The 72,089-nt window shown below is 33.1% G+C and overlaps 3 protein-coding genes and 1 pseudogene across 3 annotated transcripts in view; 3 read left to right on the forward strand and 1 right to left on the reverse strand.

Annotated features, from left to right (window-relative positions):
- LOC139490930 (fibropellin-3-like) overlaps window positions 1–4,998 on the forward strand; it is an 8,028-nt gene extending 3,030 nt beyond the window's left edge. The window contains exons 4-5 of the mRNA XM_071278115.1: window positions 3,395–3,482; window positions 3,957–4,998. Of these exons, the coding sequence (XP_071134216.1) occupies window positions 3,395–3,482; window positions 3,957–4,032 (164 nt within the window). The 3' untranslated portion in view covers window positions 4,033–4,998. The remainder of the gene's footprint in view (window positions 1–3,394; window positions 3,483–3,956) is intronic.
- Window positions 4,999–24,615: 19,617 nt separating this feature from the next.
- On the reverse strand, window positions 24,616–38,197 carry LOC139490994 (platelet glycoprotein Ib alpha chain-like). Its single transcript, XM_071278251.1, has 4 exons — window positions 37,843–38,197; window positions 36,750–37,136; window positions 25,380–25,467; window positions 24,616–24,930 (listed from the first exon to the last, which is right to left on the reverse strand). Exons 1-4 carry the CDS (start codon window positions 38,195–38,197, stop codon window positions 24,873–24,875), a joined length of 888 nt encoding a protein of 295 aa, XP_071134352.1. The 3' UTR covers window positions 24,616–24,872.
- A 10,482-nt stretch (window positions 38,198–48,679) lies between these two features.
- On the forward strand, window positions 48,680–49,739 carry LOC139491057 (putative nuclease HARBI1; annotated as a pseudogene).
- Window positions 49,740–69,214: 19,475 nt separating this feature from the next.
- The window catches only part of LOC139495476 (uncharacterized protein DDB_G0290587-like), a 49,588-nt gene continuing 46,713 nt past the window's right edge, over window positions 69,215–72,089 (forward strand). The window contains exon 1 of the mRNA XM_071283765.1: window positions 69,215–69,506. Within this exon, the coding sequence (XP_071139866.1) occupies window positions 69,221–69,506 (286 nt within the window). The 5' untranslated portion in view covers window positions 69,215–69,220. The remainder of the gene's footprint in view (window positions 69,507–72,089) is intronic.

The raw sequence follows: 72,089 nt of genomic DNA on the forward strand, positions 1-72,089 counted from the left end.
TCCATCTTCTAACCATAGAAATCCACCGTCTTAAAGTTGGCTGTAACCATCCTAGTTCACTGTTTAGAGAAACTACTGGTGCAAATCTGTGTAATCCCAAAAAATATCTAATAGCACGGTTTTGTACAGCTTCAATGGAGTGGTATGTTTTATATCCCCAAACACCTGCACAATAATCAATGACTGGTACAACACACGACTCAAAAAGGGTTTCAAATGTTTTATTTGCAACGTTCTCAAAATTGTGAATCTTTGATATCATCCCTCCTAGTGCCCGTCCTCCAGCTTTACTTAATGTTTCGGTGGCAATACTAAAATTCATTTTATCATTGAAAATAATGCCAAGATATTTGTAGTGACTTACATATTGTAAACTGTTTGGTCCAATCTTGAAATTAATTTTGCTTCGTGGGATACGCTGTTTTCTAAAATGCATGACATTTGATTTTGAACAGTTAACACTAAGTCTCCATCGTTGGCACCAACTGTATAACACATCTAAGCAACGTTGCATATCATTTTCGTTCTCTGTTAGAATAACAATGTCGTCAGCATATAATAGAAGACTAATTTTCTCATTATCAAAAGGTATTCCAGTTTCTAGATCTTTAATTTTAGTACCTAAATCGTTGACAAATAAAGCGAACAATGTAGGCGATAAATTATCCCCTTGGCGGACCCCGTTTGAACACTGGAACCAATTTGTACGATGTTCATTTACGCAGACACATGATTCTGTGTCAATGTATAAGCTAGAAATAGCATTATACATGTTTCCGTCAATACCTTTTAATTGCAGTTTGTATTGTAATAAATCCGTATCTACATAATCAAATGCTTTTTGCAGGTCCACAAAGGTAGCAAATGTTGATTTCCTATTCTGAATAAGGCAATTCAAAGAAAACACATGATCCTCACATGACCTATCTCTTCTGAAACCGTTTTGTTCATCAACAATTAATCCGTTGTCTTCTAAAAATTTTTGCACTCGGTTATTTGAAGTAGAACTGTAACATTTCGCAATTACCGAGAGTAAACTAATCCCTCTGTAATTCAGTGGAATTCTCGTGTCAATAGCAGAACCTTTCGGAATTGGTCGAATTAGTGCTTTCCTCCATAACGACGGAACTTTTCCTGTGTCGAAACAGAACTGAAATAACACCTGCAATAGTTTAATAATTGGTTCATTTTTAAGCACTTCATTATAAATTCCATCTATTCCAGGAGTTTTTTTCTCTTTCAAATGTAGAACAACTTTTTGTATTTCGTCTATATGAATGTCCTGATTCAGTATATCATTTGGTATATACAACGGGTCAAGCATATTATCTTCTAAAAGTCTTTTATGTTGTAATGCGTTTTCATAAAATTCATCATCGTAATCGTCATTGATGTTCATGTACAAATTTCTAAAATCGGATTCCCATTTGTTTATCACTGATTTCTCATCGAATGACGTAGAACCATCGTCATTAACACATTTTATCGGAATAGCATTCTTCTTCTTAGGACCAAGTTTTTGTAATTCTGTCCAAAATTTTTTCGGATCTTCTGTATTCAGAGTTTCTATTTGTAAAGTTAAATCCTGCTTATATTTCCGTTCATGAAATCGTAAACACTTATCGAATTTCTTTTGCGCCATAACAAATTTGTCCCGTGTCTCACGTTTCCCTTTACTGGTTTTAGATTTCCTAAATTGTTTTTCACAACTGTGCATAGTAACCCATAAATCACTTAATTCTTGATTCCAGAATGGTTTTTCGTGTTTAAAATGTTTTCTTGTTTTTCTAGACGCCTCATGATATGGTATTGTTTCTTCCATTTCTTTTGCAACAAGTTTGCATAATTCTTCGTAGACCGTATCAATGTCTTCTTGCTGTTCTCTGCATAGTTCAATTTGACGAATAACCATATATATAGCCTCTTTCGTGATGTCGGAGCACATACAGTTTGACGGTATTTCTTTAAATCTGAATCTTTTCTTTGTCGACAAAACTTTATGTTTTACATTTTCAGATTTAATCATAAAGTTTTCGACATAATCAAATATTAAAAACGCATGGTCTGGAATTCTACTTCTTGTTCCAATAATATGCTGGATTCTTTCGGATTCAATTATTTCATTGCATGTGATATTTTGGTTTCCATATAACGTGGACTACAATTAAAAAGTTTGAAAAATGTATACTTATTGAGAATGGGAATGAATATTTAATTTGCCTGTACAGTTGATAATGTTAACTACAAATAAAATTATATGGTCCATACACGTAATAATAAAAAACGTATTTCGTTGATGGAAAAAAAACATAGACGTTATAATATTTTGTTATTTTGACTATGATACATTATAGAAGGGCGAAAGATACTAGAGAAGCGTTCAAACTCATAAATCTAAAATGAACTGACAACGCCATGGCTAAAAAAGACAAAGACAAATAGACAAACAATAGTACACAAAACACAACATAGAAAAATAATGACTTAACTCCACCAAAAGCTTATATCCTTAAGGTTTCATGTGTAGTAATTATACTGTTTTGAAATAAACAAGACGAACTAATTTCCTGCAACATTGGTGTTAATATAATTGAATTATATGCGCTTTTCTTAAAAGTAAAAGCTTCGACTTGTTGTATAACAAGGTTTATTCCACAATTTTCATGTGTATATCAATTCAGGAATATGACAGTTGTTTATCATTTGTTAGGCATTTGTTTATTTTACCTTTACAAAAATATTTACACTTTCAACTGCATAATGAAATCTAAGGGGTCAATAAACTCATCATAGATATTTACGCCTTACGCGCGTGTCGTCTAAAAAGACCCATCAGTGACGCTCGAATAAAAAAATGCTAAAATGGCCAAATAAAGTACGAAGTTAAAGAGCATTTAGGGCCAAAAATTTCTAAACGTTTTGCCAAATACAACTGTTTCCTTAGCGTCCAGTTGCAAATATGTGCTGCATGTTCAGGAAGAGATCTAATTTAAGAATTCATGATATGAGAATGTAATGTAAAGTGGGTCAATCTTGTGGAGAGGAGAAAAAAAGTTTGCTTTGCAACACGCTATCTAATGACACTTCCGAGAGCGTGGAATTGTATATCAATACGCGGTACAAATCTTGAACCTCACATCCCAGCTGTACATGACTGTAAAGTTGACATCTCGATGAAGAACTATGTCCAATATCCTCGAGATATATCAAAAAGGTACTAAACGGGCAATTGTATCAAGTGTCAAAAGACATGCTCAGGCTTTTTCATTTTGTGAATGAATAAATGAATGAAACAGTTGTAATTGCTTAAAATAAATCATACAAGTACAATATTATAAAAACAAAATACTCCTATAATGTTAACCGACTTAGATAAACTATAATTATATTGCAGTGAATTTGTGGGCAGTTATTTCTTTTTGTGCTGGTACATTTATTCTATTGAGTTTTGGGTGTTGCTGTCTTGTCTGCTGTCCATGTTGGTATGTATTTATAGACACAATCTGATTTAAATACAGATCACGTGTCCAAGCTTTGTTTACACACGATGATGTGATTACAATCCGCTTAATCTTAGTTTCAGGGATATAGGAATCATATAGTTTCGTCGTAATGATTCACATTATCAAAATTTGGGAGACGGCCAGATATAACGAGCACTGTTTTAACAAAATTTGAATTTTATTATCAATCATTTGTTTTACACATTTTATACTTTATACTTCAGACATCTAACTGTTAAATTTTTGTTGTTATGATCTCCATCTGTTATTTTTATTGGTTGAGATATCTACTTTTAAATTGTGATTAAGTTTGATAGAAGTGCACCATAAGTCTAAAATATCTGGCTAATATGTAAATACTGTACTTTGAAATATTATGTTAAATATGGTTGCACTATATAATAAAAAAAATTAAATATGATATAAAAATAACTAAGTGTAACTATGTTGTAGTCGCCGACATTTAGATGACGAAAAGAAAAATCAGGTTGGACAAGAAAGAAGACAGACAGAAGCATGGACGTGTTAAACTACTCATCTGTATCCTCGGGATATTTTACGAACAATGGTGGTGAACACCGCAATTCGACAATTAAACGAAACAATAAAAATGAGAATGAAAAACACTTAAGAAAAAGAGATGCATATATGAAACGTTTGAACAATTTATTTATCATTATTTTAGGAAAGTTTTCATATCGTTTTTGCATGAATTCCAGTGAGAGTTTGATTCGCCTTAAACATGATTTAGTTATTATTTATTTATCATTCTTTTTGAAATGACTATCTCATTTCAACACTTGCAAGTCATAAAACAATGTTGTATCCTAATTATCTGACTAAAAACACGATTTTGTTCTCGATAAATAGTCGAATCAGCAGGTTTTTTCTTCAGCAGATTTAAATTTCGTCACTCTGTCTTTCCTTTTATATCTGGAAAAATATAAGATCCATTTCTAGTAATTGTTAGTATAAGAACATTTGAAATTGTCTATTAAGTTCTTCTTTGAAAATAATAATACTTAGCAAAAGTTCATTTTAATATATACTGCTTTCAAAATAAACTAAGTAAAATTTTAACTTCTGAGTGGTAATGCATCGTATTTAAAATCGTGTTTAAATAAAAGATCTTTGCAGATATTGGGTGATACTGAACTTTGCATAATACAAACGAATACTTTCTTATTCCCGCTAGTTCTACATCAATTGATACTATACTTATATCTAAATTAGGTTTATACAAACAAAAAAATTTGAAATCCCATCAACTCCACACAGAGTGTGTCCTGGAACTTTTTATAATGTCTAACATAGCGTTGTGAACTATGAACAATTTGTTAAACATAAAGGAAAAACAAAAAGGATACATGTGTATCCAAATGGAAGCGTTGATGTTTAAAAAGTAAGTACGTACGATCCAACAAGACACCACAAACAACAACAACATACTAAAACTATTCCAAGACACGATACTGACATGACAGCTATCGCCCATGTTTGTACTGAAATAAAAAATAAAGAAATAATGATAATTCATGTGTTTTTTTTTATATCTAAATTGTAAAATAACAAAAGTACCGAACTCTAAAGACAATTTCCTCTTTTTGATCATTGATAGTGTTGACATAGTTACAAACCTGATCCTGAACAGTTCTATTTTTTTTAACCTGTGACGTCACTTTTGTGGAGTTGACGCAGTCGTGTCATTTTAGTGTTATATTTAACATTGCCATACAATTGCGATGTTCGGGCAGCTACTAAACCAGGTTCATCCTACTATTTGTTCTTAAAATGGCCTGTACCAAGTCAGAATAATGGGAGTTGTTATCTTATAGTTCGTTTCTGTGTGTGTAGCATTGTCGTTTGTTTTTTGTTAATTCTGTTGATTCGTTGTTTTCCACTTATAGTTGATGTGGTTCCCTCAGTTTTAGTTTTTAACCCGGCTTTGTTTTTGACTCTATCGAATTTAGACTTTCGAAAAGCGGTATACTACTGCTGTTTGTATTTGATGCCGTTATATTAGTCCTTTATGGTACTGTTTTCATCGTTGATGACTCATAAGTAGTAAGGCTTGTATTTATCTTTGGTATAGATACTTTTGTGTTGGCCTTTGATTTAGTTATTGTGGCAGATGTTGTTGTTGTAGATATCAAGGTTGTCATTGGACTTGCACTGAGCATTGGGAGTGTTGTTGTTATCTTAGTGGCAAATGATATAACATTTTTTTTGTAATTTATTGAGTTGCTGAAGAAATAGTCAATGTTGGTATAGTCTTGACTAGAAAATAGTTTAACATACAGATTTGGGGAAAAAACAGGTGGAATAAACATAAGTAATATTTTATCTCAAAAGTTGAAGAAAACGTGGCAACGCAATGACAAAACAACGGGAACACTATAGTCAACAAAAGACAATACAGAAAACCATAGACTTAAAATTACCCCTAAACATCGGGGGAGATCTCCCATTGCTTCGGAAGAATACTAGAATAACTTATATGCTCATTTGTTTTACAATGACGAACTCCAAATGTTAAATCGACAAAATTACTACTTGAACACTGACTTTTGAGCTGATGATACACTCAGGGGAATGCAATCCGAACGGTAAATAACAGACTGCATATAAAACAAATAAAGGATTATTAAGAAAGATAACAACAACAAAAAATAGATTCAAACAAAACAATAGTTGATAGTATTATTTCTAGGAATTCATTTATATCGTACCTAAATTGAATGTTACTTGTATGAAAATATTAACTGTCCAAAAATGTGATCATAGAACAATTAAGTACAACGAATCTCTGGTGTATTGGTTAGAGCTATAAGTTCATACACGATAGAAAAAAATCTCTTGTTAACAATTCTAATAACGAAATCATAAATGAAATTGAAAATGAGAATGGGGAATGTGTCAGAGACAACAACCTGATCGAAGAGCAGAAAACAGACAAAGGCCAAAATGGGTCTATAAACTTCCTATTCCATATTTGACAGCCGTTGTGTTCCTCTCAAACAATACACATGTTTCATTGACTATATATCACACAGTTGGTTTTTGGCCAATTCGTTTCAGCAGCTCAATGACATACAGTACATCATTTACGCAGCTTTAATTATAAGTTCAAAAATGACAGAAAGAATTTAAAAGAATTAGGTTTCGTATTGCTCAGTCTTTACTTTTCTTTATAGTGTTTTGTGTACTGTTGTTGTATTTTATCTGTTTTTACCATGGTATTATTAGTTTTGAATGAGTTTGAATGACCCATTAGCATCTTTCGTCTCTCTATTTCAAGGTTCGAGTCACAATTTGAAAATAAATTAAAACATACCAGTAAATAGGAAAAAAAAAAGATTCCATTACTGCAACACGTTACGGTATTTCTCCACTTGAGACCAGTAAATTTTAATATTTAAAGCGCGAGGCCTGTCGAGCTGTTTAAATAGTTAAAATTTAACTGTTGAGAGCGGAGAAATATGGAAATGCACGAGTTATCGTGCTGGAATCTGTTTCTCTAATGATTTGTATCCGTCTTTTTCAAAGATTTGCAGAGTTGTGTTCTTTAAATTTGACGTCATCAGACATGGTCGCCCTTTTAAAACAACGTCGCAATATGAAATTCAGAAAAAAAAACATGATATTTAACGTTGTATATAAATTTTGACTTATCATTTGCTGAGACAAGATTTTTCACTAGTGATGAAACATATATTTCTCACACCGCTGAAGAAATGTGAAAAAGGACACAAAAAAGAGAAACAATAAAATTGAGAATGGAAATGGGGAATGTGTCAAAGAGACAACAACCCGCCCAAATAAAAAACAACAGCAGAGGGTCACCAACAGGTCTTCAATGTAGCGAGAAATTCCCGCACCCGGAGGCGTCCTTCAGCTGGCCCCTAAACAAATATGTACTAGTCCAGTGATAATGAACGCCATACTAATTTCCAAATTGTACACAAGAAACTAAAATTAAAATAATACAAGACTAACAAAGGCCAGAGGCTCCTGACTTGGGACAGGCGCAAAAATGCGGCGGGGTTAAACATGTTTGTGAGATCTCAACCCTCCCCCTATACCTCTAACCAATGTAGTAAAGTAAACGCATAACAATACGCACATTAAAATTCAGTTCAAGAGAAATCCGAGTCTGATGTCAAAGCCTTGTTCTCAAAAACTAGTGACATAATTGTTATCAAAATTTCTCCTTAAAAAAGTTGGATCTTAGAGATGTCAACTAGGAATTGAGAAATGTCAACTTCGAACTGAGAAAATGTCAACTTGTAACTGAGAAATTCACAATGGAAATGAAAACTTTGAAAATATAAAATCATTACCAGCATTTCGTTAAATTGTATTGCAATGCGTGGAAATATTCCGGGTATGCATTCCGCTTATATTAACCACATATCTATACAACTTTGTGAACAACGTATAATAATATTATATTCTCTGCTTGACGTTTATATTCATTTTAAAACAGGTTGTAGCATTGCCAATACGTCGATTATTCTTTAAACTGATGAATCAATAACTAAACATTTTCTTTTTTGATGACAACATTTTAAAACTTACAATAAAAAAAGATCCTCTAAAGTAAAGAGAACATTTATAACTATTTTGTTTTGAATTCAAATGTTCCTGTTATCTTACATTTTCCACAGGTTTTATATTCTGTATTATTAGCCTGCCACCAACTTAAAGGAACGTAACAACCATGTAAGCACTTTCTTCAGTGAATAATATTTATAACAAGTGATCATCTTCTTTCTCTCCTATACTTCTTCACTATATGTGGCATTACACGAACCCCACGACGCCCTTTGTTTCACAACACAATAATAGCGACCTTATCTATATGTATCACTCAAATCAAACACAAAGTATCAGAAAATATAAATGCGTGAGCAAATATGTTGAAAGTTTATTGCTCATTTACTTTTAGATGATATTGTAACTGTTTTTGTTTTGGCAGCTGACTGGGTATGGGTTTCGTTCATTAATGAGAACCATGGGTGAACTTGTTACCTTGTGTGTAATTTAGTCTCATTGCAATTATACCACATGATCTGATTTTTATATGTGGTATACAATCAACCGTATTTAATTTATTTAAAACTTTTAATGTAATGATGTTTTGAATTTTTAAAATTGCCTTTTACCCTTGTCACAGTTATGTCTCTCATATCTAAGAGAGCACAGACAGAATAATTTATTATTCATTAGTATACATATTTCTTGTTGGCAAGGATATCTAAACAACTTTTTAGCATGTCTTCTGTTGCCATAAACACATTGTCTGATACACCGGACTTATTTTGAATAGACATTACTAATAATTTAAAAATGATTATTTATATACATGTGTAACATTGGCGCGTTATGGTAGTATTTCTCGTCAAAATCTAGTTTATCGAACTGTAAATAAAACTAGATTTGCCATTGAAAGCAATAGCGGATGTCACCCTTTCCCCCATTGACACTAAGCGGGAGCCATTTCAAAAAAAATTAACAGTGAATGCATATATATGTACGGCTATATATCTTTCTGTAAATTTCAGAGTATTTAAAAAAAAGTACAATTTCTGTTTCCATAGCAACGTCAGCCATTTTGAAAATTCCAAAGTCAAAAGTCTCATTTATACATGCCAGTTAACAATAATTTAAAGTTTCATTAAGTTTGGAGCATTTTGAAAATATTTGACATTTTGCAGTTTCCATGGCAACGGTGGCTATTTTGGAAATTTCTACTTCAAAAGTCTCATGCAGATTTGACAGTCAACATTCGTAAAAGTTTTATCAATTTTGGAGCATTTTGAATTTTTTGAAATTTCTAACATTTTGGCTGGTTTCTATGGTAACAGAGACCATTCTAAAATGTTAATGACAGATGCCACATTAGTACATGAGAGGGAACATACCATAAAAGTTTCAATGGATTTGACCTACCATTATAAGTGAGTAATTGCTACTTTTAAGAATTTCTCATAGGGTCTAATGGTAAATGTGTATTCAGATTCCATGGTAATGGCAGCCATTTTGGAATTTATAAATATGGTCAACACATCTTGTCATGCCAGGCAACATTTCCATAAAGTTTCGCCAAGTTGGGTCTTATAATGAAAGATTGAATGGATTTGCAATTTTGATTTTTCTTCTTCACATTTTTGCTGTTTCCATTGTAACGGCAGCCATTTTAAAGTTCCAAAGTTGCACTGCAACTTAAAGTCAGTGGTCCTTGTTATAGTGAACTATCATTTAGATTGGTTCCATTGGCTCTTAGAAAACTGCCGGACAAAAGTAGGTGGAAGAAAAAATAATAATAAGAATAGGGAAAAAGAAACAGAGGAAAAGCAATATGTCATCCGACATTGTCGATCGGGTGACATAAAAAACGAGAAATAAATGACAATTAATTTAAAGAACTAAGGAAATAATGATAATAAGTAAACTCTTATTAGTTCATAATATTGACTAAGATACTAATTTTGTTATATATCGAGTAAACATACTATCCTTAGTTGTTACTAATATTGTGTTAGTTTTATACTTGTTTTTGTTGCTGATGGCATTGTGGTTGTCTTTGTAATCGTTTGTTTTGTTGTTGTCTTTTTCGCTGTTGGTATTGTGGTTGCCGTTGTCGTCCTTGGTTTTGTTGTTGTCTTTGTCGTCGTTGGTTTTGTTGTTGTCTTTGTCGTCGTTGGTTTTGTGGTTGTCTTTGTCATCGTTGGTATTGTTGTTGTCTTTGTCGTCGTTGGTTTTGTTGTTGTCTTTGTCGTCGTTGGTTTTGTGGTTGTCTTTGTCATCGTTGGTATTGTGGTTGCCTTTGTCGTCGTTGGTATTGTGGTTGTCCTTGTCGTCGTTGGTATTGTGGTTGTCCTTGTCGTCGTTGGGTTTGTGGTTCTCGTTGTCGTCGTTGGTATGGTGGTTGTCTTTGTCGTCGTTGGTATCGTGGTTGTCTTTGTCGTCGTTGGTTTGGTCGTTGTCCTTGTCGTCGTTGGTTTTGTGGTTGTTATTGTCGTCGTTGGTATTGTGGTTGTTTTTGTCGTCGTTGGTTTTGTGGTTATTGTGGTTGTTTTGATGGTTGTAGGTAATGTGGTTCGAACTGCAAAATAATCAAAGTTGATTAAACTTTTATGTCATTGTTTATCAACATTCGAATAAATGGCAATTTTATAAGTTTGATTTGATGGGCGCAGAGGTCATACATATGCAAGATAATTTGTTATGGAAGTTATAGAAAGCATAGACTTTATTTCTTTATTTCTAGAAATTGACACGATGAACTATTGGGATAAATAAAAGTTATTTTTAGTTATTAACGTCTTATAATACTTAGTAAGAAATTATACTCTATCGAACATTTAGATATAACGGGATTTACAATAATTACCGTTAACGATATATCTGTACCATTTTAATGAGATTTCAGAAATAGAGGTGACGAATTTCTAATTAATACATAATTATAAAGATGAATGATGATTTATTGAGGTTTAGCAGAACGTGCCGTTATATATATATATATAGTGTTTATGTTCTACGTTTTTAACTCTACTTGATATTCGACTTTAGACAGAGAAAAGAGATGGAAAAAGTTTGTTAACCAAATTATCGGGACTATATAAAAAGACCAAAAAACTTCAAACCTATCATCATGACGGGCAATACAACTTCACAGTATAAAAAGTATATAAATATTGAAAAGAGGGACAAAAGATACCATGTAAATGTACTTTACATTGGCACTTGTATCCCATCGTCTTAAATCTATATATTTATAAAACCGAAATTTATAACGCATTGTTACATCTATATCTGATACTAAAAAATGTACTTACATATTTTGTTTAATAGAATGATTGTGTAAAAGGGCATCACAAGATAAAGAATTCCTTAACAGCACCTTGCACAGATACGATTTCAATTATGTTCCTAAATTACCATATACTTGGTGTGCCTTGAACTATTTTCATACAACTTTTCAATGTCTTTGCTAGTTGTGTATAATAAATTTTTATTATGTGTTCAAAAAAGAGAAGCATTGCAAATACCTAGATAATACTAAACAGACGAAATTATTGTTAAATTATGCCAAAAAAGGTTCTATGCATATGTTTAAGCTTACCTTCACAGCAGGATCCTCCATAGCCAGAAGGGCAGATACAATTATTACGTTTTATATCAAATGTTCCTCCTCTCTGACATTTTCCACAAGATTTGTATGCTGTTGCATTTTTCTGCCACCAACTGAATGGAATATTACAACCGTGTAAGCACCCTTTTAGTGAATTATATTTAGATTGATCACAACAGATATATTTCCATCTTTCCTGTACTCCTCCTCCTCCACATGTAGCATTACAAGAACCCCAATGAGCCCATTGTGTAACTTGACAATAACCATATGGGTCACATGCATCACATGAATCATTCAAGAAAGTGTATAACAATACTTTGAAAGTATACGCTAAAACGTTGATTTTCATTCTGAAGACTTTACTATTCTGAATAATGACACAAAATACAAAACAATATCATACACATGAACACAAAGAGATCTGATAACATAAAGTCGAAGGATTATTATACCAATAAATATTTAATAAAAAAATGCTTCTCATAAAGCAAACTGTGTGCAAAGTTATTGAAACACAAACATTTAATAAAAAACTATATCAGAAAAAACCCATTCGGATTGGATTTAAGTATTATTCAGAGAAATAAAAAAGATATATTGTTTAATGATAAATACAACATTAAATAGAAAATGTTTGTCCACTTTGTTAATTACACTTTGGGGGAAAATATGGAATGTGATTAGGAAGATACTATAAAATTAGGGAAATCAAATTGGTGAAGATGTACTAATCGGGTACTCATTGGATTTACCGAGCGATACTGAAGTACTCGCTCGGTAAAAAATTACAATATGGGAGCACAAAATTATCCCTATTTCATGTATTGGGGGTCGTTGTCTTATAAACGTAATACCCCCAATACTATTATCTAGGAATAGATAATAGTCCTAGCTATTTTATTCCATAATTAAATGCTCATTTACTACATGTACTTATTTTGTAAACTGGCTATTATCTTATCAAGTAATTATTCAATATGTATAGACAAATTATAACTCAAACAACAGTCTTTGGGAACCGTAAAAACATCATTAACTCATCATCAAAGGGGATTATGATTAGAACCTTTTAATGCATTGAATCATTTTCTGAGGGTTGACACGGGGTGCAACATTTTTGTATTCTTTTTTTAATTATTATCTTGTTGACTTTACTAAGACGAGGCGATTTTTGATCTGTGTTAGAAATCTTAACAGTCCTGATGATAAAAAATGAAAAAAATATGCTCTGAGTGGCGGTATAAAGGTAAAGGAATGACTAACATTTACTAAACAGTGCTCTTTTTTCATAGACTAGCTCTGGAGGAAAACGCAATCATTCGAATCGTAGTTTTTTTTTTTTTTTTTTAGTAAATTTGATAAATATTTAATTTCCTGGAAGGCGCTCTCAATAAAAATATGTTTTGTTTAAACTTAAAATTCAACAAAATTCTTACAGGTAATCAATTAGTCGAGTATCATTTTAGAATAATTCAATACTCAGTACTACCGAGCGATACTCGAGTACTCGAGTATTCGTTGCCATCCCTACATAAAATACATACATTTTGAAGAATAGTAGAAATGGCATTTTCTACTAAAACTTCATTTGACAACAAATCTATACAGGGTTTATACAGATGTATATGTCAGTTTCTGGTTCTAAAGAATCCATGTTTTATACTCATAATACATAGAGTTTTAACTTTAGATCAGGTTACATGTAACACCACCAGTACGATTAGTGTTAAGTGTTGCAGCAATCATCTTGCGTTAATGATGTCTTTTTATGATAAGGTAATTATGTTTCTTTTTGGATAAGTTTATAAAATATTTTCTCTAATTGTATGAAAATTTATCCCTTTCCGAACCCATTGTATTAAAAAAATTTAATCAACGTGTCGTTGGCGGTGATCTTAAAATATTATTGGATGATTGTAAGGGTCATAACCTTTTAAGCTAACTGAATGAATCAAAATAATGAAATGGACAACTTAGTGGAGTGTAAAAGGCACTCGAAGGGGATTTTCGTTTCACAAAAAAAGTAAATTTATTTTTTAAACATAAACAGATTCTTACATAGTTACTTGTGGATAATCGGATTTATCCAATCTCGATAGGCATATTATAAATCCTAAAATCCACGTCAAGGCTCGGACTTTAAAATTGATAATTTAACTATTTTGATTGTATGAATCTGATAATCCACTGGTATCAATGTAAGATTTTTAATTTCTCTATAAATAAAAGGAGCCTGTAATTCAGTGGTCGTCGTTTGTTTATGTGTTACATATTTGTTTTTCGTTCATTGTTTTTACATAAATCAGGCCGTTAGTTTTCTCGTTTGAATTGTTTTACATTGTCTTATCGGGGCCTATTATAGCTGAATATGTGGTATGGGCTTTGCTCATTGTTTAAGGCCGTACGGTGACCTGTAGTTGTTAATGTCTGTGTCATTTCGGTCTTTTGTGGATAGTTGTCTCATTGGCAATCTTCTATTTTATAAATATGTAAAACCTGTTTCAGTAATCGCAATATTATGATAATATGTATTATGCTTGTTTCATTATAATGAATACCATTACAGAAAAAGAGGTATTTGAAAGACGACGAGTTATACTTATTCTTTGTCTTTAGATATGATTTATTAACTGATGGCAGATAGATAAAATGACTTCGTTCAATCATAATTGTTTTTTTTCTCACTTTTTATGTTTTACAAGTCTGATAGAAATTTATTATCACTGTTCAGTTATTAAAGTTTCTTCATGTAACCGCCATGACGATACAATCATTTTAATGAATTGTTAACATCTCTACTTATATATATATATATATTTTAATTTATATGACAGCTTATAATTTGTCGCATTTTGTATTCAAATTCCCTTTTACCGTGAATTACCTTTGCATACCACAAAACAAAACCCCCATATATGTAGTGCTCCAAAATTATCGTGACATTAGTTTAAGTGTTCACATACGTTAAATATTTTTAACAACCATGTACATAACAGTATTCAAATTGTGAAGATCCCCCTAAAAAACATATGTTAAGAATTTTATTCTGCTTTTAAACCCCTTTTTTCTTTCTTATTAAATAAATACAATCATATTATTCACTTGCCATAGTTTTGATGAAAGACTGCACAAATATTTTTCAGGACTACTTTGGTTTTTAATCAAGGACATGTACTAGATGTAATGTTATACACCTTACTATTTCAGTTTTGCAAGTTTCTTCAAAAATAATTCAGTTAATGAAAGTTTTGTATGAGAAAAACTTCTTTAATTACATCCATATTTAACCACGCAATGTAGATTGATGAGATTCATTTCACTGCTGAGTTTGAATATTTTTAAACTTTACAACACAAGCTTATTTCAGTTAATGAATTATTTAAAAGATAATCGAGAGATACCAAATGGATATACAAAGTCATACGTCGAATATAAACTAACAAAAATCGTTTTGGAACTAAAAAGAAAATGACAAAAATGACAACTAATATTGTGCAAAACACAACATAGAAAACTAAAGTCTGAGCACCAAGTTACCAACCAAACACTATGTTGCATTGTATAGCACTTTCTTCAGCGCTAGTTCAGCAATGTCGTGCTAGAATTTAACCCTATCAATATCGTTGACCTTTTGTACGGATTTTCTTATCCCAACGTTAATTTTTGAAGTTTACATTTGGCATATTTGGTCAATGATAGGTTTTAACAATATATATCAATAACAATTTTGTGGTAAACAAAAACGTATGTTAAACATACATTTTTAGGAAAAGATGCAAGTCATCAAGTTCTGCTAAAATTATTTTAAAAAAGCACAATTTAGAGCGTTCATTATTTTGTATTTAAGATTTTGATTTCGACTAGAGTGTTTAATGGAGGTGACATTGATGTTCATTTCAAAATTTTAATGGATTATTTATGTCGAAAGATGGTAAAAGGTCACTTAAAATTAAGGCAGTATGGTTTTACGAATACAAATATTCAGACACTACGAGTCCAGTTACACACTCATTTTCTTAAAGTTAATTTGTTTTTTTGTTTCATATCAATCACCGCTGAAATTACTTGAAATGAATTTATGGTTTGAAGCTGAGCACTGTATCCAAAATTAAAGCCATTTTCCTTTTAGTTTAGCGTTCAAACAATTTGTTATAACTTAATATCAATTTCCACTTAGTGAGCATGCCTTTTCAGAAACTGAGTAAAATTAACCAGTGCTTATAATATGTTTGGTCGATTCTTGGCAATATTTCAGCCTCCTTTCACATTGCAGGTTTAATATTCCAATATTCCGTTTCTTTTTTTACATTTTAACAAAGACATTATTTGCATTTGTAAATTTTTCAATATACGCAACTTACTAAGATTGTAAAAGCTAGAGATCGTCTAAAATTCTAAAACTAATTCAATTAAAGTTTGGCTCTTAGCCTTTGTGGTGAAAATTTGTTCTCTAATTATTTATGTTTTTTACGGGAAAAATCGAATTTTTATAATGTTCGCTTTGTTTTTTTGGCCATAGAACTGTTTTTAGTCCAATGCTAGCTCTCTATTACGCCCTGCGATAATCCGAAATTCATACTCCATTGGAGGTGTTGCGGTACCTATAATCAAATATCACAAAGAACTGTTCATATTATTTTGATAATTCTTTGAGGTTATGAAAAGCCTTACACTTTTATCTCAGGTACACATAAATATAAACAAAATTCCACTGATGAATGAAGTTTCAATTTTATACAATGATGATGATTTTCACGCACCACTTCAATGCATTTGGTACGTAACATTTTGTTTTGTTTTAATCTGTGCTCAACTCTTTTATTTTTCTCACAATCATTCGTCATCTACATAGTCACTAAAAAGTCATGATATAAACAACTGAATTTGGTTTCTTGATGAATTACAGTTACATCATAGTATTCCTGTTGCGTGCAGTCTTATATTGGTTTTGAGTAATCTACTTATTCTTTTTCGAGGTATACAACCACATATCTAATGAAGGATATTCGCTATTCTGTTTAAAAAAAACCTAGCATTTAAAAGACTGTTATGAATTGATAGTTGCTGCATATATTTGTAACAGAACTATAAAAAATGAAAGATTCGTGTTCTTTCAAAACATTTGCATGGTAAAAACATTTGCCTAACTTCTTGTCCTTTTATAACGTCCTCCTTTTAGGTTGCATTTCTGTAAATATTGACAATGCAATTTCCCATAGGAACTCCTTTTACGGCTAAAACTGTACCACTTTTACTATGAAGTTTTGAAAAAAATCTTATCCTAGAATTGAAAGTTCATATGCACCACAATTTTTTTCAAAGGTCAAAATATAGGGCTGTGCGGCATATTTTCAACGTTTATATGCCTTGAACTTCTCAGAGTTTAAACTTACACTAATTTTCTTAACTACCCCTACCTCGAATGAAAGGTTACCACAGATTTCAATGTAAACAATATGCACGTGTTTATTTACTGGTAACATTTCCAAGTTCTGTCTCTGCGATATGGAACACAGAGAGCATAACTGGGAATCAGTATGTAAACAAAATTAATTTTCTATGAATATTCTATTACTCCCCAAAAGAGGCGTGTTTTGAGAAACAGCTGTATTTACAAAGTGCAACCTATAGTCAAATTTGGTGTTATCCTTATCTTACAGTTATTAAAGTATGGGAAGAAGAAGTTTGATTTTGAACACTTTACCTTGATAATTGTCTAAACATATCGCATACAGTCAAATAAAATTAATAATCACAACAACATCTGTCATGTGTATCAACGTTTGAATTATGATAGTTCCTGCAATATAAAGTGTAAATGCATGAATTTAAGATTCAGTATTTTATTTTTATGAAAATATAATAAATTAATGTCAAATGAACCGAAATCATAATATATTCTTACGTAGCGTCATATTTCGACTCTTCAAAATTGAAGAGTCTATCCTAAATTGTAGTATTGAAGAAAATTGTATGGCCTTCCAAATACAGTTTCGATTCCTAACATCATTGAAGAGACATTTATTGACGAAAACTGGACAAAAGTCATGGTGTACAAATTTTTGCACCTCGCGTTGCTGTATACCATCTATGCCGCAACTTTATTCTTTTCTGAATTGCAATAAATTATTATAAGATCCATTTTGTTACATCTGGTTTCATTTATTTGGCAATCGCCAATGGAAGTAAGCAAGGTTTAAAAACATCAGCTATTCGGTTGTTTGTCAAATGCGTTTTGTTAAAATATACTTTTTCACTTTTTCGGTCTTTTGGAAAATGTTGTTTGTGCTATATGTAGACCCTCAACCAAAAAAGGAGTAGGTCCGGTGAGGGCCGTTTTTGGCCTCAAAGTTCAGGTTCATAGGAAAAAAAAATTTTGGACACTTTTTTAACACTTAAGTGTCTACTTTAGTCAAATCAATTAGTAGATGTGAAAGATTTTAACTGATTTTGTCACTAAAAACGCTCCAAATCAAGCTTAATATGACAAATCTTTCAAATATGCCATAATATGTCACTTTTCAAATGTTTTTTGTCAGAAATGAAAGTGGTCGCATCCGTATGTATTATCATCAAATACAACTTACATTTAAATATAAAGAATGAACACAAATGCTGTCACTTCCATTTCAAACGGAAACCGTCAAAATTAACCAAAATGCATACATTTCGAGGATTTCAGTGACTTAATGATGCTAATACCCGATATAGGTGCATTTTATTATCAAAACAGCCCATATTTATGTAGCAGAAGTATTCTTCTTAACAATTAATAGCTAAAAGTTTACATTTTTACAAGTTTGTAAAATTACTACAATTTGGGGCCCAAAAGGGTCTTACTGGACCTACTCCTTTGTTTTAAATGGACACGTATAAAAATTTCGGTTTTATCTAACGCAATCACAGGTTTGAACGTTGTTTTCAATCCGGTTTTCGACAATAAATGTCTCTTCAGTGATGTAAGGAATCGAAAAGGTATTTGGAAGGCCATATAATGTACCTCAATTTCTGATAGACTCTTGAATTTGAAGAGTCGAAATAGGATCAACGGATCAAAGTTACCAAAAGGAAAAATTAATGCAAACACAAACGAAAAAATATAAACAAGTCTAAATTGAAAACAACGTTAAAACTATGATTGCTTAGAATAAAAACCGCAATCTTCATACGTGTTCATGCAAAACAAATGTCTTGATCGAGGGGTCTAAACCAAAAGATGGTATACAACAAAAATGAGGTGCATAAAATTTTACACCGTATCCGGATTACGACAATTAGTGTGTATTCAGTGATGTTAGGAATCGAAACGGTATTTGTACTTGTAATTGATTTACATGAATTATATTTATTTAATTCGAAACGAAATAGTACAGCTAAACTGCTCAATATGCATGTTCTCAGAACAAAAGTTATAAAATTCTGCCAGAAATAAATTATCGGAATATTCCAGCCCGTAAGAATTTTAAAGCAGTTTCAGACAAAACATTTACACATCATATCCCTTTATTCGATGAACAGTGTTAAGTAAGAGATTTAAAATATACACCAACCACGTTCAAGAAGGTTTACGTTATCAGCATTCAAGTACTTTTAAAGAAGTTTGTTTGGTTTTAATTGTCAGCGAAACAAATTGATCAAAGACATTCTGACCTTTTATAGATATAGTGTGACATTTAAATGATCATGGATTACGTCAAGTACTGTGTTTGAATATGGAATGCCTTTATGAGATTTTGTCTAGCATTTGTTATAACTGTCTCACTCGGCTAATGTCAAAAACTTTGTTTTTCCTCAGATGCAAGTGCCATCTTGTGTGTCATCTAATATCTAAAAGAATTAGCCACACGATTGTTGCAACGAATCTCCGAAAGGTGAATTTATATATTTATTAAAATATTTTTTTCAATCCTGTTTACTATAATTATTGCAAATAATATCTGATCTGCCAAAGGTGAATATATATATTTTATTAAATATCTATTTTCAATCCTATTAATAATGAGTTTATTTATAAACTGGAAAAAAAGAAGTACAGCGATTAAAAAAGACGACACAAAGGAATCCAAGTATAAGTGCGAGGTTTGGCATGCCATAAAACCAGGTTCAACCCACCACTTTTATTCCCCTTTAAAAGTGTCCTGTACCAAGTCAGGAAGATGGCCATTGTTATAATATTGTTCGTTTCTGTGTGTGTGTTGCATTTTAACGTTGAGTCGTTTGTGTTTTCTCTTATTTTTTAGATAAGACGTGGCACGGTACTTGTCTATCCCAAATTCATGTATTTGATGTTATATTTGTTATTCTCGTGGTGTTTTGTCTATTGCTTGGTCCGTTTCTGTGTGTGTTGCGTTTCGGTGTTGTGTCGTTGTTCTCCTCTTATATTTAATGCGTTTCCCTCGGTTTTAGTTTGTTACCCCGATTTTGTTTTTTGTCCATGGATTTATGAGTTTTGAACAGCGGTATACTACTGTTGCCTTTATTTAACATGTTTTAAGATGTTCAAAAATTATAAACCGAGGTATCACATTAAAACTGAGGCTTATAAGGCATTATTGATTATTCAAGATTAAATCATTATTCTGGTTAGAACAGTATCATGCAATCAAAACACCTAGATGTGCTTTAGGGTGAGCATATTCTGTTAAACATTCATTTCAATGCAAACGGTTCGAAAGTGATACCCAATTGTTGCTAAATGAAACCGAAGGTCATGACACACGTTGAGGAGTTATTCAAGAGCCATTATATAAGATGCATTGAAAAGATTTAGTCATGGAATGTCTCACCGATGACAATAGTAAAAAAAACGGAAATTCAATTATTAGTTTGGTAGATTTATTTTACGTTTCAATGATACCCAAAATAGTTGTTTCACAAACCAGCGTGTTAATTATTTCATATTCGTAATTATAAAGCAGCCAATGAATGTTCAAAGGAATGATTAGCATTCAAATCATTTATTTGAAACGTAATACCGCAATGAACTTTCAAGTTATGGGATTTTACGTCTCGTTACCTCAATTTTGTGCCGATAGATATAATAGCATACATTACACAAAAATTGTGATATCAGTATAATGTTGTGAAGCTTCAAAATTAACAACCAAAAGCGTAATATTTTCTCAAACGGCGGACATACTCGTAAGTTCCACAAGTGTCAAATTTGGCCTGGAAAGCTAAGTTCATTGTTTTCAAATACAAAATATTTATGGTTGATATCAAACATGTCAGGACATGAAGCAGAACTATTTGTTTCAAGCTTTTCTTGTAAAGCGTTGACATTTACACCCAAAAAAAGATATAAAAGGAGTCCAATAAGTAAGTTATTATACATGTATGTAAGAGATCTTGTTATTTTACCTCAGACTAAAATAACAATGTTAATTTACCTGTTTTCATTGAATTGTCGTGGAAAATAAAATACTGTGCTATTTATGTCGCCATGAGATGAACACTTTTGATGGTCCTTTTCGTTTTATTTTGAATTTTCAACATATTTTTTTTGTTTTTGATTTAAAAATGGTCGTAAATTTGATTGCAAATATATTTGTTGCAACTCACTTAAGCCTACATCTTTAATGAGAAAGGTAACTATGCTAGATATACTTATACTGAATGTGTGATTTAAGCTGTAAACTTTTGCATTGATAATATTAATGTATGTTTCTGCAATACAGTTTATCTACAGGTTGTAGGTATTCCTATGGGTATCAATTGTGCCCCTTTTTAGCAGACTTGTTCGTGTACTGTTACGATTTTTAAAAGGTTTTTTTAAAAACCAAACTCAGTAGAAACCTGTTTAAATTATACTGAACTTTACGATATGAGGAACGATCATACGGTGTTTATATATCACAATTCGTTCGCTACGCCCGTGTCTGGTGTGTCGTTTGGTATTTCAATGAACGTTATCTATGCCTTACGGGTACATTTTCAGATACTTCCATAAATGAATGACAAACTTTACTAAATTCATCCATAAATACAAAGATTTGGATTTTAATTTTGATTGTACTGGTAGAAAACATATTCAAAACCGGATAACTCACCCTCATTTTTATGGAGATGTTGTGTATCTAGCCCGGAAATTTAGAATCGATCCGGATAAACTTTTTAATCCTTTAAATACATTTAATCTTAAAGGTTACCAATTCAACACTGAAAAAACGATTTTTTGATAGTTTTTAATGATATAAATATTGATTTTGTTATAAGTGAATTAAAATCAAACAAGATATTATGTTTATTAAATATGGACCTGCATGCCTCTACAATCTGTTCATATCTGTATCTTGGCATTGCACGCAATGTTTTCTCTGAAGTTTAATGACGTCTTCACTGGTACTAAATCTATTGCATATCGGATGGGTACGGATGTATTTTTTATTTGCTGTGGGGGTGTAAACGTACTCGTCATCGCCCTATGTATTTTAAGATGTTTTCTATTTGTTTTTTTTATGAGATGAGCCGTTTTTAACTAATTTTTACAATTTGTTATTATGCTGTGCCGTTGGTGAGTTGGAAGCCCGCTAACATGTTTCACCACATTTATTGTTTGCAAGTCCATAGTCCTGAGCCTGTTATTCAGTTGTTGTCATTGGTTGCTGTGTTACATATTTGTCTTATCGTTAATGTTTTTGTACATTAATAAAGCTGTTATTTTTTCTTGTTTGAATTGTTTTACATTTGTCATTTCGGGGCCTTTAATAGCTGAATATACGAGATAAGCTGTGCTCATTGTTAAAGCCATATGGTGACCTATAGTTGTTAATTTCTTTGTAATATTGTCTATTGTAGAGAGTTGTCTTATTGTCAATCATACGACATCTTCTTTCTATAGCTGATACGTAAGTTGATAACAAAAATAAATATTTCCTTTAAGTCAATGGTTAGCTATGATGCATATTGTGATATAGGACATTAGTTTATAAATCCTCATTGAAATTCAAGCAAAGAAAAGGGGACACATAATTGCCTTTATGTATGGCATGCTTTATATACAGAATCGTATATATTAATTCTAAAGTATACCATAATACTTGATGCTTCCTTTAAATTTCACTGCTTCACCTTATATGCATTTCATAAACCTTTCGAAAATCATGTAATGGATGCAATACCCTCTACCGTTAATAGGTGACATGATCGCTTAAATTTATCATTTCTAAATAAATGAGACGAATATAATATGTGTAAATTGTAACTGCGGGTCAAACAGTAAAATTGATTGTCACCTAATTTTCATATTGTACCCTATAGGGTAATGTTCGTGTCCCCGTTAATAGTTCCTTCCATCTTGGTAATATTCTTTTCGTTTGATCTTTCCAAATTATTACATATGTGCCTGTTTACTATACATATACGGATTTTACCTATTGCTTTGACTTTGTATAAATTACAGTGTATTTTAATTGTACGATTTTCGTATCCGAACCTAGAAAATTGAAAAACAAATTGATTCAGGAAGCTAAAACCTAAAGTTTTAAAGACAATATATAATAGAACACATCCGCGAAATCGCGGGGAAGAGAGCGTATGAAAACTGTAAAAAAAATATAACTTGAGAATTTCAGGAGAGGTATTATAAGTCAAAGGTACTTGGAGGACTGGGCACATTTTATTGCCCTTCCCCTTTTTCCAATTACCTACTATTTTTATTCATTCTGTTTTCTGTATACTATGAACATACATATATATATATACTAAAATTACCGCCGTGAATAGTAAAGACCCCCCCCCCCCCCCCCCCCCCCAAAGAAAACCATTGGAATTTGCATAGTATATGTATGTAGTATACAGAATATCAGTGATCGCCGTGGATAGTAAACTATTGGAATTGATAGTAAATAGCAAATACACTTTGTTTATAGTATATACATGATTATAGTATACAGAAAACAGAAAATAATTGTCCTGTCCCAAGTACTTATGCAAATTATGTAAAACAAGAATGTGTCCACAGTACACTCGAACTATCATTTTCTATGTTTAGTGGACCGTGAAATTGGAATAAATTCTCTAATTTGGCATTAAAATTAGAATGATCTTATCAAAGGGAACATGTATACTAAGTTTCAAGTTGATTGGACTTCAACTTCATCAAAAAGTACCTTGACCAAAAACTTTAACCTGAAGCGGGACAGACGAACGAACGAACGGACGGACGGACAGACGAACAGACGGACGAACGGACGCACAGACCAGAAAACATAATGCCCCTCTACTATCGTAGATGGGGCATAAAAATTAAAGAATTGTTGTCTCAATGCTTGAATTAACACCAAATGCAGATGTTTTGCTAGAACTAATGCCCAATTTAAAACTAACTGTACATACAGGTTTTGCAAACTAAATAAATAGGAAGAACTGCAAAACAAACAGTGTGTAAATACATAATTTACATACTAAAGACAACTGTCTGACACTTTTCGGACCATTTAGGTTTACCTTGAAGTTCTAGAGAAATGAATGTATGTAAGCATGTCTTTCAAAATATAATGTCTTTTAGTCTAGGGGACGTTCAGAACTCGAAATAAAAACTCGGGAGAAAATGACAATGTCATGACTTAACCGAAAGACTCGAAAAGACAAAACAATTTCACAAACATTTCATAAAAATTAAATCTAATGATTCGTTAACATATTAATGATGTTGTCACAAACTGTATAGTTTATATGGCAATAAAACTTTGAATTGAAAAAAAAATTGAATTGAATTGAATTGTTATTTACTTCATAGAATTTTGTTTTATTTCGTTGTTCAAATGCTTTGTATGTCGTAGTGATTTACTTCTACCGTATTCCTTCAGTATGACAAGGCAATGTGTTTTGTATTTTATTTTTATTTATTTCGAATAACTCTTTAGGAAACCCGATATAATTTACATGTTTCGTCACTTTGTTACATGCAATATTTGCAACTTGAAATGTAGAAAATCGACCAAAGAGACAATTACTAATAATTTTTCAAAATATGGAAGCCATATCATCATATTAAAGTGCATGCATATATATAAAACACACACTAGGGAATAGATAACAAAGTTAGTACAGGTAATGATGTTCCGTCTGTCCAGAACATTGATGAACCAGATTTATGTCAAAAAAACGTCTCGACCTTTTTGTAAAATTATTCTTTTTTTAATGACAATATCATGTTAACACTTGAAAGTCATGAATCAACGATGTATCTAAACACACTATTTTGTTACAAATAATCAGTCGAATCAACAGGATTGTTCTTCAGCAGGTTTAATTTTCGTCACTCTGTTTTTCCTCATATATCTAAAAATAAATGCATTGTTAAAATAGATCAATAAATTATTAATGGTAAGAATAGGAGGGTTACCCCTCTTGAAATAATTAAACTTCACAAAAGAACGTTTTAATACATACTGACAGACAAAAAGTTAAATAGGCATCCTAAATAAACTGACTAAAACTCAAAATTTTTAACTTATATAAGAAATTATGCTTCGTGTTCTTATATTACATGTTTTGCACATATTGGATGCACATATTGGATGAAACTCAACTTCGCATAAAAAACCCGAAAAGTTATTTTTTGTGTTAGTATATAATAGTTATGTATCAATGATATATCAGGACACATGTGTTTCTAGATCGAAACGTAAACAAACTCATTATAAACCGAGGAAGAAAAAAACAAGACGGTTGATGTCAAGCGCTTATACTACCAGGCGTCAATTAATGTTTTCGGATGCAATACTTACGATCTAACATGCCACCACAGACAAAAACAACATGTAGAAACTATTCCAAGACACGATACTGATATAACAGCTATCGCCCATGGCTGTACTGAAATAATCAAATCAAAGTACTGAAGTACTGAACATCGGATGACCGCAGGTTCTTGTGGATGGTCAAAAGCACATGTCACAGAAACAGATCACACCTCTATACCTGAAACTTGGGTTAATTTACAGAGATATTTTTTTCTGATACAAGTTCGTGCTTGGATGATGAATAAATGACAGGAAATTCAACCTCACCGTAATAACTATTATATTGTAGTGCAAGAAATCAGTATACCTTGGACTATTATACTTGTATAATAATAGTCGTAGAGAATACACTGGTTTGTTGTTATATATATTATTGATAATACGATTGCATGTATGTACCGATTATCAGGTTGTCTGCATGTTGATATCGTAAAATATCAGCTGCGAGACATAATATTAAGCTTTTTGTCGAGTAAGCGCAGCGAACGAGATCAAAAAGCCTTCATATTATGTCGAGCAGCTGATAGTTTACAATATTAATATGCCGATAACCTGATAATCGATTTATCGGGCTGGACTTGATAAGTTCGGGTCAAACTTATCAACGTCGGTTCAAACATTATGACGTCGCTGATATGTCCGGGTCAAAGTTATTAAGGCCAGGTCAACGTATTTGACGTCACAAAGCCGTGATATGGAGTTTTATTAAGAGCTGAGCAGATTGATATAGACAGTTGGACGACCGATAAATATCATTTTCATCTATTTGTATATATGATAATTCTATTCTACTATAATTATTATAGTGCAGTGCAAGTGCATGGTGGACACTCTTCTGTAAAAAAATCAAAGCCTTAAAGGCTGTACATGTAAAAGCAATTGCTGCCATGTTAATGTTTTGGGACACTTTTATCTTTCATCTACATATATAAGAATTAAACCTGACAGGACATGGTTGTCTAGTGAAAAGCAAGAAGGTTTTGACTTTATATCAATAAAAGACTTAAGCAGGAAATCATTTTTAATATGTTTTATATTTCACAAGGAGACAACAAGTTTACCAGGCTAAAGTTGGGGGTAATTATGGATTATCCCCTGGTAGTGTTTGTAACTGGGCAATAATTACTTTTATTTATTTAATTTTAACAATTTTCATAATTAATTTAAATTAACCATTCAGTTAAAACATTACACCTTTCGAGACGCTAATGTTGAAAAATGGGACAGAAATAAAATAACTTACAAGACATAAACATGTAAAAAATAAATATATATTTCAGCTTACTAAAAATATTTTCATAGTGTTACTTTGACATCATTTCTTAAACTAAGTCCCACACATAATTGTTCATTTGATATGTGTTGAAAAATGGGACAGAAATAAAATAACTTACAAGACATAAACATGTAAAAAATAAATATATATTTCAGCTTACTAAAAATATTTTCATAGTGTTACTTTGACATCATTTCTTAAACTAAGTCCCACACATAATTGTTCATTTGATATGTGTCATCCTCATGCGGTACGAGCAGTTTTCATGTCGCTAAATAGTCTTCTTGTCGCTTAATTTATTCTTCTTGTCCATTCTTGACGCTTCTTGTCGCTAAAAGTTCTTCTTGTCGTTATTAGTGAGACCGCTATTTTTAGATTACAGGTGGTCATTTACACTACACGTATAACCTGTGTAGTGATTTTTATTTTACGATAAATTTATGAATGAACGATAATTTTATGAATGAACAAGAGCACCTGACCTCGTTCTGAAACAGCAATTAAACATATAAAATCGTATTTATTAAGATATAATTCAGTCAAATTTTCACCACTAAATCAACAACTGAAATGATTCCATATTTTGTTGAAACATCGTACAACCGGAGAACAGAAATCGCAGGTATGAAAATGCACTTTTTTCACTGGTGTTGAAAACCCAAAACTAATTTGACTAGAATTTATGAATGACGGAAATTTAAGCGATAACAATACATCGGAGTGACCTCAAGGTCATCCTCTGTAATAAAAATATAATGATAATTCATGTTCCCGTTTTATTCAGATAGTAAAATAACAAAAATATCGAACTCCTCAGAAAATCCGTTATCAACAAGTCATTTACAAGTCAGTTATCAACAATTTAAGTGAATAATTCGACCTCATTGAATCATTTTTCATGTGAACTTTAATTTAACCCCTTAGCTAGAAATGGATAACGCATGCATACAGAGCTCCAGATAAGATTTCAACTATTGGGGTTTTTACCCTTGTATTTTTTAAATAATTGAGTGAAATACTTTTCCAATTGCATTATGTATTTTTATTCACCCCTCAGGCTCTTGTCTTATTGGGGTTTTCACCACCAAGCTCATGGATGCATTGGGTTTTTTTCCAACTCCAAGATTGTTATGATGTAATGATTTCATACCAAAATGTGACCTCCACTGTTATCATATTCTTAAATATGTTCCTTTTATTATATCAGGTTTAATTCAACCGTTCTGTCAGTTTTGTATTTTCTGTCAAATTTTTAAAACCTGGTGCCCCTTGTGGGGAAATAACTTATTACCTTTCTAGAGCATATATATATAAATATATATAAATAAGAAGTAGAAGATGTGCCAACAAAACAATTTCATCCAAGTCACAATTTGTAGAAATAAACCATATATGAAGTTTTTAGATGTAAGTAGTATTTGGCTGTCTTGCATTTCTTGCCATGGTGTTGTCAGTTTATACATGTATTACACTTAAGTTTTAAATGAGGTCAATTAGGTAAATTCCACTTTTTTATACTTTATTGGAAAACAAAGATATCAAGAAAGTAAGAAAACAAACCACTTAGTAACTGATTATGTGGTATTTGGTTTTGCTCATTGTTGAAAACAGTACAGTGACCTGCCTCTGCTATAGGTGTTAACATTTATATCATTTGGTCTCATATAGAGATTTTTAGAATTGGTAATTATACCACATGGATCTTATTTTATATTACAAGTAAACAAATTTATCTATGGACTATGATGTGCTTAATCGACAAGTCACAACTTTTCTATATACTGTGACAAAAATGCAGTTTAGGCATAAGACAATATCTATAGTTTATCGTTGAATTGTTATCCATAATAAATTACCCGTTTGAACAATGCGTTAACGAATAATACATATAAAATCAGTCTTTTTTCCTTGGTTGTTAGGAGACGCGTTAATTGTTGCTAGGGTGCTCTCTTCGAGGTCCGCGCTCTTGGTATATAAAGACACCGATTCATTGCAAGTCGCTCATTTATTAATTGGCCGTCGACGGATGAACATCGGAAAGTGAATACCAGCCAATAAAGTAGTTTAAAAGGAAAGTTTGTAAACCTAGTTTGAGTTGAAAGCTTGTGGTTTTGAAGCAAGCGGTTTTTGAAGTCTTTACGATTGTTGCAAGCTACCGGGTTGTTCCGATACTGTAATTTCCCTCGGGAATGGTCGCAGTCCCTCGAACAGATAGCTTGTAATAATCTGGTGACTTAGGTGCTCCGGGGACTAGGTGCTTCAAAACTAGTTGTCTCAGGAACTAGGTGCTTCAGAGACTAGTTGTCTCAGAGACTGGGTGTCTCAGAACTAGGTGTTTCAGGAACCTAGGATTTTTGAAGCTTATTCTTAAGTTTAATATAATTGTTTGTCAAATCAGTTGGGACCTCGGAGTCAGTGAAAGGATCAAGGATAAATTGAGGTTCTAGTTTTCAGACTACTTTTTGATACAAAGTTATTTGTGTAAATAGTGTTATTTCTTTATTAAGTTTCAAAGTTGGTCTTGTAGTTTTAAGTAAAGCCTCCAAGTTGTAGTTGGGTTTTTGAGTTAGTTAAAAGATTGATATTGGAGTGTCTCAGATTCTGTGAAAACGGATACGAACATATAGTTCATAAGCCAAACACGTTACAAAATTGGTTAGCAGCGGTGGGATCTGAGAAACTTCAATATTATATGTAAATAATCACATTGTTTTATTGTCATTATTTCCTATTTGTCATTACTTGCAAGAAGCAACACACTGTTTTGTAAATACATTGATTTTCAGATTGTTAAATAAAATATATTTGAAAACTTGTTAAATTATTCTTCAAAATATGTCCCGAGCATACAGAGAAGATAAAATGTTGTATGACCCTTACAGTGTCGAAACAAGAAATTTGACCAGGGAATTAGATAAATTAAACAAGGAAATAGAGTGCTTAAGAAATAAGAGTTTTGAAAATACCCCAGACTTTGCTCAGTCAACTCCTATTAGTCAAGCAACACGTCCAAGACAATCTGACTCTGGAATTGCTTCTGCTAGAATTCCAGACCCAGACTCTGGTACAGGCAGCAACATACTCCAAAGTACACACGTTGGGGTAGGGGCTAAGACAAAAGTTATGCCACGGCCTGAAATACATAATAAAGATATTCCCGATTTTGTAAAATTAACACCAGAAATGAGAACTTATTCAGATTCTGTTCTTGAGACAAATTTTGTAACTGAGAGACGAAAGAAAAGTCTACAAAAACCACAAGACAAATTAGGTGCATATAGGGGAGACAACAAAAGCAAAAATATCATAAAGCCCGCTACGTTTGACGGCCAAGGATCATTGATAGATTACAAGTCTCATTTTGATGCCTGTTCGCGTATAAATGGCTGGACAGAGTCAGAAAAGGGTTTATATTTGGCAGTCTCATTGAGAGGACAGGCCCAGGGGGTACTAGGAAATCTACCCACAGATAAAAGACAAGATTTTAAAGAGCTTGTCATGTCTCTTGAAGAGAGATTTTCGCCTGCCAATCAAACGGAATTGTACCGAACACAATTACGGGAGCGTCGTCAAAAGGCTTCAGAAAGCCTTCCGGAATTAGGTCAGGACATAAGACGCTTAGCGAACCTTTCATATCCAACAGCCCCAAATGACGTTAGGAAAACACTTGCTAAAGAGCAGTTTATAGACGGACTCATGAGTGTAGACATGAGGCTAAGGATAAAACAAGCTAGACCTGCTGACTTGAACGACGCGATTCGACACGCTGTTGAACTTGAAGCTTTTAATAAGGCCGAAATTAAGGAAGATAATGGGAAGGGTTATTCAAGGGCTATAACTAGAGACGGGACCAACAGTGACGCTAGCGACAAAACAGTAGAGCTACTTAAAAACATGCAGACAGCTTTGACTGATCTGCAGCAAGAAGTTAGAGCTTTAAAGCAGACTCGGGCGCAATACCAGAATCACAAGAATCGAGGATGTTTCAATTGTGGAAAATTCGGACACTTCAAGAAAGATTGTCCCGATAGTAGTGTGAAAAGAGGACATCCAAACTCCCAATACCTACCCGAAGTTTCACATGAAAAACAGAACGGTGTAATAGGAGTTAACAAATTAGCAAATGAGGCTGGTATGTTTATAGAGGCTAAGGTCAATGGTTGTAAAGCAAAGATGCTTATAGACACAGGGGCGACAGTATCCCTTATTTCAAAAAAGATGTTTGACATTATGAAATCTCAGGTTCTGTCACCAATGGACAGAGAGATACTGACTGCAAATGGTTCTCCCTTAACTCTGTTTGGGAAAACTATAATTGACATTGACTTAAATGGACATGTTTGTTCAAACATTGCTGTAGTAGCAGACCTAAACGTAGATGGTATATTGGGAATAGACTTTCAAAGAAGCCAAAATTGTGTAATAAATATTACTAAAGGTAGCATTTGGGTACACGGAAGAGAGAACCGTTTACATTTTGAAGGTCAGATAGGCTGCTACAGGGTAGATGTTGCAACAACTATAAAACTGCCTCTTACTAGTGAAGTAATGGTGTCTAGAAACATAAAAAAACCTGTTATACCAAAGCCAGAAGTTGGTATTATAATTATAAATAAAGATCAAGAGAAGAGCAAGTTGATATGCTACCAGTGTAACAGACGGTATAAAAAGACAGCATATCATAGACGTCATATGACAAGGTGTCACCAGGGTAATGGTGCTGAAAACTTTGAGCTACCAAAAGATCAAGATGAAACACACGACAGTGGAAAAGAGATGTCAGATCTTGTAGAGTTGAAGAACTTGGCCAATAATGACGAAAACAGTCTGATACAAGAAAAAGTTGTTAGAGAGCCCAAAACAGATGTGGAGACTGTTAATAAAATTTGTCTTAAAACGAGAAGCACAATAAGGCCGTCAGGACCAGTAAAATTTGTGGCTCCAAGAAATGAAAAATCACTTGATCTTTTGAAATTTCTAAAAACTGTTAATAGATATATTGGAAATAATAAAGAATTAAAACACACAGTTCAGGAAGAATTTTCTATATTTTGTTGAGTTTTAATTGGTTATTGAGATAGCAATGTTTGGTTGTTGTTGTTTTTTATAAAATGTTATCGTTATTGTAACTGTTGAGGTCTGTTGAAATACACTCAGCAAAGAGAAAAACAATATATAGATATATATGTTGTAGAGTCCGTCGGAAGGGGACGTTAAATCCGAGGCCCCATGTACAGGAACATGTCTCGCCCTGTGCATGTAAAAGACCCCTCCTGCAGATTTCGTTAAGAGTAGGCTCCTTGGGGCCGCTGCAGAGGCAAAATTTGTTAGGGACATTTAAAACTTATTCTTTTGCAGTTGCTTTGTGTAAATACAAATAGGAAATAAAAGTATGTTAGTCATGCGAGGACGCATGAAATCGGAGGCGTGGGTAATGTGACAAAAATGCAGTTTAGACATAAGACAATATCTATAGTTTATCGTTGAATTGTTATCCATAATAAATTACCCGTTTGAACAATGCGTTAACGAATAATACATATAAAATCAGTCTTTTATCCTTGGTTGTTAGGAGACGCGTTAATTGTTGCTAGGGTGCTCTCTTCGAGGTCCGCGCTCTTGGTATATAAAGACACCGATTCATTGCAAGTCGCTCATTTATTAATTGGCCGTCGACGGATGAACATCGGAAAGTGAATACCAGCCAATAAAGTAGTTTAAAAGGAAAGTTTGTAAACCTAGTTTGAGTTGAAAGCTTGTGGTTTTGAAGCAAGCGGTTTCTGAAGTCTTTACGATTGTTGCAAGCTACCGGGTTGTTCCGATACTGTAATTTCCCTCGGGAATGGTCGCAGTCCCTCGAACAGATAGCTTGTAATAATCTGGTGACTTAGGTGCTCCGGGGACTAGGTGCTTCAAAACTAGTTGTCTCAGGAACTAGGTGCTTCAGAGACTAGTTGTCTCAGAGACTGGGTGTCTCAGAACTAGGTGTTTCAGGAACCTAGGATTTTTGAAGCTTATTCTTAAGTTTAATATAATTGTTTGTCAAATCAGTTGGGACCTCGGAGTCAGTGAAAGGATCAAGGATAAATTGAGGTTCTAGTTTTCAGACTACTTTTTGATACAAAGTTATTTGTGTAAATAGTGTTATTTCTTTATTAAGTTTCAAAGTTGGTCTTGTAGTTTTAAGTAAAGCCTCCAAGTTGTAGTTGGGTTTTTGAGTTAGTTAAAAGATTGATATTGGAGTGTCTCAGATTCTGTGAAAACGGATACGAACATATAGTTCATAAGCCAAACACGTTACAATACCAAGTCACTGCAGTTCAGTACCAATTGTTACTACTGTACCTATAACAGGTATAAGATTTATTCACTATGATTCAAGCACAAAATAAATGTTAATTGAATTTAATAAAATTCTGGGTAACACAAATATTTATTTTTATTTCCATATGTTTCTACCTGAAACAAAATTTTGGTTAATTATGTATTGTGATCATTGTCTCAGATTGTCAATTAAGAGGACAACTTTGGAATTTTAGATGGTCTTGGTTTGTACTGAGCATACAGTCTCCCCCGACGTCGCTTCTTCTTGGTCATCCATAAACGAATAGATTGATAGGGGTTGAATGATGACGAAACTGGACCTAACATACTTATTTTCATCATAATGTTAAGTTGTTTTTCTTTCAGAGATGCCCTATATTTACATTTAAGACGGTTTTGTGTACTAAAGCTTCTTTCACATTCTACGCTTGTCAGACTCAAGCATAGAGCTATCATTGCGAGCTTTGAAAATGCTGGCAAGATGTCTTTGTGTAACAGTATAAGTCTTCTACAAAGTTGATAAGTGTCACATTTCGAGTATGCACCATTTATCATTCCTTTCAGTCTGATCCATTCCTCCTTCAGTTTTACTCCATCTATTAATGGTTCTACAATCTTTTCTTTAACTTCTGTTCCTTTAATAAGATTTCCTTCAACAATTTTAGTTTTCTTTTCCTGACCATAAAATTCAGAAAGTCTATCAACGGCATTGTCAGTCTCTGTGACATCTGCGGCGATAACGCTCAGAGGTTCCAAAACTAAACTAAAATCTGTCAACAGATCTCCGTCCTTCCTGTGCAGTCTTTTCTTAATATTCTTAGACAAACTTTTTACATAGTCATCTCTGATTGTTTGAAATTCTTTATCCATGGTTACTGAAAAAGAAAGTTTCTCTCCCTTAAGCATTTTCTCATCTCCTGAAGTTTCAATCATTTTACGCATTTCTAGTAGAGCTTCACCATCAGACACTTTCATGGTTTCAATAATTGCAATTGTTCCTTCAATCAGGGGACGAATTTCACTAAACGACAAATTTTTCTTTTGGAAGCTACAGCTAAGTATACTTAGCTCTGTGTGAACGTCTAACATAAAGGCTGTTACTAGTGCAACTTTGTAGGAACTGAAGTATTTATGTAATCCCTTAGCGACAGGTGATTTTTCAGCAGCAAATTTTGATAACGTTGCTACTATCGAAGAGTAAGATTCAAATACAGCTTCCACTGCATTTTTTAGGCCAAGCCACCTTACAGAATGAGGATCCTTAACTGACAGTTCTGGTTCATTTAATAACGATTGAATATTTTTTAAAGCAAAAACTCGATTTGCTGAGGCAGTTATGAAATTGAATAAATTTGTGAATTTATCTCTAAATTTAACCAAAAAGTCTTTCTCCTTAATGGAGTCAACACAAGCCAGGTTCAGTCGGTGGACCACACAATGAGTTTGTAGACAATATAGTCAATATTTGCTTTTAATCTGCACACCTACCCCTGTTTTATGCCCTAGCATAACTGCTGCACCATCAGTTGCTAACGAAACACAATTTTCTAAAGAAATTCCTAAATTTGAAAATTCACCAACAACACAATTTACTATTGTAATTGCACAACCATCATTTAAATGTATGTTACTTAGAAAGGTGGTGATAGGTTCAGCATTTTTAACGTATCGAACACAAATAGACAATCTTTTTTCTACCCCTATGTCAGTGCTCTCATCCAATATAATTGCGTATATAGGTGATGATTTAATATAATTTACTATTACATTGGTGAGTGTTTTGGCAATACAAGACTGAATTTCCGAAATAGTGTCCCAGCTTAAATTTGAATATTTGAATTCAAGTCCGTTTTTCTTTTGCAAGTCTAACAGCCCATTCACATTGGTTGTTGGCATTTCATTTTTCGATGCATGGTAAATTGTGTTGAATAAAATTTTATCATCATTTATAAGGGTGAACTGTGATTCAGAATCTGTTTCAATCTCATCACATTCAAAATCCGAGTCAGTTTTAGTAATTGGGAAATTTTTATTGACAATATCCAAGTGCTCTGCACTCTCGTTATGTCTTATAACTGCTGAGAGTTGAATATTTGAGGTCCCTTCATGGCCCCAAATGCTCGTTATGTTTTTGTCCCTTGTGGCAGATTTACATTCACTGCAATATATATATGCGACCCCCGATTTATCGACTTTTTGTAGCCAAGTATACTTTTCTTTCCAGGAGAAGAAGGTCTTATCTGACACTGTGTGTCTTTGTTTTTTGCTGGTATTTTCATTTGATGAAGAAACGGCATTGTTGATTATCTCGTTTATTATGTCATATGTAAACGGAGTTGTAGCCTCCTCCACTATAGTATTAATTATTTGGCGTGCAAACTTCTGTGCCTCCGCATGGCGGTCTGTTGTCAAATAATTCAAAAGACTGTAAGATTTTGCAACTAGCGGTGCTTTTTTTCTGCCTCGCCGACTCATGTTTGCTGAAATAAATTTCATCAACTGGTCCCTTATGTTTACCGGGGATACAGTATTGAGCAACATACACTTTATACAGGGACACAGATCAAGTATAATTCTGCCAATCAAGATGCAGCTTCTACGCTCTATTTATAGAACGGAAGAAGAATTCCCTTAGAGAATTCCTGTTATAAATATTACAAAAATAGATTTACGCGTCAACATTTCATTGATAAGGGTAATTAACGCACTCGACAGCGATCAGAAGGGTTGAAAACTCATAGCTTTGACATATAATTGGGTTTTGCTCTTCATGAATTGGGTTATTGAACGCAGCAATGGTCATTTGTATTGGGTTATCCATTTTTTTTATTGCGTAATCACGCAAATACGCAACTTATCTGGAGCTCTGTGCATAGTGCGTGTTCAGTTTTTAAAGGAAAAGAATGTCAACACTAAAGTGAAACAAAGATAAATGAAGGCAACAGTAGTATACCGCTGTTCGAAATTCATTAAATTGATTTAGAAAAAAAAACCAAATCCGGGTTACAAACTAAAACTGAGGGAAACACATCAAATATAAGAGGAGAACAACGAAACAACAGAAACACAGCACTAAAATGCAACACACACAGAAACGAACTAAAATAGAACTATGGCTATTTTACTGACTTGGTACTAAACATGGTGGGTTGAACCTAATACTGTGGCTAGCCAAACCTCCCGCTTTTATGGTAATGTTAAATATAACATTTAAATGACAACATTACATGACAGGATTACAATACAAATAAATGGGAGAAAATAAGGACAAAGAAACTCACAAAAATGGGAGAAAATAAGGACAAAGAAACTCACAAATAATAGCTATCAAAAGATACCAGGTTTATAATTTAATTCGCCAGACGAGCTTTACGTCTACATAAGATTCATCAGTGACGCACGCTCAGATAAAAAAGTTCGAAAGCTAAGACAAGTACAAAGTTGAAGAGCACTGAGGACTAAAAATTCCAAAAAGTTGTGCCAAATACGGCTAAGGTTATCTTCCTTAGTATTTTGAATAATTCATTTTTTTGCAAACAGTAAATTTATAATGACTATATAATATATAAACATGTTAAAATCGAAGTGGTGATTAACTACAGAATTAAAAAAATCAATAAAAAACTACCTAAAACCAGCACATAAAAGCAGTGTCTCAAACGGGAGCAATAATCGGCAGTGTGTGAACCCCGCATAAGATACTAAATTTGTAATTTATTAGGTAAACAAACTAATCTTAGTTTTAGGTTTTATACTTGTTTTTGTTGTTGTTGGTATTGTGATTGTCCTTGTCGTTGTTAGTTTTGAGGTTGTCTTTAAAGTCGTTATTTTGGTAGTTGCCTCTGTCGTCGTTGGTCTTGTTGTCTTTGTCGTCGTTGGTTTGGTGGTTGCCTCTGTCGTCGTTGGTATTGTGGTTGTCTTTGTCACCGTTGGTATTGTGGTTGACTCTGTCGTCGTTGGTTTGTTTGTTTGTTTCACAGTCGTTGTTTTTGTTGTTGTCTTTTTCGTCGTTGGTTTAGTTGTTTTTGTGGTCGTTGGTTTTGTGGTTGTCTTCGTCGTCGTTGATCTTGTGGTTGTCTTTGTCGTCGTTGGTTTTGTGGTTGTTGTTGATGTTTTCGTGGTTGTAGGTAATGTTGTTTGTACTGCAAAATAATCAAAATGATCAAGTTGTCATGCCATTGTATATCTACATTCGAATCAGTGACAATTTAAGAAGTTTCATTTGAAAGAGCACATTTGTCATACATATGCAATTGCAGTTGAAATTGATGTCAAAGAAAGCATAGAATACAAACTGATCAGATAGATTTTTTTTCATTTTCCAGAGTCTTATAATACAATTAGTAGTAAATAATTACTCGATTGATCTTTCATAGATAACGCATCTACTGTTTAATTTCTATGTTTTTTTTCTTTCCTGATTTTATAACCTTAAATTAAAAATTGTTAACCAGATTATTGGAAACAATATAAAAAACCAAAAACCTCGAACCTAATATTATCGTCACAGGCATTAACACTTCACAGCATATATACTTGCATCTTTGTCCATATCAAGAAGACTTATACTAAAATATATGCTTTAATCTTGTGTTTGTTTACTAAAACTATTGTGTTAAAGAACATCAGAAGATAAAAAAAAATCTTAATCAGCACCTTATACTGATACAATTGCAATAATTTCCGAAATTATCATATACTTGGTGTACAGTATTTACATCAAACATCTGTAAAATCTCTTTGTTTATTGTGTATATTAATTAAAAAAGTAAAGCATTGCAAATACTTGAGTTATACTAAACAGACGAAATTATCATTTAATGTTTCAATGCAATATGTTTAGCTTACGATCACAACAGGATCCTCCATAGCCAGAAGGACAGATACAAGTATTTTGGTTTATATCAAATGTTCCTCCTCTCTGACATTGTCCACACTGTTTGTGTTCTACCGCATTTGCTTGCCACCAACTGACTGGAATGTTACAACTGTTTAAGCACGCTTTAAGTGAATGATATTTGAAAGTATCACAACAGATAGCTTTCTGTCGCTCTTGTACTCCTCTTCCACATGAAGCATTACACGAACCCCACGGAGCCCATTGTTCTACTGTACAATAACCTGATCCACATGCATCACATGAATAATAAAAGTAAGTGCATATAAAAAAATTGATAATATACGCCAATACGTAGATCTTCATTCTGTACACTTTTAAACTATTTTAGATCATGACACGAAATACAAAATATTATCTCACATACAAATGAAGACAAAGAGAACTGATAATATAAAGTCAAAGGATTATGCTATCAATATTTAATATACAGTGAATATCATTCAATACAAAATATTCAATTGCAACATGCAAACTTTGATAACATAAACTGTGTGCAAACAGTCGGAAAGCTGACCCCGGTATGATCCCAATCTTCAAAGCAACAATGGAAGTCATGTGACTCCCATATTTGGGCATTTTTTTCTTCAACAAAAACGAGTCTTTTTCTTCCAAAACATGATATAAAATCAAATCAAAGCAAGCTGTACGTCACATATACCAATCGTGTAAACTTTTTAGTTCTAACATACAAATTGTTTTGATTATGCGTACTAAATTGGAACACGAGGCCTTCAAACTCGCGGTCGTTTATCGTCGCGTCAATTTTTTTTCAACACATCAGTTGCAATTTCTTTCTTTACTTCTGGAAAACCTATACTGAATTTAAAATAGGTGATGAGGATTTTTATGCACTGGCCTGTGTCAAAATTGTGCAGATTATTACGCTGTTATACACTTCTTGTTGATATTTTCTGACTAAGCGGTTCCGATAGTAATGTACGAGTTACATCCCTTTGTTGACACTTTTCACGAACTATTGTGTCATAAGAAAGTAGCAACAAATGTCGTTTCTAAAGGATTGCTTTCCAACTGATAACTCAATAAAGGAAAAGACACATTTTAAACGTTGGTAGCACATATAAATTGGGTATATATCTTCACAAAGACGGCGCAAATAATTGTGGACTTTAACATTAAGAGATAAAGACGAGAGCATTGAATGTAAATTATTGCAGCACAAATCAGATTTGGTACACGATTTATATGTAAAGATTTAGATAGAAGCGATGTAGTAGTATTGGCTATGCCTGAGGATACATATTTTGCAATGATTAACAGCTTTATTTTAAAATATTTACAAATCAAAATGCAATCTGTATAAAAAGTACAAACTTCTTATGTTTTCTTTTTTTGTAAAGATGTTGGTAAATAATAAAAGAAAAAGAACTTCACGTAATGTAATCATTACCAAACACCGTGCAATTCACCAATTGCGTAATTGGTGATTTCCTTTTGCGAAACCTCAATATAGACAATAATTGTGTTCTGACATACTGACATATTAACGATATAAAGATGAGGCTTAGAAACTGGAAATGCGAGGTTCTTCCGAGCTATTACCTCGTTTCGGGACGAATCCTTATATCGTTTATATGTCAAGTTAATACACTGTTATTTTCGTTATACTGCAATCTGGTAAAAAAACCATTTCCAATTGTTATTTATTTGATTTAAATATTGGGGATAATCTCCCTTTAAAATGCCTTACATCTGGTGGGGAAATATACATAGCAATGCAATATACTTTACCTGTTGAAACCAATTGGTGTTGAATATGTTCGAGTATCGACTACAATATCAACAATAAGCATAAAACATAATGATTTATAGGTTTGAAACAAAAAATATGATCAAGTGAAATATGTTTTTTCCGACAATTGTAAAAGAAATAAGTTTGAGTTGTTCCACGCTACAGGTTGAAGAGGGTCGTCATGAATATTTAAACATAGTTCAGGCTCTACTATTCATGAGGAAAGTGATATTGGGGAAGTGACTGTATACATGGTATATGACAGAAATATACAGTCAACGCATTTTGAATGCTCAAATAGAATAAGTGCAGTATAAATAAAATTTTGGTCAATCAAAAATGATATTATAGACCGTGTTTTCATCCGCCCCAAAACAATTTATTGGCGAGTTCTTTTAGCTTATGTTCGCTTCAAGAAATGGTGATATAATGGTTGATGTGATGATTAAAAATCAGTTTAAAAGACTAATAATAATTAGGTTTTGACATGGTGCATGTACTAGTTAAAATGTAATAAAGCGAAGACACGAAAGTCAAAACAAGTCAGTTACTGTCCTCAATGATCTGTAATTTCCTTTTATTGTCGGAATACAGTCGTATACATGGTCATCTCAGTACCAGAATCTATGATAAACGAGACGATTTTAATTTTAAAGTATTCTTTTATTTGTCTTTATGAATAATTACTTTTACTGTTTAGTCTGTTGTTGGTGATATTTGACGTCATTGTGCTATGGTAAATTGTTTTATTCTTGTCTTTCACCAATGTGCTTTGTTTGAATGCTTTTTTGTTTTTCTTTGTTATATATGACGTGGCTCTGTACTTATGCATCCCGTTATTGTACTATGGTTAATATTTGTATACTTGTCTTTCATTTTTTTCGAATGTCTATGTGCCGTTACGTGTGTCTTTGTTTGATTTTATAGTGATAAAGATACTAATACCATGTTGACTGCTGTACCACAATTTTAGATATTTTAACCATTATTTCTGTTTGTTTTGTTCAACAACAAATGGCATTTTTACGACCTTGAATGTTCACACTTCGTTGTCAATATAATGTATAGAAGGGAGCAGCTCAGCCAGCTGTATGACACTGACAAATTGTGACTTGGATGGAGAGTTGTCTTACTGGCACTAATACCACATCTTCTTATATATATCTATAGAAGCCTCCATCAACTAAATCAGACTGTCCATAGAACTATACGACGAAACCCTGACTCGGATCACCAAGCAAAATACCCTGTGGAGGAAAGTACATCATCCAACACTGAAGTTTGCTTGTTCCATGAGACATCTGGCATCCGTATAATGTAACAACATTCTTTTTTTGAGGAAGAGACTTTCACATGAAACGGTTTCCTAATCTTCCGTTAGCATCGGTTCACTTTTGGATATCTGTCGGATTGTAGTCGGCAGAATCAGGACCCTGTCGTAACGGATTAAAAACGGAATAATCGGGACAAATTCGGCTGGAAAAAAGTAAAATTACGGTGGACTTAGAATATGGTTAAGCGCTAGCTGCTATGAATCATTTAGATGGGCACTAAATACTTTTTATGATAACAAAAGAAAAGAAAATGAAGGAAACATCATATACAAAAAGGTATTTGACAAATCAGAAACTGTCAATGTTGAAGATCAATATAAAATAAAATGTGAAGGATTTGATACACGAGGCCGAAATATAAAACTTAGTTGTTTTTCTATAAATATGTACCATACAACTTCGTCCTTACTAGTAAATAGAAAAAAGTTACTTGTGTTCATCAATGATCATCTTCCAGAAGTACTTAACTGTATGAAAAACTATCAAATCAATGGAAAACCAGTTGATCTGAATATGCTTAATAAATGCATTTATGACATGATTTCTGTAAACTTTCCGGAACAGGAAAATCATTCAAATTCAACCAAGACAAATGAAAAATCATGTGAAAACATTGAACATTCGCAAGCTAAATCTATTATGTCTATTACATGTACATCTAATACATGTTCAAACACGGAAAATAAGAATATCAATGAAGAAAATTCTGAGATATCAACCAAAGATAAAAGTAACATAAAAAAGAAAGAAGATATAAAAGAAATTCATTCCGATACAGTACGCCAACCATTACAGAATGTTAATGAATTGTTACATGCACGTGAAAATATCACACAAGATGAAAACTCTGTCAAATCACTTTTACATCAACTATTAGATAAAACCGACAGTTTATTTGAACTCGTTAAATCAATAGACAAACAATGTATAGAAGACAAACAAGATTTCCAAAATAAGATCGATCAAGTCAACGATAGGATTACCGCTTTTTCAAAAAAAAATGTGTACTATTGACGAACACCAGACACAACATTTATATGACATTGAAAACAGTGTCAAGTTGGTTAAAGTTGACCAGGACAAAAATTTTAGTCACGTTCATAACAAAATACAAAGCCTCGCCGATAGAGTCAAAGATTTACCAAGCCGTACACATTACAACGCCAAAAACTTTGAAGTGGAAAAATCAAATGAAAATATAGATTATCGTAGTGTTAACAGCAACACAGCCAATACATCAAAGACATATATAGATCAATCACATACAACAATAAGAAACTCTCAAATATTTCCAGACGGACGGAAAGAAAAAAACATTGATAATAGGAAGTTCCATAATTAAAGGCATCGATGCAAACAAAGTTGGAAAAGATGTTCACATACGAACAAATAGAGGCGCAACAGTACCAACATTAACAGAAAAGATTAAAAAATCTAATATACAACATTACAAAAGTATTATTTTAGTTGTTGGTGGAAATGATGCCTCGTCAAGGATACATCCAGAAGCTTTCAAAGAAAAATATGATGATATGATAAAAACTGTCAAATCGATAAACCCAGGCATAAACATTGCTGTATCTGAGATTTGTCCAAGACGGAATGTTGATACAGAAATTTATAATGCAATATTACACAGGGTTTCTACTGAACATAAGTTAAAAATCATCAAACAAACAGATGCATTTGTCTCCAGAGGCGGCGATCTCGTTTCTTCTTACTACCACCGTGATGGAATACACCTCACTAATCAGGGTACAATTCTTTTACTTAGAAACATAAACAAAGTTGTAATCATTTTCAACCGAACAACTATTTCTCAGTCCAATAATGAAAGTAATGAACAGCATGGTAAAAGACAAACCATTGCAAATACATTCAATGGTATCTGCTTTAATTGTGGCTTTTATGGTCATCATTGTAAAGACTGTCACACACTTTAGGATAAATCTGATGTATTTCAATTTGTAGACAAAGTATCAAATCATAGTAAATCATTACTACTTCATAACAATTTCGATATACTTCTTAATTTATGTCCAAATTGTAATACATCAAAATGTATATGTACTCAAAAATGTATGTCTGTAGCTGAGAATTTATAAAAACCAAAGTTCTACAGAAAATTGTCAAAAATCAGAAAATGGTAAATATGCTAATAGCCTCAGCTCAAAACCTAATTGTAATAGAAACAAACATTATCAAAAAAACTGTCTTAATCTAAAATGTAAAGGTTTCAATGCTGTATGCCTTAATGTTAGACATATTTTATCTAAATTTGACGAGTTAAAAAATATAATTACTATAAACAACAAATATTTAGATTTATTTGGATTAGTTGAAACATTCTTAAAACCTGACATTAACAATGAACAATGTAAAGTGCCGGGATACAAAATTTTCAGAAAAGATCGCCAGTGTAAGGATGGTGGTGGCCTATTGGTTTATGTCAAAGATTCTATTGCAGTTAAAAATCGATCTGATTTATCCATTAATACATTAGAAACTTTATGGTTAGAGGTAGAATTTCCAAAATCTAAACCTTTCTTCATTTGTACTATTTATAGACCACCAAATTCCCCTCAGTCCTGGATAGATCTTTTTGAGGAAGAATTTAATGCAGCTCTTTCAGAAAACAAAGAGATAATTTTAATGGGGGACTTTAATATTGACTTGATTAAAATTGAGAATAAAAAATGGATCAATTTCATAAACAATTTTAATCTTCAACAACAAATTTGCACTGCAACACGTATTTGTGACAAATCTGAAACTCTAATTGATCATATTTACACTACTAATCCTGAAAATATTGTCCATTGTCATGTACCTTCATATGCTTTAAGTGACCACTATCCTGTATGCTTAAATAGAAAAATCAATATAAAGATAAAAAAAAGAAAATCATATCGAAATAAAGTATAGGTGTTTCAAAAAATTTAATGAAGATGCCTTTTGTACAGACTTACATCAAACCCCTTTTCATATTGTTGAAATGGAAGATGATATTGATATTGCTGTCGACAAATGGTATGAACTTTTTAATCAAGTTATAAACAAGCATGCACCAATGAAAACTAAAAGAGTAAAAACATTTAAACAAGCCGAATGGTTTAATGAAGAAATTAAAAACTCCATTCAATATAGGAATATGTATCTTTCAAAAAAAGATTGGATAAACTTTAAAAAGTGGCGTAATAAAACAACGTCGTTAATATTTAATGCAAAAAAGGAATATTACAAAAACGCCATAACTAGTTCCAAAAATAGTAAAGAACTTTGGAATCATATTAAAGAGTTAAATCCAAAAGAGGATAATATTTTTCCACCTAAAATGCAGTATGAAAATCAAACGGTTTATAACAACCACGATATTGTAAATACTCTTAATGTTCATTTTTCATCCGTAGCTGAAAAACTTATTGGAAATAATACTTCAGATATGGATTTTTCTATGCTACAAAATTTTACTAGTGAAAAATTAAAGAAAACTGAAAATTTTCATTTGAAACTCATTTCCATTGGAGAGGTGTGTTCTCAACTAAAACATCTTAATATTAATAAATCCGCAGGTTTAGATGGAATAGGTCCAAAATTTTTAATGCTAAGTGCAGAAATAATATCCCCATCATTAACTTTTTTAATAAACAAAAGTATAACTTCAAATCGTTTTCCGCAAAAATTAAAACTTGCAAGAGTAACTGCTATACATAAAGGAGGACCAAGAGATATTCCCTCAAATTATCGTCCAATTTCTATTTTGAATACCATATCTAAAATTTTCGAAAGACATGTATGTACACAGTTATATGAATTCCTTATGAATAAAAAATTGTTACATATCGCCCAGTCAGGTTTCAGACAAGGTCATTCCTGCCAAACAGCGCTAACTAAACTACTTGACGAATGGTTAAAATATTTAGATAATGGAGAAATAGTTGGTACAGTGTTTTTAGATTTCAGTAAGGCTTTTGACCTTATTAACCATGCCATACTTCTAGAAAAGTTAAAATTTTATCATATCGGAAAACATATAATAGATTGGATAAAATCATATTTGTCTGACAGACAACAAGAAGTCCAATACGCTAACATTAAATCTGATAAATCGTTTGTAAAGTATGGAGTGCCTCAAGGTTCTATTTTAGGTCCGCTGTTATTTTTAATATATATAAATGATTTACCACTTCATGTTAAACAATCCAATATGGATTTATATGCTGATGATTCAACATTACATTTTCACGATAAAAACATTGAAAAAATAAACAGCATATTGCAAAATTATTTAAATGCTATACAATCTTGGTGTAACAATAACAGTATGAAAATCAATGCACAAAAAACTAAGTGTATGAAATTGGGTTCATTAGATGAGATAATTTTACATATACGATCAACATGATCTTCCCAGCTTAAATTTTCATCAATGTCTATTCCAAGTAATTTGAAAGAATGGACATTCTCAATACATGTTTCGTTGACGGTAATACATAATTCTGATAGTTGTTTAAGTTTTTGTTTTGAACCATATATAAACTATTGTAGTTCAGTTTGGGAAAATTTATTACAAAAATATTCAGATAAAATCATAAAACTTCAAAAAGAGTAGCAAGAATTATACTGGAATGCGATATTTCTATTCCATCTAATTTCATGTTTTCTTTTTTAAAATGGCTATCTTTTACCAAAAGAATAAAATACCAACAATCAATTCTAATGTATAAAATTGTAAATGGGCTAACACCTGATTACTTATCAATACAAAATATTGATGATGTGCAACGCCACAACTTACGATCTGTCTCTAATAATGATCTTTTTGTTCCAAGACCAAATACAAATTTTTATAAAAAATCTTTTCATTATTCTGCAACCAAAGTATGGAATAATTTACCACTCGAAATAAAAAAATGTCCTAATGTGGAATTATTCAAGAAACATAGTTATAATCATTTTCTTGAAAATTATATGCAAGTCAACTAATTTGTTTTCCTCTAACAAAACTATATCAAATATTGTCATTTATTACCCTTTGTATATTTCAATGATTGAATTGTGTATATACTAGTAATATATATTGTAAATTAATGTATGAATGTATGAATGTTAACTGTATGCATGTATTTTGTTTGAGGGCCTCAATGAAAATTAGACTATTTCTAATTGAGTTACCCTCTTTAAATAAAGAATTTATTATTATTATTATTATTATTATTATTGAATAATTTTGACGTTTGTGGTTCAACGTATATTCTAATTCATAATAGAAATATATCATAATGACATATTATAGAGCAATAACATACTGACAGGATCTTTTAAAGTACAGGGTCACCGTATAAGAAAAAAAAACAAAAACAAAAACACACGCATATACAAAACACACCAGCAAAGGCAGAATTTTGATGTTTTCTGAACAATATCTGAGTGTTGTCGTGATTAAATAAATGTTTTGACTAAAGAAAATAAAAGTTTGAATTTCAAGACACCGGTTTACTGGATCTTGATCTTGACTTTTGTCAATTGTAATCGGGAAGAGCCCTATCAAGGACGGTTTAAATATGTTTATAATTTTGATTTCATACGGTGTTCACACATTGCCGATTATTGCTCCCGTTTGAGATCAGACAGCGACAAGACACGAAAACTGAAAAAGTCAGATTACTATCTCTGGTACGCGAAGGATATTGAAAAACTTTCCATTGCTGTTTTTGTTTGCCGATTGAGTCCAGATTGCACCAAGATCTTGTCGAATGTGAACCATCTTTGTCGAAACCGTTCCGTAACAGTCCCGTTATTAATACAAAATTCGTCAATGATACTCACGTCAGAGTCCCGACTATTACAGACATAATACGACTAAGACCAGACAAAGCCGTTTGCAATGCTGTAGAGCGGACTGTAATAGGATTACGTTCCGACAGTATTTGATCATCTCGAATATGCGACAGTTTTCTTACGGATAACTTCCGTCAGCGTCGGTTCACTGTCTGGTCACTGTCTGATCTCTGTCGGATTACATTCTGTAGAATCGGAACACAGTCGTGACAGACTCGGTCGAATTTTACCATGCGTAAGTTACAAATCGGATTAAGAACGGGATTACTATTAGTCCATTGTGAAAGGCGAACTATTTCAGATTTTACTACTGTAATGCGGGGTTCACGCAGTGCCGATTAGTACCCCCGTTTGAGATCCGACAGCGCTAAGACATAAAAATAAAAAAAAAATCGGGATACTATCCTCAATGATCTACAATGTTCTCTCATTGTCTTTACGAAGTCGTATACGTTCGTACCATATTCGTACGGATCGGGAATAGTTCGCACAGGTCGTCCAAGCACCCCGACAGTGCGTCCCGTAACATTCGGGGGAACTCAGCCGATTTTGTCTAGTCGGATTACAATCGTGACTATGTCGTGACAGATTCTGCTGTATCGGATCAAAATCGTAGCTATGGCAGCAATACACAGTTAGAAGTTTAGTTTCGCATTATGGCCCCTGTGAATTTTTTAAATATGTAAGTTTTTGTACAATAAAATTGATTTTTAGATACTTGAAGAATAATATAGCCTTCTTAGTGGGTTTATATGAACATTTAGATTGTTTTTAACATGTTTTATAGGCCATTTATATGATTGACAGTACCGTCCATAGGTACATAAATTATTGTAGTGTTTATCAACAAATATTTTGCGCTCGATCTTTTCAATTCAATTTTATGGAAAAACGAGCAGAAAAGCATATGATTTTTGTTTGACCACTTGAAAGATATAAACCTATGGATTTAGGAAAGGTATCACTGTAATTGATTGAAATTTTCCTTTAGACCAAATTTTGGAGACTTTTGTGACTTGTTCACCCCCCTTTTTTGCTATATTTTGTATCTAAGAAATGCAGATTGTTGCCATGGTTACACATAAAAGGGATTATATTTCACCCTTATGACAATTAGAAATCAAGTCTATGGAAGATTTTCTTTTTATAAGTATATACATGCATACCACACATATAAAGCCTTCTTTGTTAGACAGGAGGGGAAAGAGGGTGTTTAAAAATTTTTTTAGTTTTTTTCCTAACTGTGTATTGCTACCTATGTCCTGTGTTTTCTAGACGGTGTCCTATGGAACGGGGATGATCTGGAGAAATTTGTCATCGCTGTTTTTTTTTTCCGATGTGTCCAGATTGCATTCAGATATTGCCGAATACGAACCGTCTTTGCCGAAACTGTTCCGTAACAGTCACGTTATTAATACGAAATTCGACAATAATACCAACGTCAGAGTCCCGACTCTTACAGAACATGAAACGACTGAGTCCAGACTAAGCCGTTTGCAATGAGGTACACCAGACTGTAATAGGATTGCATTTCGACATCATCCCGAATATGACGATAGGTGTAGGATTTTAGATGTGTGCAATTCAAGATTCAGATGCGCTGCTAATGTCCTAAGTAGCACGTGTGTATGTGTGTGAGAGTGTCATTCATTGACAGTACTTTGACCGGTCCACCATGAAATGTGCTCGTATGCTGAGAATTCTACAGCAGGTTGATCTTATGGAATTGGAAGAAGAAGAAGACCATCTGTTGCCAAATATTGTTTAAAAAGAAGGGCACAGCGATTCGGTAGAAATAGAAGATACTGGGTCAATCCCTGGATATCTAGAAGGGGGCAGCTCGGCCAGTACGACACATTGATGAGAGAGCTGAGAGAAGAAGACCCAGACGCTTTCACCAACTACATGAGGCTGCCCATGGACCTGTACGATGAAGTGTTGGCTCGAATCACACTCCGAATTACCAAAAAAGATACCTGGTGGAGGAAAGCCCTAGATCCAGGACTGAAGTTTGCCTGTACAATGATACATCTAACACCCGGCGACAGTTACAGTAGTATTAAGTGGGACTTCAGGGTTCCCAGTAACACCATGTCAATATTTGTCCCTAAAGTCTGCCAAGCCATCATTGATGAGTACGCTACAGAGGTAATCGCATGTCCCACTACCCCAGCATAGTGGAAGGAAATAGCAAATGAATTTCTCGGCAGATAGAACTTCCCACATGTGTGCGGTGCGTTGGACGGAAAGCACGTTGCGTGCAAGTGCCCACCAAATACTGGATCTACTTATTATAACTTATTTTTTTCTCAATAGTCCTTATGGCCCTTGTGGATGCGGATTAGAAATTTATCTGGCTTGATGTTGGGGCAGATGGAGCAGCTTCAGAAGGACTAATATACAACGAGTGTGAGCTGAAAGAAGTACTACAGAACAAGACCATTGGCTTTCCTGATCCTTAGCCACTTCCTGGAGATGACAGAAACATGCCATATGCTTTCTTGCTGACAATGCCTTTCAACTGAGAACTGACATGATGAAGCCTTTTTCTTTTCGTAACATGACAGTAGAAGAAAGGATCTTCAACTACAGGTTGTCAAGAGTACGCAGAGTAAAGGAAAATGCGTTTGGCATAATGTTTCAGAAATTTCAAATACTGTTGTCCACCATGCAACATTCTCTTGACAATGTTAGAATCATCGTACAGGCGTGTGTCTGTCTCCACAACTTGATGAGAATACGCTACCCAATTATGAACATCAACCAAATTGATCGTGAAAATGTCGAAAACGCAACGATCATACCCGGAGAATGGAGATTGGGTCAAAACATGCTTGACGTTGTTAATGTCCAGGGTGCTAACCGTGCAAGAGTGCAGGGAAAGAGGCAGAGACAATATCTCAAACGTTATGAAAAATGACAGAATACCATGATGTATATGTCTCATCTTGTATGTATTAATGGGCTTTCAAATTAACAAAGGAGTTTAACTTGTGACATTACTAGTATTTATTTCATGGCATAATAATTAGTTGTTTAATGTTTATTAATTTTTATTTATGAGTTATGGAAATGAAAATGTATACCGGAACTTTTCTTCAAATTTTTTCTGTGATATTTTACAGTTACTGTGTATATTAAATGTTAAAAGGTTCTGACATCGGAATTCTTTTAAGAGGGACAAAAGATACAAAAGGGACAGTCAAACTCATAGATCGAAAAGAAACTGACAACGCAATGACTTAAAATGAAAAGACAAATATTATTATAGAAGAAACAACATATACAACTAAATCAAAACTAAGCAATACTAACCTCACCAAAAGCTGGGAGTGATCTCAGGTGCTCCGGGAGGGTAAGCAGATCTTGCTCCACATGTGGCACTCGTTGTGTTGCTTATGTTATTACAAATCCGGTAAACAGTCTAATTCGGTAGGTCACATTTATGAAAAGGGAAGAGTATTGTAGTTACCACATAAGTAACATATACGATTACGGTTATTCTATTATGGTCAACCAACTCGTGATGGCGCCCTTAAAATTAACGAAGGGATGATTTTAACTTCACCATTTAGAACTCTTGGTTTAATAGCTTCCTTGTGAGCAGTTTTGAATTGAGTTTAACTGTGCGTATTGCTGTGTGTTTGTTTATTCTACATGGGGTAGAGTTATAATAAGAAGGTTGATTTCTCACAAAACATGTTTAGCCCCGCCTCAGTTTTGATGTGACATCCATCTTCACTGAACTAGTACATATTTTAGTTTTCAGACCAGTTGAAGCCGGCCTTCGGATTCGGCATTTCTCACTTTGTTTAACAACCATTGGTGCTTTGGACTGTTTTCTGCTATTTGGTCAGGTTGTTGTCTCTTTGACACATTCTCCATTTCCATATTCAGTTTTATTCTGTGAAACTAAAACACATTAGTTCCAATCCTACAATTGTTTTGAAATTATTATACAGATTTAAGAAATTACTTCAAGATTTAATGAAAAACTGCAATCAAAGCGCTGTACTAATACTAAAATGTAAAAATGTGTGTAAGGTTTTGTGTCATGTACATCTATTTTCCTTGCAATATGTTCATACAAATTTGCTGTAATATAAATACAGCATATCAACAAGCAGTTTAAAATCAAACTTATAATCAAAATGCGAAATAAGTTTAAACTTAAAAATTTAATAAATATAATGACACAATCAAATTACCCATCAGAAATATTTCAATAAAACAATTTAGAAATTCAAAGATCAAAATGAGATTTGGTCCTTATAATGTCAATCAGCAGACACAGATTTCATAATTACACCAATTTCGACCAACTCACTAGGTGATGTAGTAGGAGGGATATTCAGAGTATCGGTAAAGGTGATATCCAGCTAACTTGCATCCTGTTCACCCGAGACCACGGTTGAGGTCGTAACAGATTTTGACCTACTCTGACCAGACGAGGAGCCATGATGTACGCATAGTGAAGGTGGTCTTGAGTCCTCCGTGTCCCATGTGCCAGCGTGAGATCCAGCGTGAGATTCAGAGTAACCTCCGTGATATGCGGCACCATAACCAACAAACAGCTGCGACTGCATGCTGTTAAAATGACAGAAAATTAATACAATATAAGTAAAAAAAAAAAAAAAAGGCTCCACGGAGACTAATTTGGCCTAGTGGGTCTTGAAAAGAAGTCAGATCAAAATATGAAAAGATAACAGACGGACGACGGACACCAAAGATTGCAAAAGCGCACTTCATCCTTTGGATCGGGTGAGCTATTTTATGACATAAATAGATATATTGACAAAGTTTAATAAATGCAAACAAAATATTTTTATATATACAGATGTATCTATTCTTGAGATAACTTCTATAATGTGTGCCAAATCGTTCTTTCAATTTAATATCAGTTTGTAACTAAAATTGCGAGATTTAAAAGGATCACCAGGTCCGAGTACACAGTTATCGTCCCTTGATTTTTGTTGTTCACGAATATAGTCCCCAGTGTGGACAGAGTGATACTTGTCATTTTTTTTTTTATACCCCTTCCAAATTTATTTATTGATGTTTTATGCCTCAAGTAGCAAGAAGGGGGATAAAACTACACTGTAAAAAAAATTGATTCATGAATTATAATGTAAAGTAGTGATTTGGTCCAGTTGAAAAAGGTCAAAAATTAGCATTTCGGAAGCTGTCAAAAGATTTCAAGACCCCCTTCACATAAAACTGTCCATATTTTGAGTTAGAGCTGATGAAGTTTTCTATTATTTTGATATAATTTGTCCCAAAAGTAGTACAACACACTGTAAAAATATTATAAAGAAAGCGCAGGTGGGATTTTTTTTATTTCCATTTATTGTCTAAAAGAAATGCACTATGAAATAACTGTGTACTCGGACCTAAGAGGTGAAATCATGAAATATAGAATCTGTACTTAGGCAAATTCCCTGAATGATTTAACGGTGCCAATTTGTCAAAAAGCATAAAACTAAAGGATTTAAACTTTTATTTGATAGAAATCTGCAAAAAAATCCCATTTTGGCATTACATGGTCAAAATGAGCATTTCAAAGCTTTTTCAATTTTGATGCATAAGTGGCATTCTAACTTGCTATCTGACAGGTTTTCATGTGTCAATATTTGTGTTTCTATGCTTTAATCCAATTGTATAACTTATTTGTGATCTCTGAATATACAGAAAAGAAGATTTATCTCAGATAATGTGTGCACAATGCGCTGTATAAATGACCCTCGTCTAATGCCCTGTTTGGATCAAGTTAAATGTGAGGAGCTTGGTACATAAAATTTGAAGTCTATATTAAAAGATTCACTAAATTTGTATAAAAAGCGCTTTATAATGTCTTTTGTACCTGTCTCATTTCACATAATATCTCTCGTTTCTTCTGTAGGATAGCAAGTTGTTCAAATATAAGCCTGTTCGGGCTAAAATTGTATGCAAGTTTTTCACTAAAAATTGAAAAATCTTTGCATTTGACCATACTGTCTGCACAAAAAGTTGAACTAAAGAGTCCTTTTGTGCTCAGATTTATTGTATCATGTAACTTGAGTATAGAAATAATGAATAAGACACAAATTTTTATTCCCTTTAGCTTTAGTATGCATTTTTTTAATGTAAATATGTGCTACGGCCTAAATTGACCCTAAACCATTTTCAGACTTACTTGGCCTAAGACCCTTTTGAACTAATATGATGCTATTTGTAATCTTTCTTTCCATTTAAAGTACAATAAATACATATGTAAGGATTATTTATAACCAAAAAACTTCACAAATTTAAAATTGTTGGAAAATATTACATCTTTATGTAAGGCTCCCATTCATTGGAAAACCTCCATTTTTAGGCACAGGCTCATATAAATTTGACTTTTGAATAATTATGCTAAGTCTGATAAATCGAATGAGTATTCTATTGCTTTTGATACATGATATATTATATATTAAGGCATTTAAAAAGTGTTTTTTTGCAATATTTCGATTTTTAAAGCCCCAAAAGTTGATAGTTGAAATTTTTCAATTTTAACGTCAAATGTTGAATAAAGAATTTATCATACTGTCTATAATATACATCCTATTGCCATGAAACTTTGTAAGCAGTCTCATAGTTTATTAAGCTTAGATCATACCAAGTTTTATTAAGATTGGTCAATTTTTTCCATCCTATTAGGTCCGAGTACACAGTTATCGTCCCTTGATTTTTGTTGTTCACGAATATAGTCCCTAGTGAGGACAGTGTGTTACTTGTCATTTTTTTTATACCCCTTCCAAATTTATTTATTGATGTTTTATGCCTCAAGTAGCAAGAAGGGGGATAAAACTACACTGTAAAAAAAATTGATTCATGAATTATAATGTAAAGTAGTGATTTGGTCCAGTTGAAAAAGGTCAAAAATTAGCATTTCGGAAGCTGTCAAAAGATTTCAAGACCCCCTTCACATAAAACTGTCCATATTTTGAGTTAGAGCTGATGAAGTTTTCTATTATTTTGATATAATTTGTCCCAAAAGACGTACAACACACTGTAAAAATATTATAGAGAAAGCGCAGGTGGGATTTTTTTTATTTCCATTTATTGTCTAAAAGAAATGCACTATGAAATAACTGTGTACTCGGACCACCATTCCTTCAACTGTTACTGATCTGATACCTTGATTACTAAAATATATGCTACATAGTTAAAGATTTTTATGGGATCTTCTGCTGTATATGTTGTTCTCATTTACAAGCTTATAGGAACTATCTTGTTTTAAATATCTACTACTTTTTTTTACTTGTTAGATCCAAATTATTTTTGCAAAGAATTTCGCTGAAGCCGGTACTAAGGCCGTCTTTAACTTGTAGTGAGGTGAGAGTCTTTGAGATGAAGAACATCAATACTAGCGCTGTTCCTTTGCTTTTTTGTTAGTTTTTGATACAGTGCATGTACTGATTTTGTGTCTGTGATGAACAGCCCGTATCCTTTTTATATATACATGTATATATATTTTACCGAATTTCGGGCGACAGGCTTCTCGGGCGCTGCTCCTTGGAATACTGCTGCCGGAACTGCCAGCGGTTTGCAGGGTTGAGTGTAGAGTGACATCCCCAGCACCACTATAACTCATCATGCTGCCCAAGTTAGCTTGTTGGAACATATGAGCACTGGAGACAGGCGGGAATGTGTCTTGCTGTCTATGTACAGATTTGGAAGTGTTTACCTGAGTCTGCGGCTGGGTAGTTGGTGTGGACAATGTTGAGGAGATCTGCCATTTGTCGTTTTGTTCGTCAAATGACACAATAATCGGGGTAATCTTCCTCTTAAAACTAAAAAAAAAAACAGAACCGCTAAACAATACATTTATAAGTTGAAATGCAATAAATAATTAACATTATAAAAAAAAGTTTGTGCAATAAATTTTATCAATAAAGGACAAGGTATGATAATGGCATTTTTAGCAAAAAGTTAGCTTGAAATTTTGAATGATTTAAATCTCTTCTCTAGATACACCAAACCATACGACTACTACAAGGATTTTTTTTCACAATATTTTAAAGGATTGTAATGACGCCATCACCATGTGACTAATTACTCAATTTTATAGAAATACGCTAAATTCAAGAATTTTACAGGTGGAATAGTTACAAATAATGCATGAACGCATCCATAAACCATCGAGATTTTTTGTATCGATGTTTCTCATACCAATAGCTAGGTTTGATATGAAAATTGAATTTTAAACGAATGCGCACCTATTTATTTTCTCCCAAACCAGACCAGATATTGCTCGAAACTATGCAATCCCTCAAATACTTGTACATGACGTCAAAAATACTATATATCTGAACCCAAAAGGTTTTATCGAAATTAAGAAAATCATTATAAAGTCTATAAAAAATTGCATTTTTATGTTATTTTGTGCATAATATATTTTTGTCATTTAAGGAGGCCAAAAACTTGCCTTTTCCCACCTTGCCCTTTGATGCAAATATTTGGAATATCATATTTACCTAGTCCACATGATTGGGTGCAGACTCTCAGCCACAGACTCGAACCAATTGCAAAAGCCTGATCTAGATCTAGAGTCTAACTTCTTGGGGGATGATACAATAGGAGTAACAGCAGTAGCCATGATCTCAATTCGGAACTTGCAATTGAGGATGAAGCATCGTCTACAGTAGCATCAGTAGCAGCAGTAATTTTTCCTTTAAGCTGAAAGAACAGAAACAAACATAATTAATAATTGAATAATTGAACGCAATAATTCTGAAAATAATGAAATGTTTTAACTGTACCTATGTATATGTCAAAAATGAAATATCAAATAGTATTTAAAATTTCTCCAAACTTAAATATTTGTTCATATTTAGCTTTGATCAAAATTTAATTAATACATTCATTTATTTGCACAATACTTGCATGAATACATACATTTAGCTATTTGCATAATTCTTGCATGAATAAATACATTCAGCTATTTGCATAATACTTGCATGAATAAATACATTCAGCTATTTGCATAATATTGCATGAATAAAAAAAATTCAGTTATTTGCATAATACTCACACTAACAGGCGTCTTCTTCTTCACACGGTGGATATATGGCTTGAGAAATTTAAGGTTATTCAGTATCCACTTCTCGCGATAAGTCAGTTCGGCTCCATATCCAGAGGGTCGGGCAGTCAGTTTACCATACCTCGTTCGAACACTGTTGTACCAGGTCAACAAACATCTAACTCAAATAACAGAAAGAAAAGCAATGTAATTAAAAGAAACATATAAATGCTCATAAATCTCATAATTAAATATCATTACAAAATCTCATACCTATCTACAAATTTACACCCCAAATAATCTCAAAACAATCTCACGTGTTACATTTTACATTAATCTAAACATTTAACATGAAACATATTATCATAACTAAATCCCATAATAACTTACTACTAGTATCTCTGTAAATGGAATGAACATTAAAAGCAAGCTATTTAAAATGAAGTTCAGCTTACCTTCAAATCCTAAATTTTCGGCCTGTGTCTGCCAAGCTGTGGTTTTTGATGATTTATCTTTGTAAATCTTTGACTCCATGTCGTAGATAAATCTGTTCTCCTGGAGCCATTCGATCATCTTGTCTTCATCATCTTCAAAAAGGAAGCCACTGGACCGAGGTGTCTTTGGCCGAGAAGCAGAGGCAGAAGTATCTGTTGAGTTAGAAGCAGTAGGTGTAGTTGTTGCTGTAGAAGTAGGACCAGTAGTCCCACCTATGAAGACCATTGCAGGAATGGCAACTGGCTCGGTCTCACTACTGTGGACTTGCTGGACGTCTTCAACTGGGTCACCATCAACTTCATACTCTTCAGCAGATGAATGCATGGGAGAAATAGGAATAGTCTTCTCTCTCCTTGGTTGTCTTGCAGTTTTTTTCATAGCAGGCGCAGGCTTCTTCTTAGCACGCATAGTGAATTTACTTGATTCGTATTAAAACGAAGTTATCTATTTAAAATGTTGACAATCTGTTTATAGCTGTTTGTAGAAGTGCTGAGGCTGAAGTGATTATCTGTCGTCCCACGATTTTTTTTATAAGATAGGACTGTCAAGTGGAACGGTTTCTAACGGATTGTTTCCGTTGGAGTCGGTTCACTGTCTGGTCACTGTCGGGTCTCTGTCGGATCGCATTCGGCAACATCGGGATGCTGTCTGGACAGAATCGGGCGGTTTTTACCTTGCGAAAGATATGAATCGGATTAGAATCGGATTGAGAACGGAATAATCAAGACGAATTCGGCTGAAAACGGCTGAATCTGGACGCTTCCTGAACAATATCTGATTGTCGTCTAGAATAACTAATTTATTTTTCAAATTTTAATTAAAGTTTGAATTTCCAACCACGATTCACAGGATCGTGATCAGACTTTTGACCAATTTTAATCGGGAATGGTCCTGTCAAGGACGGCAGTAAAAATCGTGAATGTGTGACCCCAGCTTAAGTTTTGTTTTCTTTTATGCTCGCGTCACACTGTCCCGATTTTTATATACGATGGACACCCGAATGCGAAAATTGTAAGTTCGTACGAAGTTGGTCCCGATCTCGTTAAAATACCAAAAAGTGACCAAAGCAAGTACGATGAATAACGAAGTCTATACGATGGTGCCGAAATTATATACGATAGCAAAAGATGGACATACGAAGGTTAACCGAAGACGGGTATTTAAGCTTCATATCTCAGCCGAAGCCTACACGATGGATCACGAAGGCTACACGACGGATTACGAAGGCTACACGATGGATTACGATGATGGCGCGATGGCCATACGATGTCTAAAAGATACGAACAGAATTTCGACAACATATCGTTTCAGTACAAGTCTGCCATGCATGGCGGGAAATCGATCTTTTTGTCTAATTCTTATAAAACTTAGTTTATTATCCCCTCGCCTACTACATGTAAGTTGCGTGTAGATACAATTGTTATGGACACTCTAGAACCAAAATGCTCAAAACTCGGTATGGTGTTACTCGTTAAGAACATCTTAAGCGCTTTTGACTTTAAAGTTCAAAGGTCAAGGTCACAGTGGCAGTTGTAATACAAGGCAATATCGCCCTTGTGGACACTCTAAAACCAATATGCTTCAAAAGATTTTAACCACATTTGGTATATTGTTCCTCCGTGTAATGATCTGACATTTTTTACGTTCAAGACCAAAGGTCAAGGTCATGCAGATGAACTTGTTTTTTCTCCTTGAAATAGCATAATACACAGGAAATTGGTTGCTCATTTTTTAACCTGGTTCTAAAGACAATATTAAAGGTATTTCCAGTTACTGAATGTTTCGGTTGATTTCTAAAAAAAAATGTATCAAATATGCGTATTCAATTTACCATTTTCTGCATGTGTCATATACAAATATAGTGTCCATATTTGTCCCCAATATGTTACATACGAGGGGATGCCACGCTCGGCATTGCCTTGTTTGAACTGTGAAATGTGTGCACTAGTCTGAATAATCACCCATAATTATTCCCATGTTTACCGATCTATCTTAAAGGTAAGGTAATGGGTTCGTTGATCCCTTTTATTCAGAAAGAGCTCTTTCCAGGAGAATATCATAATAATATAGACAAAAGGAAGGATGTGGGGAAAGCACAAATGCGGCAAAATATGACACGTAGAAAACAAAATGGTTATGGAGTAAACACTCGTGTGACAACAACTCAGACGATACATAAAAAATCAGAAAAATTTGGTTTCCCTATATACGTGTACCTGCAGTGTTGGTGTACGAGGCGCGTTTATGATTTTCATTATGTTACTTGATATGAAAAATTGACAAAAAATAATATTCTACTTGTAAAAGTAAATCCTGAGCCTGTAATAGCTGCTCTTCTTGTTCCATTTGAATTTAAAATAGAAACAACGCTGTCGCCTTTCTTGTTCTCATAGAATCATATGATATGAGCTCCATATTTTGTGAACGTCTTTCTTAACTGTCGTATGAGACCATGGAAGTATTATGATATAATACTTCCATGATGAGACTGACCAGTGCATATCGCGCATGGCACTTTAAATGTATTTTAGCGCGAAAATTAACTTACATTTAGCTGTATTTATTGCCGTCGTAGTTCCATCTTGTCGCCTTCGTACTTTTATTCGATGGGAACACGACGAGATTACGAGGTCTTCACGAAGTCGTGTTGCCATCGTAAGACCTTCGGGTATCTTCGTGATTCATTCGTGTAGACATCGCAATGTCAAAACTGCCCGATGGAAACTATGGAAACACGAATGCAATACGATGTGCAAAGATGCATTCCCGGTGACATTGCGATGGTGAGGATGGTGATACGAACTCAGTACGAACCCTCAACATCGGACGCACCTTCGGGGATTTTTTAACATGTTGAAAAATTTAGAACCCTTCCCGAAGTTGTCCCCGAAGGCTAGAAAAAGTGGCCGATGGTTCTACGATGGTTAAAGATGGCACTACGAATAGCCCGATCTGGATACGATCAGTCCCGATTTTGAAAATTTTCCATTATCGTGTTGCCATCGGCGTAAAAATCGGGACAGTGTGACGCGGGCATTACTGAATGTGAAACTGATTGACGTAATTATTTTACAACATTTTTTAAGTATGAACTATTTTACTACGTATACGTAAATATATATAATCCCCTTGAATGTATGTCTGGTACGTAGCCTAGCAATACAATGGACTTGCTTTTAATGGAGTTGACATTTTTTTCTGATTTCAAAATTTTAAAGATTTAATTTACTTTAGTAGACAGTATTGAAAGGTCACTTAAAATCAAAGTAAAATAGTTTTATGGCGGAAAATTAGCTTGGTTAAAGACTGATTACTTTCACATGGTAGATTTAATTTGCCAATAGTAAAATAAAGTGTCTTTGTCACAAATTAATAAGAATTACTTGTCTTCGTGTTTTTTATTCAGTTTACTCTGCCTTCATAGATTGTTAAATCTTCATGTTGGTTCGAAATTCAAAAACGTGAAGCCAATGAAAAAACATTGGGCTCACAAAACCCAGGTCTTAAAAATGCCAAATTTGTCTTTTCATTATTGCTTAAGATAGAAACATCAAAGTTATTAAATAATTCACGTTGTTTTGTAAAAAATTTTAAAGGCCTAAGCCCATTCAATCATAATATTCCATACAAGTTTTCTGTTACCTATACTCAAATATCATCAAGAACTGTTGATAATATTTTGATAATCCATCAAGGTTATGAAAAGCCTAACCTTTTTCTCTCTCAAGTACACATAAATATAAACAAAATTCCATAACGGATTTTGCTTAAATTTTACACTATGAGGATTACCCTCACGTACTTCTTAAAAGCATGTAGTAAGTATGTTTTAATCTGTTTCTACCTTTTCTCATAGCCATTTCTAAGTTACATGGTAACTTAAAACCCATGCGTGTACAATTACCAAACATGTTCTATTTGCCCGTCATATATTCAAAAAATAATTTTTGTCCCACAGAAACTAGCGCTTGCGTCCAAAAAATTGAGCTTACCATCTATGATGAGTTCATGTTTTCGTTCCAATCTTTAATGGTTTTGAGAGTTTTAAATAATTGTTTGACGGTACTATATGTTCCCATTCAAATGCATTGATCGGCCAAAAAAAAAGGGGGGTTTTAACCCCCGGAACCCCCCTGGATCCGCCAATGTATAAATCAACAACTCTTGACCAAAGAATAATTTAATATACAATGCAGACCTTTTTTCCATGTTTTTATAAATGCTACTTTTCCAAGATTATAACATTTATGGCTTTATGGGTAACACAGCCACTTTTCAATATGAACAATGTGATACACACATTTTTATTTTTGCTTTAATTATATCCCCATAAACGTCCTTTTGGTAAAATGCGATATTTGAACTATTTTACGGTGATTAAAGATTGAAATATTACATTGCCAGCAAATTGAGGTTTAAATTTATACTTTTTTAAATTCTATACATTTGAAACGATGATAAACTGCTATCCAATGAAAGATGTGCATAAATCAAAAATAAACTGACGACGTCGTGGCTAAAACATAAAAAGACAAACAGACATATAATAGAACAAAAGACACAACATAGAAAACTAAAAACTAAGCAACACGAATCCCAACAAAAACTTAGGGTGATCTCAGGTGCCCCGGAAGGGTAAGCAGATCCTGCTCCATATTTGGTATAAATTTAAATTATAACATCGAAGAGTAAACGAGTTGTGTTGACCGTGTATCATTTTTTTCTTCGATAACAGATTCTCCCTGGATATCATAGTACATATGCTTTTTTTAATTTTATAAATTAGATAAGTTGAAAAAACACGAACAGTTATTATTTCAGAAGTAATAGATCAGCCACAAAATAATGACTTCACCTGATGATTATATGATTGTGCACAGAAAAAAGTTATAAAAATAATTACTTAAAATGATAATTAAACCCACAAAGAATTGAAAATAATTTTCAGACGATGCATTTACACTTAATATCCAATTTACTCGACGAACAGAGTTAATCTAGAAAATTTATATTCAAAACCAACCACGTTCCAGAATGTTTACATTATCAGCATTTAAGTACGTTTTAAGAAGTTTGTTTGATTTAAATTGTCAGCGAAACAAATTGATCAAATACGTATTGACATTGTACAGTTCTGGTGCGACATTTTAAAATTATAGTGGATTACTTTAAGTCCTCTGTTTGCTTGTGGAATGCCTTTTGGAGATTTTGTCTGGTATGTGTTTAAATGATATCCCCCGGTTGCTGCTGTCACAATAGTGTCTGACTCGTTTTCAAGTGCCATATAATTATGTGTCATTCAATTTTAAAAAGAATTAGATACACGAGTTTAAAAAAGAGTTAGGCACACGATTTTTGAAAAAAACCAGGCAAAATACAAAGGGGACAATGTTCACTGCTGTTCTCATATTTTGATTTTTTGTTATCATTATTCAAAAAATAAGTAGATGAGGCATGATTGCGAATGAGACAACTATCCACATTTTTTTTTTTAAATATGGAGGAAGAAAGTAATTATACGAAACGGTATGACCCGCAACAATGAAAAAGCCACACCGTACATTCGGCGTTTGTTTCTGAATTATTTCTTAATTTATGAGCAGATACTTCAAGGACAGGTACATGTATGTAATTAATACATTAGGTCAGTATCGGAGCACAATATATTAAACCAATGATACAATTGGCGATTAGCAGTGGTCCAGCCTCAGAATCAAATCTGTGTTTAACAATAAGAATTATCATTTATAATTTTGTACTACTAAAGATTTAAAAAAGTTTCTAAAGTATAATTTCATTTAGTGTGAGTAGTAATATATAATGTAAAAGCTAACATAATTTTTATATTTTTTTTGTATTTTCTGCTCAAAGTTTAACTTCTATCTTATTTGTAAACTTGTACGAATTCCAGTCTTATACTCCCGTAAGTTTAAATAATAGTACGGACATTGTAAAACGACACTAGTGTCTGAGCCGAAAGTTGATGAACCAGGGGCATGTCAAAGAACGTCTAGTCTTTTTTCTTCAAAAGTCCCCCAGAATATATTAATGCCTTGTTGATCAATATTCCGTTTGAACAAATAATACACGATTTTGACTGTAAGTATACATTCTATGCACTGAAGTTGTTTTTCATCTTGAAAAGTGTTTATTTGTCTTTCTAGATATTACTTTTACTGTTTCGTCTATTTTGGTGATATCAATTTGACGTGGCTCTGTACTTATACATCTATTCATTGTGTTATTGGGCTATTGTCAATTTTTGTATTTTTTGTCTTTCATTTATGCTTATGTGCTTTGTCTATATGGCTTTTTGTGTTTCTTTTCTACTTATTTTTGTGTTTTTTTGCTGATAAAGATTATAACACAATGTTAACTGCTGTATCACAATTTTTGACAATGTTACCTAGTGTGTCTGTTTACTCAGTTTACACATCGGTGTTAATATAAAAAGGAATTTTATGCGACTGTCTTGTAAGTAAGAGTAAAGCTAGCTTAATAATCAGGTTTCATCCACCATTTACATATTTAGAAAATGCCTGTTCAAAGTCATGAATATGTCAGTTATTATCCATTCGTTTGATGTGTTATAGTTTTTAATTTTGCCATTTGATTTGGGACTTTCTGTTTAAATTGTCCTCAGAGTTCAGTTTTTTTGTTATTTCACTTTTCATAGACGCTATTCTGTCAAATACCGTCAAAATAATGTACAATTTGTCCCCTTTTTCTTTAGAAAAATATATCTACAATATACAAACGAAATAAAATACTATCATCAATATAGAATAATAGATTTATTACCTCATAATTTATGATTAAATTATCGCTACATCTATGTTTTGTAAGAATTAAGATTAAGATGTGTCCAATTCAAAACTAAAGTATATGCAGGTTTTGCACAAAACAATATGACTAATTACTGAAGAAACGTAGTGTATTTACATGTTTTATATACTAAAGAACTGTCTGACACTGGTTAGACACTTGAGGTTTTCCTTAAAGATCTGGAGTAGTAAATGTATGAACACATGTCTTTCAAACTAGAATACCTTCTAGTCTTTTACGACAATCTTGATATTCTGGAGTGTAAGACTTAATGTTTGTTTGTTTTGGAGTGCATTCACGAATACAACTGCATACTTGAAGGTTAAAAGAAGTGAACAAATCCCATCATGTGATCGAAATATTTTAAAATTAATTTACCAAACAGGTTGAACTGTTTATTACGTTCATGTCGTTCGAAATATAGCAGTGGTAGTTTACTATTTAGCTGGAGTAAGGAAATAGACAGATACCAAGGGAAATTCATAGCTCGAAACAAACTCGAGAGAAACTACCAATGTCATTACAAAACCGAAAGACGTTGAAAAGATTTGTTTTTCTCACAAAATATTAACCAGAAAATTAAATCCGACTAATGGTTCTTTATATGCATATTACTGATGTTGGTATATTCTTCCTTATGCATTTTGTTAGTGTTGGTAAGATGGTTTGTATGTTGTAGTGATTCGATATTTATTTAATCTTTCAGTATTATAAGGACAAGTTGCTTTTGGATTTTTCCTTTGGATTTATTTCTTTTGGAAAACGATAAAGCTACATAATAAATTATTGCACGTGTTCAAAATTTGTAAAATATGGATGACATACTTGCAACTGTAAGTTCAGAAAATCGACCACCGAGACTATCACTAAATTCAACAATCAAATCAATTTATTTATGATAACGTTTCAAAAAAAAAATGAAGCCCTATGATCATATTTTAAAAGATTTATAAAAAGTAAAAGCACAAAAATACCGAAGTCCGAGGAAAATTCGAAACGGACACTTTTTTGTACATTAATTTGGCCGTTAGTTTTCTCGTTTGAATTATTTTACATTTGGCCTTTTATAGCTGACTATGTTGTAAGTGTTTTGCATATTGTTGAAGGCCGTACAGTGACCTAAAGCTGTCAATTTCTGTGTCATTTTGGCTTCTTGTGACGAGTTGTCTCATTGGCAATAATTCAAATCTTTTTTGTAAGTACACATTCAAATGACAAAATCAAAAGTTCAAACACATATTGAAAATGGTGGATGAAGCCTAGTTTTAAAGATGGCTAAACGTCTCAATTGTAGGTCAGTCGCATACAATACCATTTTATCGACAACGTTATGTAAACAAAACAAACAGAAACAATTTGTAAACATGTCTTAAAAGGGCTACAACAGTCACCATTGAATTATATGAAAACAAACAAATATTTAACAAAGAAACACAAACAAGTATTAATGTACCATGTCGTATATTCTTACATGTAATATAAACACATTCAATGTTCATTAAATCTCTTTGGAACAGTATTCCTGTAGAAATCAAAAAGATGGAAACGTTAGAACAGTCCATATATTTTTCTTGTATATCATTAACAAAACATGTTCAAGAAACGATTCTGTATGTGTGTTCGCCATTTGTTTTTTCCATAAAAAGTTAAATGTATGTATGTATATATATATATATTTTCCGGACCATACGAGTTTTTGGACCATACGCATATGGTCATGACGATTAACGATTGCCAAACAAATTAATAAAAGACGTAACAAAATGGATCTTTAAATAAATTCCAAACAGAAAACAATAAATTTGCGGCAAAGATGGTAAACAACAAACATGAGGTGCTTAGGTAGCACTCCACAGTTAGGTGTGTAGTTTCGCATTTTGGCCCCTGTACGTTTTTCAAATATGAGAGCTAGTGTGCAATAAAATTCATTTTTGGATAGCTGAGTATTAAAATAGCCTATGTATTGGGTTTATATGAACACCAAGATTATGTAATGTATGTAATATAGGCTGTTTTCTGTATGACAGTCCGTATTTGCATGTCCCTACCATACATTGGTCCGGCAATTATTGTAATGTTTTTTCCAACTTTTTATCGCACGAACTTTGTGATTGGATTTTACGAAAAAATGAGGCGAAAGACACCCATTTTTTATTTGATCAGTAGGAAGATTTATGAAAAGAGTTTCTAAAAAGGTATCACTGAAAGGCATTGAAATTCTAGTTTGATCCAAATTTTGGGGGTATATGTGACATGTCCACCCCCCTTTTTGCAATATTTTATGGTAAAGAAATGCAGAATGTTGCCATGGATACACATAAAAGGAATTAATTTTCACTCTTTTAACTTTTGAAAATCAAATCTATGGAATATACTGATTACATACATATGCACATGTACAACACAAACAGTTAGGTTAATGTATTAGAAATCCAGGAATAGGAGATAATAAAACATTTTGTGGCTCATTTTTAATTTTATTTTCTAACTGTGGAGTGCTACCTTAGGTTTGACTTCATTGATAAAACTAGAGGATAACATATGGTTGACCAAAAGAAAGAAAAAAACACCAACCACACACACACACAGACACAGACACAGACACACACACATTCTTAGAATAAAACACAATGAGTGTTAGATACAAAGATACGAACCAGAGTAAGGAGAAATATTGAAAGAAGGAAAGATGTTAAAAGGAAAGTTAAAATTCGCTTAAGCTGGGGTCCCACATTCACGATGTTTTCTGCCATCCTTGACAGGACCATTCCCGAATAAAATTGTCAAAAGTCTGATCAAGATCCTGTGAATCGTGAATGGAAATTCAAACAGATATTGTTCAGGAAGCGTCGACATTCAACCGTTTCCAAGCGAATTTATCCCGATAATCCGTTTCTCAATCCGCTTCTAATCCGATTTGTATCTTTCTCCTCGTAAAATTCACCGGAGTCTGTCACGACTGCGTCCCGATTCTACCGATGTAATCCGACAGAGATCAGACAGTGACCAGACAGTGAACCGACGCTGACGGAAGCTATCCGTTCGAAATTTGTCGGCACACTCGGGATGATCGGGTACTGTCGGAACGTAATCCTATCACGGTCCGCTCTATTGCATATTCCAAACGGCTTTGTCTGGTCTCAGTCGTATTGTATTCTGTAACTGTCGGGACTCTGACGTGGGTATCATTGAAGAATTTCGTATTAATAACGGAACTGTTCCGGAACGCTTTCGGCAACAAAGGTTCGCAATCGACAAGATTTGGATGCAATCTGAACTCAATCGGCAAAAAAACAGCAATGAAAAATTTCTCCAGATCATTCCCGTTCAACAGGACACCGTCCAGAATACACAGAACATCGTTAAGATTTTGATCCGATACAGTAGAATCTGTCACGACATAGGCACGATTGTAATCCGACTACACAAAATCTGCTGAGTTTCCCCGAATGTTACGGGACGCAAATAACTGTCGTGGTGCTTCGCCGAACTATTCGGACCTTTCCCGACCCGTAGGAATCTGGTACGAACTTAAACGACTGCCTTCAGACAATAATAGGACATTCTATATAATTAAGGATGTATTACGCCTTTTTTCATTTCGTGTCGTATCGCTGTCTGAACTCAAACGGGAGCAATAATCGGCAATGTGTGAACCCAGCATTAAATGTAACACATTAACTACAATGTGAGTTTAAAAGAGTCAAATGGAAATTCTAAGGTAACAAATTTAAACACAAATCCTTATGTTATTCTTGATAGAAACGTTTCAATAAATAATTGAATATCAGTATCCTCTGCTGTTTGTTGAAACTAATTAAACATATGATAGAATATAATAAACTTGATCTTATCTGATAGTTGTTATTGAATCGAATAAATATGAATGTAATAAAAATAACAAATTATATGTTAGATTAACTTCAAATTTCCTTTAATGGAATAATATAACAATCTGTGTTTAACTTTCAGCTTATGGAGTGGTTCAAAACTTTAATAAATATTTTATATATTAAGTTCTTATAAATGGCATATCAATTTTTTATACACTGAAAAAAGTATTTCCTGAGAACAACAAACACACCGATATTGCCGACTAAAAAGTAATATCAAAAATTTTGAACTCCAAGGAAAATTCAAAAACGAAAAGTCCCTAATCAAATATAAAATCAAAAACTCAAACACATTAAACGAAAGGATAGCAAAAAAAGTTTGAAAAATTGTCTAGTTTGGGTCCTTAATGCTCTTCAACTTTGTACTTATTTGGCTTTATATATAGCTATTCTGATCTGAGCGTCACTGGTGAGTATTATGTAGATGAAACGCGCGTCTGGCGTATTAAATTAGAATCCTGGTACATTCGATAATTATTTGAAATACTTATCAAGATCACATCAACATTCGAACTATCCCCGTATGACCTTATAAGTATAGGAAACTGCAACAGAGTTATGAGGAGGAAAGATTAAAAATGGCAGTCCGTAAATTTACATCATCACGAATTGGGTGATCTATACAATGTGCCGGAGTCTAAACTAACTAATGCCATTTTTAACACGTCTTTGATGATAATTTAAAATCTATGTCGTCTGTCTGTTAAGTACCGAATGTGACGTATTCCAAATTAAAATTAGTTTACCTAGTGCGAAGTTGCATTGCTACACGACGTGTCTCGGTATTTTATATTTCAAAGTTCATGTATTTAATTTTTTCTGTTGTGGTTTTGGTTGAATACTATGTTATATCTTGCCGTTTGTAATTCAAATAATTATAAAAATAACTTTTCAATACCGTCGTACCGTCGTACCGTCATTATCATGATAGTTGTTTGAACTAGAAAAGTAAGAATGATTGTATGAATTTGAGGATCATATATTCGTTACAAAAATACGTCGCTGTTTGTGAATATTCAATTTCTATGAACAACATTCCAGCATCGCCTTCCTATAAGTATCTCCAAGTTGAAACGATATTTAGTATTTGCATTTCCTATCACAGTTCACTTAAAGGAAGGTTCCTGCTTACAATGAAGTTATCAAACAAAGACTTCTACTTAGTGAAGTAAAAAATCTTCTTTTTTAACTTTTTAGGGACACCATCACGTTTAGTGTCAATTATATGGGTTAAACGATGGCTATCACACATGAAGCAGGATATGCTTGCCCTTTCACAGCTACTGAGATATTTCTTATGGATTTCATTAACTATTGTTTCGCCATTGGCCATTTTCTATTTTGTCATGGCATTGTCAATATATTTTGGACTAGTCAGCTTGAATATCCCTTTTGGTGTCTTTCGTTTCTCTTTTTTTAAATTTGTTGATACTACATAATATAAACCTCCATGGTTTCGTCTTGTAGAAATATATATAACAAATTCATATTACATTTGTAGTACTGTAATGTTCTCTCTCCAAAAAGGTGTGCTTTATTCATTTAATTTTAATTTAAAAAACATTCTAAACAAAGAATTTCTCTTCAAGTCTATACATTCAATTTCCAAATGACTTCATAATCTCTGTCAAATATTTATAAAAATGCGCTTTTAATCTTCATATTCGGTTTCCCAAATATTTAGAAAATTGGAGTTACGTCATCATTACACTTACACGCCGATATTTAAGTTGTTGATGGTTTATGTCTGTCATATTTTTTTGATATTTTTTCTGATTTAATTTTTCACATTTTGCCTTGACTTAGCCTATGCAAGGTAGATATACCATATTGGTTTGCTTTGTAAAGACGTATACTAATGTTCTGTTGCTTACATTCTCGTGATTTGGACTGATGTTTTTTTAAATAATACCACATCACCTTATTTTTATACTGACATCAATGTAAAACCCATATAAAGGACATGTGATAGCAACAAACTTATTAGAGATATTAAAGCAAGTTATCCCTGCATTATGTACAATTAAGGTGTTCATTTTAATCTATATACACACAATAATGTACATTATGGATTTTCTCAGATATCTCTACTATTTAAATACGAACAACAGATTTGATTTGAACGTTAATATTTCAGCAGTTTGAGAAATGTTTATTATACATTATTGTATCATCACATTTGTCATCTCCATTGTAAAAACCCAAACACATTGTCAATATGGGTTAAAAGCATGCGAATTTTATGCTTGGATGGCTTGGACACAATGTAAACCAAGCTGCGGAGGTGTGAGATACAGAATGCAACCCCTGTGTTGTGAACAAGAACAAAACAAACAAAAGACATTTGACGAATGCTTGCAGTCTTGTGATATAAAAAGAGAGCATTATTTTCAAACAAACTACGAAGAACAAACATGTAAAGCATGCACTCATGGTAAGTTATGTAATTTATTAGCTGCACTTATACGACGAACAAATTGAAAATAAGGATTATTTCGATTTTATGAAACAGTGATACAAATGGAGTTAAAATAAGTATAGAAATAAGAGTTTGAAAGAAGGTAAATCGTCAACAATATATATTTTGTTTAATTTAACAAAAATGTGAATAGTCTACACTTATGAAGACAATACACCCACTATTGTTGGAAAAATCAGAAATTAATATATAATTATAGAGAAAGATGGTATATATATATTTCGAGACAATTTATGGTTGTTCTCTAAATAATTCAACTATTGTAACTTTTCCAAATGAAATAGTTTTTTTGTATTCTATATTTTTTTCTTATTTGAAAATTTCAAAACTGTGGTCATTGGAATTCGACTGCGCGAATAAAAAATTTGCCTAACAAACTACTAATAAGAATTCTGTTGCGGGGGAGTACGGGTCAATATAAACGACACTGAAAAAAACAGGAATTTTATTTGTCCATTATTTTGATAAAGAAAATGCATACTCGCAGTGGTACAATAAACTCAAACTAACCTTGTACAAATTTTATCCAATTAAGTCACTTTCATACGGACAACAAAAATACATATTTGAAAAAAAAAATTGTTGCTTAATTTAAAACTGTTGTGTGTTTAAAGGTTACTTCATTTAGCTATTTCAGTTTCTGTTTACTTGTATATGACGTATTTTAAATGTTAAATCAATTGTTAAGTAGTCCCGTCCGAAAACTCTTTTTTTAGCTCACCTGGCCCGAAGGGCCAAGTGTGAGCTTTTCCCATCACTTTGCGTCCGTCGTCCGTCGTCCGTCGTCCGTCGTCCGTCGTCGTCCGTCGTCCGTCGTCGTCCGTCGTCCGTCGTCGTCCGTCGTCGTCCGTCGTCCGTCGTCGTCGTCCGTCGTCGTTAACTTTTACAAAAATCTTCACCTCTGAAACTACTGGGCCAAATTAAACCAAACTTGGCCACAATCATCATTGGGGTATCTAGTTTAAAAAATGTGTGGCATGACCCGGCCAACCAACCAAGATGGCCGCCATGGCTAAAAATAGAACATAGGGGTAAAATGCAGTTTTTGGCTTATAACTCAAAAACCAAAGCATTTAGAGCAAATCTGACATGGGGTGAAATTGTTTTTAGGTCAAGATCAATCTGCCCTGCAATTTTCAGATGAATCGGACAACCCATTGTTGGGTTGCTGCCCCTGAATTGGTAATTTTAAGGAAATTTTGCTGTTTTTGGTTATTATCTTGAATATTATTATAGATAGAGATAAACTGTAAACAGCAATAATGTTCAGCAAAGTAAGATTTACAAATAAGTCAACGTGACCGAAATGGTCAGTTGACCCCTTTAGGAGTTATTGCCCTTTATTGTCAATTTTTAACCATTTTTCGTAAATCTTAGTAATCTTTTACAAAAATCTTCTTCTCTGAAACTACTGGGCCAAATTAAACCAAACTTGGCCACAATCACAATTGGGGTATCTAGTTTAAAAAATGTGTGGCGTGACCCGGCCAACCAACCAAGATGGCCGCCACAGCTAAAAATAGAACATAGGGGTAAAATTCAGTTTTTGGCTTATAACTCAAAAACCAAAGCATTTAGAGCAAATCTGACTGAAGTAAAATTGATTATCAGGTCAAGATCTAACTGTGTGCAAACCTCAGAGTAGGATGTTGTTTGAAATTAGTAGTCAATATTAAAAGAAAACGTGGTATGATTGCAAATGAGACAACTGCTCCACAAGAGACCAAAATGACGCAGACATTAACGACTATAGGTCACCATACGGCCTTCAACAATGAGCAAAGACCATACCGCATAGTCAGCTATAAAAGGCCCCGATATGACTACGTAAAACAATTCAAACGAGGAAACTAACGGCTTTATTTATATAAAACAAAATGAACGAAAAACAAACATATAACACATATACAAACGACAACTACTGAATTACAGGCTCCTGACTTTGGACAGGCACATACATAAATAATGTGGCTGTGTTAAACATGTTAGCGGGACCCCAAACCTCATTCTAACCTTGGACAGTGGTATAACTGTACAACATAAGAACGAACTATAAAAGTCAGTTGGAAAAGGCTTAACTCATCAGATGGACAAAAATAGAAGTTGACGTGGCCGGGTACTTGTACATCCCGACAACAAAAAAGACACTACGAACAGATCTGAGATAACTGCAAGTTATCTGACAGCTAGTTCAAGTCCACAATTTACCCATCAAAACGTCTTCTCGTCAGGAACCATTCAGAGTGTTTATTACTGTGTAGTTTCAAACCCATTCAACAATCCTTGTAGAGGTAGTTTGTGAACGATCGACTAAACATAGGAGTTAAATAGCCAATGCTCATGATTTTAGCTCGTTACAGGATTTTTTAAATGATATATATATTATGAAAATATGATCATATTTATAAGGTCTATATGATTTTGACTTTTTGTGGGTAAAACAAGGCAAAGATTTCTTTATAAACTAATAGTAAAAAGAGCAACCTTAATTTATCAACAGTAACAACTAAATTTAAACAGAGAAAAAGAATGAAAAAG

Source organism: Mytilus edulis, chromosome 1, assembly GCF_963676685.1.
Source record: "Mytilus edulis chromosome 1, xbMytEdul2.2, whole genome shotgun sequence".
Lineage (NCBI taxonomy): Eukaryota > Metazoa > Mollusca > Bivalvia > Mytilida > Mytilidae > Mytilus > Mytilus edulis.

What these genes read in the sequence shown, in the direction of transcription:
- LOC139490994 (XM_071278251.1), bottom strand. Translation starts at nt 38,197, where the DNA reads ATGAAGATCTACGTATTGGCGTATATTATCAATTTTTTTATATGCACT. An exon ending in TGGAGGATCCTGTTGTGATC is followed by an intron (nt 37,137 to 37,842) that starts GTAAGCTAAACA and finishes ATTATTTTGCAG; the next exon opens with TACAAACAACATTACCTACA. An exon ending in CTGTGGTGGCATGTTAGATC is followed by an intron (nt 24,931 to 25,379) that starts GTAAGTATTGCA and finishes ATTTATTTTTAG; the next exon opens with ATATATGAGGAAAAACAGAG.